Raw genomic sequence first — 59,415 nt, forward strand, 5'->3', positions numbered from 1 at the left:
TTGTCGAAGACTTCAACATTTTTTATTTCAAAACTTAAGGGTTATTAAATAAAGTGGGTTAAAATACCGCCATTTTGAACGTCAATTACTAAGAGATGTGGACATATGTGGAAGACATTTCGATTATATGAGAAAGACAGTGACAAGTACTACAAGAAAAAATACTTCTCACAACGGGCATCCACCGGCCTGTATATCAAAAATACTTTCCGGCAATGTATGTTTTGCATTTTGTAACAAAATAAGTATGATGTCCCTTGTGTAAATTTGTTGACGATGAAAGTTAGGACAAAGTGAATTGATTTATTCGTTTCCTAACTTTCGATCAAAGCAGTTCGTTTTCTTGTGCTGTGCATAGTGTGTATTGGTATATATCGCTTGTGAAGGCCAACCATTGTGTGAGGAAGAGTTTTTGTTCGCCGATACCTAGGCTGGTGTAATGAATCGAAGATTAGCTGGGCATGTCGCTGCAGAAGGTAAGTATTTCTTTTCTTTTCTTTTTTCACTGATCCTACTTTTTAGAACCCCTTCTCTAAATATGAGTTTCATCCTAAGTTTGCACGATGTGCTAATCTGTTGCATAAAAGACCGAGGGCGAAGATAGTTTGAACCGGAATGATAAACCCCCTGATACTCCCATGGATATAGTGGATATTTCTAAAAGTATTGACTCTTCTGATTCTTCCAATACTCCTCGCATAAAAAATATCCAGCCAGATCGAATGGACCCTGGGCGATCTACTTTCGGCCAGACAAGAACTGAATATTTTATAAATTACACGGGAGCTGACTGCTCACTAGAAAATTGATTGAGTAGTTTTTCGGTAATCGTGATCACGGAAAAACCATTTTTAGTAAAACGACATTTCGATAAAATCGAGTTTAAAATTTCAAATTACCACTGCTCTTGGTAGACGAAGTACGCTTGGATGCGCTGCAACTTTGGATCTATTTCTTGGATCTTTATAAAAATTTGGGAAACCATTCGCAAGGAGTTGTACTTTCAGATTTAGATTTCATGAAAAATGAAAAAAGTAGTTAGGCCCTTAATAAAAATATGTTTAGTTGCTAAATTAGACAATATCTTCTCACAAACTGAGGTTTATTGGATTCTGAGATGATTATGACTTTCATTGGTTTAGTTTTCGATAAAAATACATTGAAGAAAAAAATTCAGTTTGGACAAGGAAAAGTTATTTTCAAATAACTTTTTTTCCTCAAAAGTGCCCAACTTGAATTTTTTACGGTAGGTAGGGAACATAATTTTCTATCTTGCAACAAAATTTGATCCAAATCAAAAATGGGATTTTTTTGTAAATCGACTTTAAATTTTTAAAGTCGATATTTTTCAGTGTAGGAGTCAATGAAGAATTTTTTCAATATTTTTATTCAAAAATTTGACTAATTTTGTGAAAACCACTCCTTCAATATTTCTTTTGTAGGATTTGTCATTTTTAGACTATATCCATTTGAAAAAAATGGTAAAAAAGTTTGGCCCTTTTCAAAAGACAGTCTAGATCATTTTTGGAAAAACAAAATATGCAAAGTGGCTTTTTGTGACAAAGTCTTCATGTACAGAAAGTTTCATTAGAATCTGAGAGGGTGCTGCCAACTCTGAATACGATTTGGCGCGAAATTCGTCTTAGTATTCTGTATTATGACGTGTTGAATTTCTGATGGGTATTTTATAGATACTGTGAAATATCGATACATTATGCAGTATAAAAATGCATGAAAACTAAAAACCCCGAAAAGTCCGGATTGCTATACTTCGCTTACATATACTACATCATATGATGAATCTAATTATGCTGAGGTTTAGTTCACAAAGTTTCACAACCTTGAGAATTTTTTTTTAGAGAAAAATCGATTTATATCCCGAAACACTTGTCATACATCATTGGAGTCTTCAGAAAAGTTATGTGTTTTGACGATATCTAAAACTTTTCAGAGCATTCCAATGTAGAAAAAATTAAGTTGTAGAAGACAAAGATAAAAAACTGATTTTAAGATGCAGTGTATATATCTCTTAAAGAAAAATATATAGATGACGGATATTTTCATCTAAGTTGTTCAAAATAAATTGCTCTATAAGATTCCGCGCAAAGCAAAATTTTTGGTTGTTGATCCAAAAACAAAATTGTTTTTGAATGACAGTTGCATCTTAAGAAAAATTAAGGTGCTTATCCCAAAAGATGTAGGATGTAGTCCTAGGAAACTTTCCTGAAGACATCATGGCATGAAAACATCTATGAAACTCAGGAAAGGCTTTTGACCGTTTTTTTTCACTTTCGGCATAATGTGGCGAAAGCCGATTCGTCAAAACGTTAGCGAAATAAACATCGATGAACACTCTTTGGGGCATTACTCGTCATATGCGTAACCTAAACAGTACCAACGAAAACATGGAATATTTAAACCGTTGGATATTCGCTTTCGCCAAGAAGATCTGTCTGGACTCTGTCCCGATGCAGAAAACTTACCGCGCCGCCCACGATACCACGAACGAAGCATCGTTTTTGATGGTGGAGTTCTCACTTGCTCTGTTGTCACGCAACAATGATGCCCCTAGGTTAGACAGAATAAAATTTAACTTATCGAAGAATCTGCCTGAAACTGAGAAAAGGCGGTTGTTGAATTTATTTAACAAGTTCCTTGAGCGTAACATTGTCCTTCATGACTGGAGGCAAGAGAAGGCCATCGCCATTTCAACACCAGAAAAACCGGCCTCCGACCACAACTCATATCGACCGATTGAAATATTATCCTGTATCTGGAGGTTGTTCGAGAAAATAATGTTGTTTCGCTTCAACAATTGAGTCGAAGCAAATGGCTTAATATCAGATACCCATTTTGGCTTACGCAAACGCAAAGGGACGAACGATTGCCTAGCGCTGCTTTCTACAGAAATCCAAATGGCCTATGCTAACAAAGAGCAGATGGCTTCAGTCTTCTTGGATATTAAGGGGGCTTTGGACTCAGTTTCTACCAACATTCTGCCAGAGAAGCTGCTCCAGCATGGTCGTTCACCGATTTTAAATAACTTTTTGCTAAATCTGTCTGAAAACCACATGTATTTTTCGTATGGCGATTTAACAACATCGCGATTTAGTTATGTGGGTCTTCCCCAGGGAACATGTCTAAGCCCCCTTTTTACAATTTTTACATGAATGGCACAGATAATTGTCTTGTGAATTCTTGCACGCTAAGGCAGATTGATACTTTAGACAATATTCTCACCAGCTTTCAACTCTAAAGGCGCCTGGGGAAGTCACTTTAACTATCTGAGACGGAAATGTCAACAAAGGATCAATTTTCTCCGGACCTTATGTATATTGCCTTGGACTGCATGCATATTTGTTAAATCCGATCCATGACGCAAAGTATCAATCCTCCTTCGTGTAATCCCAACCCTGTCCGTTTCTTACATAATTCTGATTCTACTGTATTCTTCGACACATCCATGATGAATGGAAAGGTTCATGAAATCCCGGATAAAATACAAGTGAACCTTATTTCTATAATACATTTCGAGAAGTCGATTATGATAAAATTACCTACACTGACAGATCAAATCTCAATAGATCAACTGACTTCAACGATACGTTTCAGTTTACGTCGCATTAGCTTTTATTCAGTACTCTTGGGATGTAACGGATTGATGCTGACTGATTTAATTTAATATTACAATGATAATTATCTGATTAGTACATTGATAACCTATTGTTTGAAACATCATGAGGACCATTGAAAAATTATGGGAATGCGATCCTGATCTGTAACTGATTTAGTGGTCTTGATCTCACAGTTGTCTAATAACATCAATATCAAATACTTGCCTAAGAACATACCATTATTAATGTCTTCTTGACTGTCGAGCTTCTATTATGAGGAGTTTTTCGGCTAATCAGTCATAAATTAGACAGCGAAAACAGCAATATTGCTTTTACTTCCAACGTTTCAATGGATTTATTCCACCTTTATCAAGGATTCTAAAAATGTATAGCTCTTGGTAGTTACTGAAGTACATAAATAATTTTACTTACAAAAACTTTGTGTTTTCTTGTAAAGTGTAATGTTGTGGTAAAACATGAACTGTCCTAATGTATACGCGTCATCTAATAGATATTTTGGTCAAGAATTGAAAAAAAATTATTCTGTGTTTTGAAGGGGTGTACTGTAATATGGATTAGGGTCTTTTTTAATAAGAAGCGAAACTGGAATTGCTTTAATGTCTTTGAAACTTAGAACTGCTCACCGAAAAATTGCATAACTTCCAACATTTGCTAAAAATGTTTATTTTTGAATGCGTCGAGTTGTGATGAAAACGTTATAGAATTAATAACGAGAAAACCACCTTCCAAAAGTTGGGGAATTTATGAAAAATGGCGTTTTCCGTTCCGCCAATTTCGCAGGTTTAGTATCTTCGATGAATTTTACAAACATTAAATAGCACATCATTTGATAAAATAATATTGGCGTGATAGTATCCAAGAAGTATTTATGAAGAATTTACTCTTAAAATAAATTTAGTTTCAGACTTAATGTCTTCAGCAAAATTTTGGGGAGTGCTATTACAAACCACTTTGTTGAAGACGTGAAGGCACCATGTGTTCAAGGTATTAACATATTTTAGGCTATTTCTATTTAATTTAAAATTAAATTATTATGATTTTATTGTTTATGATAAATCTCTTCTATTGTTTATAAACGATAAAATTTACATTTTATCCAAAGCTTGAGTTTGTGAAGTTCACAATAGAAAGTTATTTTAGAAAAAAATTAGATTAAGAAACACTTCGTAAATATCATTTTATAACTCGATATTCGGAGAATTCCATTGTACGTAGTATTTATGCCTACAATAATGTTGTTTTGAATGATAGCCTCAACAAATTCACTAAAGACAGGATCAGGTATCAGAATATATTGGCTCAAATGGCACGTTCCCCGTGATTCTCCATAATTTTAAAACTTCAAAGATGGCGGTTTCGTAATTATGCCATTTGGACAGTAAGTTAGATTTTCACCAAATCCAAACCAAATTTCTGACTACGCCGCTGACTCCGAGTAAGTAGAAACAAAGTCGTTCTACACACGTCCATAACTTCTTCAAATACTGCCTAACAATTATAACACATTGAAGACCCGATTTGATCAGCCCCCAATTTTATCAACCTCATATGAAAATATGTTTGATGGGTTCTACAGGGATGTAATGCACCTCAGCAAATAAAGAGAAGAATAAAAAACGCTCTTTGCACTTTTCATGCAAACCACCGCTCTTCTCTTTTACAATATACCTCTTCACTCCGATGTATGTCGCTCCCATACGTGTATTCTACTCCATGGCTGCACCTGTACCTCTTTTTCGTTTTCAAGTTTCTCTTTTTGCGGTCGTTCTGCACATCGCAGTGTTTTTGTGATGCTCTATTTTTCATCAGTGTATTTTGCTCTTTGTGGCACATTGTGTGAGCAAATAACAAGCCTTGGGCTCAAGCAGACAAACAAGGCTGAATTTGAGTAAATCCTTTCTTGACCATGTTTTCCTTATCTTAAAGATGCAAACATGGAAAAATAAAAAAAACGTTTTTTTTTAAAATTATATCGAATCGAAGAGTTTCGTGAAAAAGAAAATTCCAGTAATGATGTTGATTTTCCCTAACGGGTTTCGAGAGTTTTTTATTTGTTCTTTGGCATTAGGATTCGGGATAATAATTCAGATCGATACTACTGGGAAGTCATTTTTAGAAAAAGTCGATATCGAATTAAAGTTTGAACTATGCATGTATGCACTTTAGAGGTAGCGAGATATCAAGAGTTGAAATTTCATTGCTTAGTTCTCAGCCTGAATATGAGTATGAACTTCAAATCCATTCGAAAATTTCGAACAACATAACCCCTTTAGGAAAATTCAGTTTTTCCTACACAATGCATTGATTGAAGAATTTATATACGTTATAAACGGAGCATTAGCAATAATTCGTTTGTATTTCTATTTTTGGGCCATGTTTCCGCTTTTCCATTAAATTGGTTTAACCTTTGAGATTTCTTGCACTGATATTGTCCTAAGCTAATTTGAGCGATTCTCTGAGTCCTGCCACCATCCCATGTAGTATGTGTTATCAAAAACATCGCGAAGCATCCAGTTCTACATGTTCTCAATCGATATAATACCCGAAGAAAGCGATAAGAGTTATAAGAAATGTATCATCACACTGTTAGGTGGATTAAAAGCGTTTTTCTTCAATATTTGTTTTCAGAGGATACTCAACAGTTGGCAAATTGCTTAGAGCAATAGGGAACTTGGACATTCTGTTATCCCGAAGCCACGAAACCTTGGTTCAGGGGGATGGATGGGAGTCGAAATTTCATTCGTGCATTGCCCGGTTTATGTCCAATTACCACTCGTTGGATGTGAATTAGCGACGTATGGGGCTTGTCAGAGAGTAGTCTTTGCGCTTGTGACTAGGGTTATCACGACATGGAGCACGTTGTATGGGTATGCTTCGGGTATTGTGACGCCAGGCCTCAGTCAAAGGATTCCCTTAGCATTCAAGGTAGACCGCCCATTATCCCAGTTCGTAATAGTCTGGTAAATCGCGATCTCGCCTATCTTTATTTACTTTTTTATAAAAACGATACGTATCCTAATTCCTAATCTAACCAACTCTTTTATTTCTCGTTTTTAGAAGTTCCCTGTCCTGACTTATGGAGCCGACCAGCACCAGCGTGCCACTATGTGACTGCCGTCGCCCTTACCACGCCTGCATAAAAGGAAATTGAAGCGAGAGTGGGTCGATGGTCTGATCATTTTTGAAGGTTTTCCTACGGGCCCGAGAAATCTCACCATTCACCCCGTTCTTTAACGTTTTGGTAGCCTACTGAGGCTCTAACTCATGCCGCTGATCTGCCGTTTGTGTGAAAGTTGCAAGCTTTGTTCTGCTTTCCCTGTTATCGTGTCCTTTTTTTTTAATTCATTTCGTTTATTTGATAGGCACAAATGCGTTAGCTTGGCGGTGCCAAATGCTTTTGTTTTTACATTTTGGATATCTTAAAACTAGGAGGTTACAATGTTGAAATATTTTTTTACAAAGGAAAAGAAAGTTTACAGCTATCTTAAGACTAGAAATAAGATTCAATATACAAAAGAGGGCCAAAAGATTTTTTATGAAAAAATTTAAAACAAGGGATTCACTTTGATATACAAGAGGGGGAGTAATAGTTTTTTACGAAATATTTTACGGTTATCTTAAAACTAACAATATAGTTTAGTACACAAAAGGGGGAACAAATATTTATGAGAAATTTCACAGAAATCTTAAAACTAGGGATTCAATTCTATTTACAAGATGGAGGACAAGAGTTTCAATAAAGAGTAAAAATTATAGCTATCTTAAAACTAGGAATACAGAATATTAATTTGATTTTTTTTAACTAAAACTTATGCTTAGTCAAGATATTCAGAGGGTGGCTTATTTCCGCATCAGTGTAGCAGCAGTTGTATCAAGGACAGTGGAGAGACAGGGAAAGAAGAGCAAAACTTGCAACTTTCGCTCGAACGGCGGGGGGGGGGGGGGAGGGGGATCAGCGTATCAAATTTGCGCCTCAGTATAGTAAGTCGTCGAGTACCGGATTGGCGGATGGTATTCTTCGGACCCGCGGGGAATCTTTCAAAAGTCATCGGACCTCGAGTCGCTCTCGCTTCAGTTTCCTTCTATGCAGGCGTAGTGGTAAGGGCGATGGCGGTTACATAGTGGCACTCTGGAGCTGATCGGTTCCACAAGGCAGGAGGAAACTCTAAAAACGAGAAATAAAAGAGAGGGGCTAAATTGGGATATTTATCGTTTTCATGAAGGTATAAATAAGGGACATATAGGGGAAATCACGAGTTGCCAGCATATCTCGGACTGGTACATTGGGTGGTCTACCTCGGGCCCGAAGGGATTCCTTTAACTGAGACCTGGCGTCACAATACCCGGCGCACACCCAGACAACGTGTTCGATGTCGTGATAGCCCTCGCCACAAGCGCACAGACTACTCTCCGCAAGCCCAATACGCCGCAAATGCGCATCCATGGTGTAGTGATTGGACATAAGTCGGGACATTACACGAATAAAATCCCGACCCACATCCATCCCCCCGAACCAAGGCTTCGTTGATACCTTTGGGATAATCGAATGTAGCCATCGTCCAAGTTCCCCTTTGCTCCACGAGGTTTGCCAACTGTTGAGCGTCCTCTGACGACAAATACTAAAAAATTCGTTGAAGCAGATTGGTCTTTCGTATATGTCACCATTTAATGCGCTCACCTTTGCTAATGAGTCGGCCTTTTCATTGCCCGGGATAGAACAATGAGAGGGGACCCAAACAAAGGTAATCTGATAAGATTTTTCAGATAACGTACACAAGGACTCCTGTATCATCCCCAGAAAATACGGGAGTTGCTTTTTTGGCTTCACTGCACGAAGAGCCTCGATAGAGCTGAGGCTGTCCGAAACGATGAAGTAGTGATCTGTGGGCAGAGTGTCGATGATCCCAAGGGTGTACTGAATTGCAGCTAACTCTGCGACGTAAACTGAAGCGGGATCATTGAGCTTGAATGAAGCGGTGATAGTATTGTTGAAGATACCGAAGCCAGTGGACCCATCGAGATTTGATCCGTCAGTGTAAAACATTTTGTCGCAGTCGACTTATCGGAATTTATTATAAAATATATTGGGGATCACCTGCGGGCGTATATGGTCCGGGATTCCACGAATCTCTTCCTTCATGGATGTGTCGAAGAATACAGTAGAATCAGAAGTATCTAGGAAACGGACACGGTTGGGATTGTACGAAGAAGGATTGATGCTCTGTGCCATGTAGTCGAAGTACAAGGACATAAAACGGGTTTGAGAATTAAGCTCGACGAGCCTCTCGAAGTTTTCAATTACCAACGGGTTCAGAATGTCGCATCGGATGAGCAATCGATATGAGAGTTCCCAAAATCGATTTTTTAGCGGAAGAACGCCCGCCAGCACTTCGAGACTCATCGTATGGGTCGAGTGCATGCAACCCAAGGCAATGCGCAAGCAACGATACTGGATTCTCTCCAGTTTAATGAAGTGTATGTTCGCAGCGGAGCGGAAACAGAAACACCCGTACTCCATCACCGACAATATCGTTGTTTGGTACAACCTGATCAGGTCTCCTGGGTGAGCACCCCACCATGTTCCAGTTATTGTTCGGAGAAAATTGATCCTTTGTTGGCATTTCTGTTTCAGATACCTAATGTGACATCCCCAGGTACCTTTAGAGTCGAACCAGACCCCGAGATATTTAAATGTGAAAACCTGGTTGATCGTTGCACCCATTAATTGAAGCTGGAGTTGCGCCGGCTCACGCTTCCTAGAAAAAGCAACCAACTCAGTTTTCTCCGTGGAGAACTCAATACCCAGCTGAAGAGCCCAAGCAGACAAATTGTCCAAGGTATTTTGTAATGGTCCTTGCAAGTCGGCAGCTTTGGGCCCTGTAACAGAGACCACCCCGTCGTCTGCAAGTTGCCTTAGCGTGCAGGAATTGGCAAGACAATCGTCAATGTCATTCACGTAAAAATTGTAGAGCAGGGGACTTAGACATGAGCCCTGGGGAAGACCCATGTAGCTAAATCGCGATTTTGTTAAATCGCCATGCGAAAAGTGCATGTGCTTTTCAGACAACAGGTTTAGCAAAAAGTTATTTAAAATTGGTGAAAGACCATGCTGGTGCAGCTTCTCTGACAGAATGTTGATAGAAACTGAGTCAAAAGCCCCCTTAATATCCAAGAAGACTGATGCCATCTGCTCTTTGTTAGCATAGGCCATTTGGATTTCTGTAGAAAGCAACGCAAGGCAATCGTTCGTCCCTTTGCCTTTGCGGAAGCCAAATTGTGTATCTGACAGTAAGCCATTTGCTTCAACCCAATTGTCGAGGCGAAACATGATCATTTTCTCGAACAACTTCCGAATACAGGACAGCATTGCAATCGGCCGACACGAGTTGTGGTCGGAGGCTGGTTTTGCTGGTTTTTGGATGGCGATGACCTTCACTTGCCTCCATTCATAAGGGACAATGTTACCCTCAAGAAACTTGTTAAATAAATTCAACAGGCGCCTTTTTGCAGTGTCAGGCAGATTCTTCAGCAAGTTGAATTTGATTCTGTCTAACCCTGGGGCGTTATTGTTGCACGATAAGAGAGCAAGTGAGAACTCCACCATCGAAAACAGTGTTTCGTTCGCGGTATCGTGAGAAGACGCGGCGCGGTACGTTTTCTGTACCGAGACAGAGTCCGGACAGATCTTCTTGGCGAAAGCGAATATCCAACGGTTTGAATATTCCACGTTCTCGTTGGTACTATTATGATTACGCATACGTCGAGCCGTACCCCAAAGAGTGCTCATCGCTGTTTCTCTCGTTAACCCGTCGACGAACCGGCGCCAAAAACTGCGTTTTTTTGGCTTTCATTAGACTCTTCATTCGCCTTTCTAACGACGCGTACTGTTGATAGCTAGCGGGTAACCCGTCTTCCCGGAAGGCCTTATATGCAGTGGACTTTTCCGCGTACAGCTCTGAGCACTCTTTATCCCACCACAGGGTGGGAGACCGTCCATGGGTATTCGCGCTGGGTACTGGTTTAGTCTGAGCTTGATTCGCACTGTCGAGAATCAAGCCAGCCAAAAACCTGTACTCTTCCTCCGGAGGAAGTTCTTGAGTGGATTCGATTTTAACGGATATCGCGGTCGCGTAACTCTTCCAATCAATGTTCCGTGTGAGGTCATACGATACATTGATTGTTTCCGATGGTCTTGAACCGTTAGCAATTGAAATTACGATAGGCAAATGATCGCTACCGTGGGGATCAGGGATCACCTTCCACATGCAATCTAACTGTAGCGATGTCGAGCAAAGCGATAAATCCAACGCGCTTGCGCGTGCTGGTGGTGTAGGAATCCGCGTCATTTCTCCCGTGTTTAAGATGGTCATGTTGAAATAATCGCAAAGATCTTGGATTAATGTTGATCTATTATCATCATGAAGACAGCCCCATACCGTACCGTGCGAGTTAAAGTCTCCCAGAACTAGCCGCGGTGCCGGTAAGGATTCCGTGATATTACAAAGCGTTCGGTGCCCTACCGAGGCTCTAGGAGGAATGTAGATGGAAGCAATGCAAAGGTCTTTACCTTTGATTAAAACTTGACAAGCGACAATTTCAATGCCTGGTGTCGAAGGGAGGTTAATTCGGTTGAAAGAATAGCACTTTTTGATCCCCAAAAGTACTCCTCCATAGGGGTTTTCTCGATCCAGACGAATTATATTAAAGTCGTGGAAGTTGAGATTTATATCGGAAGTTAACCAAGTTTCACATAATGCGAAAGCATCACATTTTAAACTATTTAGTAAAAATTTAAAGGAATCGATTTTCGGGAGGATACTTCTGCTGTTCCACTGTAGAACAGTGATCGAATCGGTGACCTCGTTCGATGACTTAGCCATCGAAGGATACGATCGCTGCAAGGAGGGGCCATTTAGTAGTCAACTGCTTCAAAAATGTTTGCACTATAGGGAGAAAACGTATCAGAAGGCTTTTAAGAGGATCAGTAACATTGAAAGCTGTGAAAATTAAGTCCACTATGTCAGAAAATTTCATTAGTCCGCTACTGGACTGAGTATCTGTTTGAAAAAAGGGGACACTTGGGGTTTTTGGTGTCCCTGGAAGTGGTGGGTACTCCTTGTTAGAATTAATATTTCCAAGTCCTGGAGCAAATTGCTTCGGCTTTTGTGCATCACTTCCGTTGGATTTATTGGTTGTAGATGGCGCACTCTGAGTGGACGACACCTTGGCACCCTTACGGGGCAATGTAGGGGAGGCTGGATTTCTCCTCTTCCTGGATTCCCCTGGGTTAACCAAAGATGTTCCCTCTCGTGGGTCGTCAGATTCTTGCTCAACGTTAGCCAAACCAGCATAGGGATTTGCGGACAGGACAGATGGCGAAGCATTCTTTAGCATTTCTGCATAAGAACGCCTTGAGCGTTCCTTAAGGGTGCGCTTAATTTTATCCCCGCGCTGCTTGTACGCAGGACATGATTTAAGAGCATTTGAAGGGCCCCCGCAGCAAATACACTTTTCAGTTTCTTTGTCGCAAGAGTCATCCTCATGCTCTCCTTCGCATTTGCCGCATCGTTTCTTATTTCCACAATATGTGGCTGTGTGGCCCAACTGCTTGCAATTGCTGCAGCTCATGACCCGCGGTACAAACAGGCGAACTGGTAGGCGAACCCTGTCAAGGAGGATGTAGTTGGGAAGAGAGGACCCGGCGAATGTCACCCGAAGCGAGCCTGATAGAGAGTAGGTAGTCTTTCCTCCCTCGGTGTTTGCGGTATACAATTGTTTGCATTCTAAGATCTTAATCTGTTCAAGAGAGGGGTCCTTAAAGCAGCCAACCCCGTGCTCCAACAGTTCTTCGCATTTCAGGCCCGGTTCGGACACTACCCCATCGATTTCACAGGCCACACAAGGCACGTACGCTTTAAATTCCCGTGTAAAGCGCTCACAGCAAGCAATCGCGTTTGCCTGGCCGAGATCATTCACTAGAACACGTATCTTGTTTGCCCGAACACGTGTTATCTGAGCTACAGCCGGGTAATTAGCAGTCAGATCTCGAGAAAGTTTTAATATATTAACCGGTTTCACTCCGGTCCGAAAATATACCACCCATGGCCCAGAGGAACCTTCTGGGTACTGCTTTATACGGCGAGCAATGCGAGTATTAGGGGGATCAGGGACTTCCATGATTACATCAGATGGTATTTCGCCCTCGGCCATTTAAGCACGAGGGCAGAGCGTTATATAAACGGGAATGTGTCTTATTATTTGATTACAAGGTAGAGTAAAAGTAGGGAAAAGGAAAGAAAGCAAACGAGGAAAAAAATAAAGCAAAACTTATCTGCAAACAACGTCGATTGTTCCGCACCAGCGAAAACAATGTACTGGATTTACTGTCGGCACCAGCAGAACGGCAGCTAACGAACGAACAAAGGATGACCTTGATTCACTAAAATTTACACACCGAACACCACTGTGGAATATAACGATCCGTTCCGTTCGAAGGTTGGGAGACGTATGATCGTGTCCTTCTGTCTTTGATACAACAGCTGTTGCTGTTACAAAAATTAAATTTGTATTATGTATTCCTAGTTTTACGATAACTGTAGTTTTTTTCATAAAAAAACTATCCTTACCAATCTTGTATACTTAATTGTTTTCCTAATTTTAAGATAGCTGTAAAATTTCTCATAAAAACTTGTTTCCCTTCTTGTATATCAAACTGTATTCCCAGTTTTAGGATAGCTGTAAAATTATTCATAAAAACTATAGTTCCCACTTTCGTAGATCGCATTGTATTTCCAGTTTCAAGATAGTTGTAAATAAGCCAAACTAAGTTTAGATGTCATCAATTCTCATCAGTTTATTTAGAACTCCTGTTATTGCGGGACATCACGCGTAACTAGAAGTTTGCTCAGAAATACAAAAAGTGTTTTCGATTTTTGAGCTAGCTTAGTCCAGTCGCTAAGTTGGTGTCAGATTTTGATGAGACGAAGTCGGAATGCAAATTTCATAACTAATTTAGTTATAGGCTTTGTGGTCATTACGTGTAAATGTGGTTCTATCCAATTGAAGAACGAAATTGGTGCTAATCTCACATCAAACTAATCTTCTGCGAATATTTCCGACAACTTTCCCAGCTTGTATTGTTTAACCATTTTATATACCACATTTGATATAGTTGCTGCAGTATATTAATCTTAACTACAATAATTAATATTCTATGCTATCTCGATCGACATCGGTTAATGGAAAATTTATGACAGTCATTTTTATTTCATTCGAAAAACAACACACGTATTCGTTGAAGAGAATCCCCTTCGTATCATGTAAGTGAAGTGTTTTTTTTAAACTGGGGATTTGCATGGATAACCTTTCGAGGTGACGTTTTTCAAAAGTAATCAAAATAATGGATATCGAAATTTATTCATTTAATCTAATCACTGAAACGCGCGAACCCCTGGTTAAACTAACCGATTCATGGGACGTCACAGATAAATCAATTATTTACTCATTTATCTGCGGAAGAGATTAAGCACATGCAATTTATTTTATCAGCACGTGTCGGATATGGTGTGACATATTTTGAAATGTTTCTATCATTTTTTTGTAGTAAGATCTTTCAGAATGCGTGGCTTGGAGCAGTGCAGAGTACGAATCTAGTTAACATGTTGGTCGAATTTTTTTAGCGGAAATCGAAGTTTTGGTTTCAAAGTAGCACTTAGAAATTCAATCGGAAAAATATAGTCTATCTCGAATGAACTTTTAAAAAATATCCCGTCTCACCAAAACCTAAATGCTCTTGAATTGTTCCGATTTCCGGTTCCGTAATTACAGAGTGATGAGTTCGAACACGCAGCAAATTTCAACGTATATGTCGATGAATGTAAAAAGTTTTTCCAAAATGTGTCCACAACTGCTTAGATTTGTAGTTCCAGGTCACTAACAGTCATTCAAAGTCTCCACCATCGTCGGTACCGGAAGCCCCAGCGAAAGTACTCAAATTCAAAATAACAGTGACAATGATTTCTACGTGATGACTGGACCGATTTAATCAAATTAAACTTCAAATAAACGGTGTTAGGTTCCCAAAAACTGCTATAAAAATTTTATTTCGTTCCAACTTCCTGTTGTGGAGTTACGGATTGTGGAGGGTGGTCACAGAGAAAACTCCTGTTTAAACCGATACCGCGATGAATGCAAAAAGGATTTTTTTGCTAAAATAGAAGCCACAGGTCTCGCATTTGCAGTTCTAGGTTACTGACGGCCCATCGAAATCTTGTTGGTTACATTGACCATCATAGACAATTGTAGGAGTGCCCGGAAAAATCACCATCTTTCAAAATTAATAAATTTACATCAGTTTCACATCAGATGGTTGGGCTGATTTTCACAAACTTAGTCTCAAACGAAAGGTATATTGTTCTTATTGGCTGCTATGAAATTTTGTACAGATCGGTTTTATGGTTACGGAAATATAGTATGAATCGTCCGGTTACATAAGAAATTCCAGTATAAGTAGGAACTAAAATTTTTATTTCATGTGGGGGCCCCATGAAATTTTAGAAATCGAATTCGTATTTTCGATACCAAACATCATTAAAATGCATGAAACGTCGAGATTTTATGTTATCTCGGTCGACTTTTTGGGACTTTGCTGATTATGGTAATGCAATCCGTTGGAATGTTGACCTTTTAACCGAGGCCCGCAGGGCCGAGTCATCATTAAAGTTTTGTCCCAAAAATCAGTCAGTTTTCACTATTGAACGATCGTTTTCAATGTAAAGCGCTACGATTTCAGCGCGTTATTTTGGTGTAAATCGACTCATAGCTAAAATGGCACTAAAAGGTGTTTCAGAATTGTGTTTAGCTGTCAAAATCGGTTGAAAAATGGCGGAGTTGTTCAATATTGAAAAAGGATACATCCAGCTGACGCACTCTGTACTATTCGATTTAGTTTGTCGAACACGCCAAATGTTTGTGTGTATATATGTGTATGTGTGTGTGTCAAATAGTGTCACTCAATTTCTCAGAGATTGCTGAACCTATTTGCACAAGTTTCAAATACACAGCAAAACGTTCCCGTAAGCTGCTATTGAAGTTTCAGTAGAACCGACTTCCAGTTCCGGAGTTACGGTTTGAAAAATACGACCCCATAGCAAATTCCCTTATAAACTGGTAACACCATGGTGTCCGAATTATATAATACATATTCAACATTACTTGGATTTGCGGGTCTAGTTCACTGATAGTGAATCAAAGATTCTTAGAATAAATTGTCCACTATCGATAATTCCGGAAGTCCAGGGTTCCAGACATGTTCCAGAACTAAAGCAACTTCGGTGATGATTGAACCAATTTTCACTAACCTAGTATCAAATGGAAGGTATAATATGCATTTGGGAGTTGCACCTTTCCATCCACCCCTTCCCCTCCTTCCTTCCATTTCCCTCCCCGATCTTTCACCCGCTGCCCTACCCCCCTCCATCACAGACCAACCTCACACCCACATCTCCTTCACCCACACACTTAAACTCACACACATTAAGCTGATTAAATATTATATATTTGTTTGTTTCAAAAGTGTCAGTGTCGACATGATGCTCAACAGGTTCGTGGCAGTCATATTGAACTCATATTGTAAGTAGCGATTTGCCCACTACTTGGGTTCTTTTATAAATTTTCTCGCTGGACCCTTCTTTTCAGGGCGGCCTAGGTGCTTCTACCGGAATTTCGGATTTTTGTTACACAAACAAAAAGGTAAACAAACAAAATAAATTAATAAATTTACCGACTTTTATTTTCATTAACTCCGTTACACTGCGCACTGCTGGATATCGTCGATCTGCTGCTACCGTTGGCGGGAAGACGGGCGGTTTCTTCCGACCGGCCGGAACTACAACGAACGAGTTCTTCCGGCATGTCGTTGGCTGCTCCGGCGGCGGTCCTTTGCCTTTAGCTAGGGAGTTGAGATTGGCTCCTTTGTTAGAACCTCCCTAGCGACGTTGGCGAATTATCGCCGGATCGACTTGCTCGCCGCAAGCCATCCCGAAAGTTACCGCAGTGCACTTCCCAGGGGGAATCTTTGTCCGCTCTGCTTCGTTCTCCTTGGCGAATAACCGTGGATTAGAGCTAGGCTCGTTCGACTGTGTTCGACCTCCACAGTGAGAACGGTCGGTGTTTTGATTCCTTCTCGTTTAGCCGGGGAAGTGAGAGTACTCCTTAGCGATTAGCTATCCCCTTATGGCGAATCAACACCGTACTTACGTGTGCCCGAACCACGGGCCGGTACTTTCGACGGTATAACTTGCCGTCACACGTGTGCGCTTCAGCTCATTGGCACTAGTGGCGGGAAACTGTTCCGAAAAAGGATCGATTATTCTGGGCGTCTGTTTACTGCCGTGGTATATAAGAAATGTAATAGATATTTCCACAATGTTATATTGAATGTAACCAGCTATTAAATCATAGCTTTGATAAATGAGAAAGGCACAATTGCTCCTGGGGGGTATTAAAACAGGTTTTTTAGTATCGCGGTGTGTTTGTAAAGGTATTATTTTAAAATCTGTGAAGTTTTTAGGACTAAATTTATTAAAAAAATTCCTTTCCGTTAGGTATATTGCGGTCAGAGAAAAATTGTGCGGTCAAAAACCGAAATTAGTATTTATTGCACTTCGTACTAAGTTGCGTGTGAAAAGAAGGCACTAAACTGCATATTATACCTTGCATTTGAGACTTGGTTTGAGAAAAACGGTGCCTTCATCACCGAACAACCGATGTGACTTTAATTGTGGAATATGCCCGGTATCCAGAACTTCCGGATTTGTCGATAGTGTACAATATATTTAAAGTATGTTTGATTCGCAAACAGTGATCTAGACCAGCGAGTCGAAGTAATTTGTTGACCATGTCAATAGGTTTAGCCTATGAGGTATTACTATTGTAACGGTTTATATGAGAAATTCTTAAGTGACCTTACTAACCACCCTGTAACTCCAGAACCAAAAGTCAGAACCGCATAAAATTCAACAGCAGTCATTAGGATTACTGTATCATTCATTTGAAAAAAGTTTGTAAAAATCGGTCAAGAATTCTCTGGGGAATAGGTGTGATATTAGCTTAGGAACTTGGCGAGTTCCCCGGGGGAGTCATGAGCCGTCATACCCAAGCAACCAAAAGTTCGTACAAGGGAGCTGCATAAGCTTCTCGTTTTAAGTAATTTTTCAGTACGTTTTATGTTCTAATAGCGGCTTAAGCAGCTTAGAAGTTCGCTAAGAACTTTATGAGAACTTTAAAGAGTGCTTTTTAGGTATTATCCGAACTTCTGGTTGCTTGGGTAGGTGGTCAATGTGGTAAAAGCTACTTCGATTAATCATTAGTTATCTAGACCCGCAAATTCATGCAATGTTGAACCCATTTTAATATGTTTTACATCATTTGGACATCATGGTTGTACCAGTTTATATGGGAATTTGTGTGTAACCGTACTCTTCAACCCGTAACTCCGGAACCGGAAGTCGGATAAACTAAAAATTGAATAGCAGCTTATGGGAGCGTTATACCTTTTATTTGAAGTTTGTGCAGATCGGTTCAGTCATTTCAGAAAAAAATGTGTGAGTTTAAATAAGACACACACATACACACAGACATTTTCCGATCTCGTCGAACTGAATCGAATGGAATATGCACTCGGCCCTCCGGGCCGATTGTAAGAAGTCGATTTTTACAGTGATTGCATAGGCAAAAAGTTGTGTGATAAAAAGTTTCACAGCGTCGAATAGCCGATCGACCGCTTCTTTTCTTTTATTGAAAAAGTTTGGACGTTCTCCGCCATCCGCGTTCTACCCTACGTTCCGGCTTCGAAAGTTCTCGACGCTTTCGGTAAAAGGTCGGAAGGAAGCAGCAAAACCATCAACGCGCTTCGTTGCTGGCCATTTTCATCGTCAAAATATCGGCGAATTGAACACCCGGTAGGCAAAGGCCTAAATAGCGTCATTGCAACGTCATTGTAGACGCCGTTCGTCGCCATTGCTCCAATTGGTTTGCGAGAGGAAGTCGGAGCCGAAGCCGCAATACCAGTCGGCACCCAGCAGAGATGACGCTATTCCAGAAGTAACGCATGTGAGTAAAAATAGATAATTGATCCGTGCACGTAGATCCATACACACAAACTCAAAAACCTTCGAAAGCTTTCTTTATCGTTCGAAAGCTAAAACCGAGCGCGCATTTGTACTGCTCAGCGCAGCTTTATCCGCTAGCAGAAATTTGGACCGCACTTAAGTAGACAGACAGGGGAAAGCTAGAAAGAGAAGGAAGGAACCGGAAACATGTAAATATATTTATAAATAAAACCTGGGTTAAGAGTAAATGCCATATTTCAATCCATCCAATAAAATCCAATAAAATGTTCCTGTTAGTTAGTGTTACCTGAAATGTTTGATTTTTTGTTGGTTAGTTTCCCATGTAGTGAATTTGGTCCGAGAATATTTCTCACGTTTCGCGGCGTTTTCCGTAGATTTGTGTTTGTTTTGCTCCGATGGGCTATCGGGAATTAGTCCCCTCTATTACATACAAAGCAAGAGAGAAAGAGTGTTCGATTGAGTTCTGCCTGTGATAACTGATCGTTTTTGCTTTTCTCATATAAAGAAAGGCCATGCAATAACCAGGCCCGTCAAGAGGGGGGCTCAGGGGGGGGCAACTACCCTGGGGCCCGGGTCTGTTTTGGGGGCCCGCATTTTTAACCGAATTAAATTTATTTTAATTTAATTGTTGAAGTTTATTGTTTCTGTTGACACTGCAAATATATTACAATCAAATACGTTCCAATGGTTTTCTGAAGTAGGTGAACGTAACCCAATCAGATTCATTTAACAGTGCAATAGAACCATTCTGGTTTCATTTATCGCAAGTGTTTTTCAAAGTGTGCAGTATGAAGTGGTATACAATTTATCATATTCCTAGCTAACTGTCACTAATAAAAGTTGGATATTCTCGGAATAGGATTGATGAGTAGATGACGAAAATCAATGTATTTTGAAAATCAAGATGGCGAATTCCAGTTAAAACATCATTATAACCTAAAATATTGACGTTTTCGAAATAAGATAATCATATAATCGATATAGGTATAGCGATTTGTGATGCGAATGATATGATTATAGAAAACTTTTCTCAACCAGAAGACGCTATATTGGCCTTCAAAAGGGCATCGCTCATCTACTCATCAAACCCGCTTAAAAATACCCTCATAGTTTATACAGATATTGTTCGAAATAGCTCCAAGCTACCGTTTCTATCATCTACTCGTCAAGCCCTTTTCAAAAATTCCCAAATTGTTAGGGTTATCGAGATTATTGTTCAATCGGAAGTCTCCATCCTGGATTTCAAAAAGGTAACAAATATCCATTTTCATCATGTACTTGTCAAGCCCGTTCCGGAAATACCCATATTGTTAGGGTTATCGATAATATTGCTCAACCAACGAATTTTAATAAGAATGTGAAGCGAACTTTTTTTACGATCTAAATCCCAAAAAACGAACTAATTTAATTTACGAACCCTTGGCTTGGTTCGTAAATGGAGGTTGCAGTGTACACATTTGATGTAGAAAATATGGGAATTTAACTAGATACTTATTCTACCCATTAGTTTCCACCAAAAGTTGAAATTCTTTCTCTCACAACTCTCTGTCTCAGTCTTTTAACAGCAGATTTCGCTGTTGGATCCCAGTCATCGCATTCGGAATGTTTTCTCTCTGAATGTCAGCGCAAATGTAACAACTGATTCCAAAACCGATTTCCAATGGGTGACATACAATTTCATCTCAGTCCAGATTATCGTATGAAAGTTAGCTTCAGGGCAAAAAAGATTATGCATAAAATTGCTGCCTTCACCACAGTCTGAAATATTTGAAAATATCCAGCCGGTTAATGCACCCATTGGAAAATCATTCAATATCAGTGTTAACCTTCCGGTAGACGCACTAGTACACAGAGTGCGCGTCACTCAGGAAATCAAGCGAAAGCGTCTTTGAACACCAGCGCCTACTCGTTCAGTGAGCCATGCACGCGACTTCAGGAAGGCCAGACATAAAGTGTATAACTTTTGAACGGGTGCTTATGGACAAACAATTTTACCTTTGTTTTGTAGGTGAAACCTAGTCCTATTAGAATAATTGATAGTATAATTACAATTTTTGCCGATAGTGAAGTCACACGGGTTCAAAAACAGGCCAAAATTAAATCAAAATCAGTTATAAGTCTTTACACAGCATTCACAGCTATCTGGTCTCTTCGGAAAAGTTGTGTGTTTTATGATGATAAAAAATACCTTAGAACATTGTTAATGCGAAAAATTAGAAATAAAAAAGTTATGAGTAAAAATAGGAAATGAAGGAGTTCACCATAGAGAACTTCTCATAACTCGATTACTACGAGTGACAGAGACAACATGTCTTCTGCAAAATTTATAAAAATACTCTTCTCTACAACTTTGTCGAAAACAGCCAAACGCTATCTCTTTCGGTTCAAAAGTTAAATTTTCTATAGCCTACTATGATCGTTTTTTTAAAAAGATAATATCACCAAAAGATGGCGCTTTTTACACACACAAACATAGTAGGATATGTGAAATCACTAATATGGACAGTTTTGACTCCAGTGAATTAAGTACCTCAAAACGCTGTTTTGAGCCACTGTGCAAAGTGGCGTTTACAGAATTTTGACAACCTGCTTGGTTACTGAGATATAGCGAGAAACGTGCTGAGAAATTTTTCATTTTTTACTTCAATTGACTGTGTCTAGGGATTGGCTCAAATTATCTTGATGTAAAAGATGTTTTTATATGTAAAACTATCTGAGAAACACAATGGCATACTCATTTTCAAAACAAAAATGCACGAATTGTGAGAAAAATGCAAGATAAGTTTTAAACTGGAAATGTTGCATATTTGGCAACACTGTAACCAAAAATAACTATTTTTTCTAAATTCCCTCACTCATTTCCTTCAAAATGCACCTCATCGATTGTTCATAGACCAAATGAAGCCAAAGATATGAATAAAAGTTAATAATTGCTGATTTTTTTCTATGGAAAATTTTCCATGCACGATTATGACACCCTACAAATTTTGTCATCAATACACGCCTATGGCACGTGTAAGTGTGACTTTTGTTCACATTTATAGTGAAAACTCGCAACATAGTCAACCGATCTTCGTAATATTTGAGAGATTAATACAGAATAGATAGAAGCATCAATTGTCTTCTTTGAATTGTTTGTGCAATTTCTAAGTTTCAAGATATTCAATCTCAAACTTTAAAAATCGTTTTTCTCGAAATGTGCTAAATGACGCTTGTCATAAGATAGCACCACAGCGACGAGCTAGCATAGAAACAAGATTCAGTTTGCTCCTGAAACCGAACATATGCGAACATGAATGCGTTGTACCGAAAAGCAAAGGACGAGGGAAACAAACCAAACATTCGATTCATCGCGGCGGGCATGAATTGAATTTTGTTTCTCTTTCAAGATCACGAAGGGATGTCAATTTTTCTAAGCTCTGATTCTGGGCAGCATTATTGTGCGTCAAGGGAGCATGAACAATGCCGATATGGACTGTATGGCAATGCCACAAAAAAGGTTTTCAATTGGAATGGTAAATCGGACGCAAGTCATTCTAATGGCCAGACACAAATATTCCTTTATTAATTTTTATTTTTTCCATCTATTACATGTTTAAAATACTGACGACTCTGTTAAGCTAACGCGTTGAATCGTGTCAAATAAACAATTTTCATAACAAATAGTTTAATTGAAACGGTTGCATCCGTATAGTTTCTCTAATCGATATTGAAATAAGAAGTCATATATGGTAGGGCTCGTCAGTACTTCAAACCCTGGGGCCCGGCGCGGCTCTCGACGGCCCTGGCAATAACTCAAAAAAACAACTTTTCAACAGAGGCACGGAGGGCCGAGTGTCATATATCATTCGATTCAGTTCGTCGAGATCGGAAAATGTCTGTGTGTGTGTATGTGTGTGTCAAATGATGTCACTCAATTTTCTCAGATATGGTTGAATCGATTAACCCAAATTTAGTTTCAAATGAACGGTTTAACACTCCCATAGACGCAACCAATTTTTAGTTGATCGGACCTCGGGTTCCGGAGTTACAGGTTGAAGAATGTGGCCACACAGCAAATTCCCATATAAACTGGCAACCCTATGATGTTCGAATGATGTAATACATATTTAAATGGGTTCAGCATTGCTTGGATTTGCGGGTCTAGATCACCAATCGCCAGTCAAAGTAGTTTTGACCACATTGGCATCCTATGACGATTCTTGATGCCCCGGGGAACTCGCCAAGTTCCTGAGCTAATGTCACACCTATTTCCCAGCAAACTCTTAACCGATTTTTACAAACTTGATTTCAAACGAAAGATATAATACTCCAATTGACCGCTATTGAATTTCATTTAGTTCTGACTTGTAGTTCCGGAGTTACAGGTTGGTTATTGCGGTCACGCTGAAATTTCTGATAAATTCGTAATACATCATAGGTTAAAAGTATTTGAAATGAACAATAAATTACTTCGATTCGCAGGCCTAGATAACATGATTCACACATCACATATTCTTGGAATAAATTGTCCACTCTCGATAATTCCGGAAGTGCCGGGATCCGTGCATTTTCCAGAACTTAAGCCGCTTCGGTGATGACTTTGCTAAATATAGTAATGGCTCCATCTTAACGCGAGACGGAGTGCATTTTTTCACATTTTGTGTTTACCTACCGTTTCTTTGCGCCATTTCGGGGTTAACTTCTATAACCTGCCTTGAGGTTAGGTTTCAAGCTGGGCAATTCTAACCTAACGAGTGGTTCTCTTCGGGGGTGGCGCTAAAGCTACTCGTTCAAAACGTCATGAGGAGCGTTTTGGTAGACGGAAACCGTAAATGGCAATTTGGGTAGGATTGTTTTTTTGCTCTCACTTTGCCGTATTATACCAATTTGAATTTATAATCAAACTATTTAATACTGATCCCTCCTTCACTCTTTTCCTTAGTAAGATTCGCGTCAGGGACTGTCCAGCAAAACCACATGTAGGAAATAGTAGAGTGGCGGTACGATGTTGAGTGCCAAAGAGCACACTTGGGCTAAAAGCCGCTGCGGCTACATATTAGAACAGGGAACGATATGGTGAGTTGAGGGCAAACGAGAAGAATCTTCATCGCTGTATAACTATAACTGGTAGTAGAGATGGTCCGGTTAGGGTTTTTGTTGGTTTGGAGTTCTCGGGTAATTTCGGGTAGGGTTTTTGAAATTTTAAACTTGCGGACTCAGGTCGGGTCTGGGTTTTAAATTTTGTAATTGTCGTGTTCGGGTTTTGAATAAATCAAATCCAACCGTTTTGTGGCGTTGTTTATGTCTATACACCACATCTATTCAATCAACTTTACTTCGTGACACGAATTGATGATACACCTTTTTGCCTTTCTCAATAGAAAGGTATTGCAATTGCTCTGAAACCCGACTTTTTAACGGAGGCCCGGAGGGCCGAGTGACATATACCATTCGATTCAGTTCATCGAGTTCGGCAAATGCCTGTGCGTGTGTATGTATGTATGTGTGTGTATGTGCGTCTGTGTGTGTATGTGACCAAAAATGTCACTCATTTTTCTCAGAGATGGCTGAACTAATTTTGACAAACTTAGTCTCAAATGCAAGGTGCAACGTTCCCATAGGCTGCTATTGAATTTCTATTGGATCAGACTTCCGGTTCCGGAATTACAAGGTGATGAGTACGATCACGCAGAAAATGTCGATTTTAATAAATTCTGCAATGTAAAGGTGAAAATTTTTCCAAAATATGACCACAACTGCTTCGATTTGTAGTATTAGGTCACTAACATCCATTCAAAGTCTATTTGGCCACATTGACCAACATCATCGGTTCCGGAAGCCCCGGCGGAAGTATCTAAATTCAGAATAACAGTCACATCGGTTTCTCGGAGATGGCTTGAACGATTCAACTAAACTTGGTCTCAAATGAAAGGTGTTGCGTCCCCGTAAATGGCTATTTAATTTCATCCCGATCCGACTTCCGGTTCCGGAGTTACATGTTGTGGCGTGCGATCACATAGCAAATTGCGATTCAAACCGATACTCCGATGAAAGCAAAAAAGGTAAAAATTTCGCTAAAATGTCTCTCAAACAACTTAAATTTGCTGTTCTAGGTCACCGACGGCCAACCAAACTTTCGTTGACTATATTGACCACCATAGACGGTTCCGGAAGTGCCCGGGAAAAGCGGCCATCTTTCAAAATTGACGAACTCACTTAAGTTTCCCGGAAATGGTTGGGCCGATTTTCACAAACTTTGTGCCAAATGATAGCTATAATATCCCCACAGATGTCTATACAATTTCGTACAGATCGCTTATATGGGTCCGGAAATATAGACAAAACCGTCCGGTCACATATTAAATTCCCATATAAGCGGGAACTCAAATTTTTTTTTCATGAAATTTCAGAAATCGAATTCGTATTTTTGATGCCAAACGTCTTTAAAATGCATGAAACGTCGAGATTTTATGTTACCTCAAAAAAATTTTTTTATAATTTTTCAGTTCAATATTACCGTGGCTGTTTTTTCTTTTAGAAAATTGTAGAACTCGAATAATGATTTCTTTTCTTGTATATTTGTCATGTTATGTATAATAATAAAATGTAATATTTGCATTTGAAAGCTTTTAATGAATATAAACAACGCAAACATTCTCGTGTTCATGATTGAGAAAGGCACAATTGCACCGCTAGGGGGATTAAAACAGGTTTTTTTGATAGGGGAAACATTGCCACTGAGACCACTATTCAGGTTATTTTTTGTGGCTGCCCCTGTTTGCTCTACATGTTACAAATTGCCCGAATCCAATGTAGTTGAAGGCGAGTTGTTTGTTTGTCGAAGAAATAGTACCGCACGCTGGCAGAGATAAAAACGCTGATTTCACTCGCTGATAGTTCGTTTTGCTTGGTTATCCCGAGCAAATACTCATGGGCAGTGCAGTAAAATATCATTTCATTCAATCGAAACTGAATGAACGCAGTCAATCTGTCGTCTACGGCAGCATTCACCTTCATTTAACGCATCAGTTGCTGTTGATCTGAAGCTGGGTTCATGACACTTCACTCACCGCTGCTTTCAAATGAGTCGCAATTCATATTCAACCTCCTTCGTTTTATCCTCTCAAATGAATAGATCCGCTTTCAATTTACCCAGTGAGCACCAGTCAAATGAGATCCGGGTAAACCTAAGACAAAAAGAGACAACTGGCTTCGTATTTTTGGTTATCATGCCTCTCTTGTGCCAGATGACAGATGAGTGTATGCAGCTAGCGAGGTTGGCAGTGCAGCCAATTTCTTTGTCATATTTAGATATGTTGCTATAATACACATAATAATGACTGTTTTATTGACACACATTTCGCCAACATTTATCTGGTACTAATCAATCCAACATTTTTGTCACATACTACATGTTTTTAGCAAATTTGGCCAGCATAACAGCCTATTCATCAGAATCAAATTTCCAACAAAAATATTATAGAGATGAACGTACTACCAAATAGCATTTTTCATTGCAACCAGTTTCAATAAGCTGTTATTAGTAGATTCATTATTTTCGTCTGAACTCTGCGAATTTAAGAAATTTTGAAAAAAAATATGATAGCCGCAGTATGCTATCATAATTGTACGAAGCTGTCAAATTTATTGCTAAAATCAAATATGTAATTCAGCTATTTTTTGCACCTCTACCAATAGTTTCCTGTGTAAAATTCCGATGACATGGTGAAGAGGTAAAACACTTCCACACTGGTTCTATAGGAACACATTACGAACACAGTCTACAGATACGAGAATCTTTTCTTTTTCAGAAAGAATTCGAAAAGGTTTTGCTCGATATGAATGCTATAAATAGGTCATATCGAAGGTGGGTTTATTGATTTGAGGTAACCAAAAGGCGCCATATTGGATTGATTGATTGCAAAATGTCCTCAATCATCAGTTTCCGTCATCTAGTGACCATCATTGCAAATGCGATATAGATATATATTGATCATGGTTTTTACTGTGGTGGTTACCCGAAACCGCCATCTTTGTTTTCAAAATGGCCTAAATTTATAAATTACGGTATTTTATGATTATTTTAAATGATACCCATATTGATAGTTGTTTTCACAGTTTCTTGGTCACTATAGGCCGCAATCTTGGATTTCAAAATGGCCTAACCTCCTTTCAAATGGTATCCATGTTACCCTCATCTCTGATTTAAAAATGACTTTAACCATCGAACTTGAGCTTGAGCTTGACCTTGTACGACCACCTCTAGCTGCTACTCCGTTATCGATCTAGACTAGCTGAAGTTGCACAGGGAATCAGTAGATAGTTATGCTTGGGATTAGGGAAACATCTTTCAATGTGCAACTCCTGGTAATCTTAAAGTGTTTATTGATCAAAACCGGCGCCGGCCTGGCCCGAACGTAGATCGCGGAAGGAACGTTAGTCCGATACTTGTTTTGCTAGAGACCGTAAATACTACTGCGCACTCCACAAGTATCACGGGAGGACGATATTTGGTAGTAACTAGATATCGACTCATCAACTCATGGACCGGGAACCAACGGCTTTACTTCCCTTCCGAAGGAAGATTTTGCACCTCAGAAAAATCTCAGCGACCTCGGCTGGGATTGCACTCAGACTAACTGGGATTGGTGGCTGTCACACTTACCACTCAACCAACTAAGCCTTCATTTAAAATGACTTAAACCATCGATTTCCGTTATCTATCATCTTGGACCTTTAACGAGTTCGCCCGTTTACACCTAAGACAAGATAAGGCAACTAGTAATACGATTTCTGTATATTTCTGTATTTTGGTAGTACGTCCATCTCTATTTCAATGTTTGTGGCAAATTTGATTCTGATGAATAGACTGTTATGCTGGCCAAATTTGCTAGAAACATGTAGTATATGATAAAAATGTTGGATTGATTAGTTCCAGATATATTTTGGCGAAATGTGAGATAATAAAACAGTCATTATTATGTGTATTATAGCAACATATCTAAATATGACAAAGAAATTGGCTGCACTGCCAACCTCGCTAGTTGCATACAGTCATCTGTCAACAATTATTCAGCAGGGCACAAGAAAGGAAAGAAAACTCTCCAAGAAGAAGAAAAAGAAAGGTTCGGAACATTTGTCATTTTTGAGTGAATTTGTTTTATACTTGTAAAATTAAGCAGAAAAGCCCACTACGTCATTTGTTTTATTCTTTTCTTTTTCGTATCCTCCTGATTTATCAGCTTCATCAATACAACCTCACTCATACAGAGAAAAAATGCTCGTACCTGTATCCGTCTTGAGTTGCCTCGTCTTATCATAGCTTTTACCCTATATTATTTATTATCTTGGTCGGAGTTATTTTTATGTCAGTGAGTGTTCCTTCATATTCATTTGTGAGTGGTTCATTGGAATGGTTCACTTCCATTAGCTGAGACCGTGCTAATGTGAGGTTGGTGTTTAATAGAAACTAAACAGGCAAAAACGTCAAATGACCAGAACCTGTTATTCAATTGACAGTGAACTTTGAGTGACTCAAACGAAGACGGCAGTCGAACTCAACTGATATAGTGGTGGTATGTTTACAGTGAAAGACTCGAAGTTTCACTTGAAACGTTTTTTTTCGTTTGAAATTGATATTTTACCGCACTGCTCATGGGTTCAAACACCACATAGCCCCTTGAAAAGACCTTAAACATGGTCCGTGCCAAAACTTCACAACCATCGAAACATCATGAAATGGTCTCAATAACCCATAAATACACCAACATATGGTATTTTATATGGGATCTACCGGACCATGGTGATAGTGTTATCATGGGTTGAACCCATTTCAAACACCCATGACAAACCCCATGAGCATGGGGGTATTATGGGCTTTTTGTTTGCTCGGGATCCTTAGGAATAATTTCTGGTTCGAGCCGGGTTTATCCATTATTAAAAATATCGGGTTCGGGTCGGTTTCGAGTTTACCAATTTTAGGAGTTGTGGGTTCGGGTTGGACTCAGACAGTTCAATAATTTTATTTTCGGATTTGGGTAGGGTATGGGTTTTTTCAATTATAAAATTCTTGGGTTCGAGTCGGGTTATAATCTCGAGTTTGGGTCACCTCTGGTTTTTCATTTTTGAAATTGTTTAAACCCATCGATCCAAACCGTTATAAATCACCGTTAGTAGCCTTACTTGTTATGGTGAACAAATACATATTGTCAAAACCACAACTTGTAGTTGTTTTAATCGATGTTGTTTATAAAGAACTTGGCCATGAAAGGGTTAAGCATAGTCTGTATCTGTTCGTACAATATCTGGTGGCGTTGGGTTACGAGTAATGACGCAAAGTTTCTTTTGTAATCAGTTCACGGTCAACAACTGAAATTGGGATGGGGTTTTTAATAAAAAAAAATTGGTTATAACAGAACCGAACTAAAGAAACCGATTCAGGTATTGCACAATGAAAAGGCCAAGGTGCATATGAATTAAAAAGAATTTACAATTTTGCGACATTTCTATACGCTACATTGAACAAGAAAGTAGAGTGATGAATCTTTTTTGACCATCGCTGGAATACGTAACATATTATATCAATAAAAGATTGATACTTCGTTCATTAGAAGCAAATTAATATCGCCGGTGGTCTAAAATTTTTGAAATACTTGTATTTGAATAAAATGTGAACTCGAATCGTATGCCCTATTTTTTGCCCTATTATTTGATCTCATATGCCAAAAAATACTCCAACTAAAGGCGGTCGTACGAATAGGGTGAAAATAGACTCAGCGCCTTTCTTCGATACAACGGTGTGGCACCCATGTAGGAAAAAGAGTATCAACGTTACCCGTATCTAATCCGTTCTAAGTCGCAAGCGTTTTATCCAACCGTTATCACCCCGTACGTCCATATTCCTATCTCGGCAATAGCGCATATCCGTCTCACTTACCCGTCTTCATTGGTGGAGAAAATCTGTTCCTTTTGATGATTGATAACGCTAGATAACGCAGTGGTCAGTTTATCGGTCCGTTGTCAATATGAACACTAAAACTTTTGGTTTTAATGTCGCTTCTGATATTGCTACTTATCCAACACATGTTTAATTCAGTGCCTTGCCAGAACTCGTGATATACGGATTTCAACCGAAAAATCGAAAAACGTTATCCAGATGGTTTAGTATAGTAGTGTTGATCTATCGGCTAAGTAGGAAGGAACGATCAATTGCAAATGAAACGACGTAAAAGTAGTGTCTGAAGTCCATCGTGACTGAATTTAGCGCGTGCTTCAGAAGGAGAAAGGGACGTGGTTGGTTGCAAGAGACACCAAGGAACCGTTTATCTTGGTGGAGTCTGCAACTGTTCCGTTGTTGAAAAGCTCTGTTCTGTGACCAAACGCCGTTATTTAATTTGGATTGTTGTCAAATTGCTGCAGAATGCTCCTATAAGCTATATTGGGGTGTTTAAGTTGGATGTAAGAACTTTTTGTAATAGTAGTTAATGTGTATGAAAAGTGTTATTCCCGTGCGGTACTGGTTACAATATAGTGTTTTGTTTAACGGATCATTGTCCGATTTTCTTGGAAGCTGCTAAATAAGTGTGTTTTGTTGGGTCGCTTAGAACAAAAAATCGAGAGCATCAATGGGTACTAGAAGATATAACCTTCTCTATTTATCTGTGTTCCTTATCCCTTGGATCGGAGTTTACTGCATGGTACCTGATGTCAGACCAGTGGATGATCGTATAGGTGAGTGACAGGTTATGCATTGAAAGTATTGGTTTTGTATATACGTTAAACCATCTGATTATCTGATAATATTCAAATAGACCAACGTACTGCCCGCTGGGAAATTCCATGCAACTGTCTTGAGACCTTGCGTATTAAGTTTTTTCATATCACTTATTTGTTTGTTTTGTTCAGTAGCAAAGTCAGGGGGTTGAAGCGTGCACGTCATAAAACCAAAAAAAAATTTTTTTTTGGCATTAATATATTTATTTTGGAAACGCAAACTCCAATTTTCGGGTATCGTTAAGACTTTTGAAAAATTGAAAGATTACACTGACACCAAAACTACATAGAACTACCGGAATGATAAACTACGAATAATGATAAGTTAGTATGATTTGGATGGAGAGCTTGATTGCTCCAGCCATTTTCAAGATTATGGAAATTATGTAATTAGTGGAACAAGTGATCAGCAAAGTAGTCCTTTCGAATCAATCAATTTCAGGAATAATTCAGCCTAACGAATCGGCACCGTCTATACGTATGGGCTTACTGGGCCAGGACCAAGTGTCTCGAGATTTTGGGTAGGGCCCAACTTAGGATGAATTAAAATCATTCTAAAGGATTTTTTTTCCTAAAAATGGATCAGCAGCAGCTTGGAATCGCACATTGTTTTCATGTGATTAAAGAGCATCAGGTAATCAAGCGGAATTATGGTAAAGGTAGAAAATGAGACACTACGTAACCAGGATAAAATTGAACAATATTAAACGTAAATTCAACCATTAAATTTAAATTTGAATTTATTTGGAACAAAAACATGCACAAGAAGCTATACAGAAAGTGGACGAAGATGATTTTAAAATTCGCTCAAAAACTCTTGCTTAGCAAGCGATTTGTGGATGTGGCGAATTTTCGGTTCTGGGACCGTGAACGAACAAAAATATATATGGAAGCCTTCAAAAGTGACTTCTTGATTTGAGGCCGCCTGAATACTTTCTCGGCTAGATTGGGCTCTTTCACCTTGCCGTTAATGTTATTTTTCCAATACACTCCAGCTCTACTAAAAAAATATAGGCCGTCATGAATGTACAAAACCTCAACAATATTTTACAATGCTATTGTGAAAGTTTGTTTGAAATAGTCTACACTAATCGATTCTAGTTTTACTCTAAATCTGATTATAGGCGTCCAGGCAAACGTGCGTGCCTTTCAAGATATTTAAAGAACCTCGAGCATTTGGTGACCTACGTTGTGTGTACAATTACTCTTCGATTGATAATTTTTTCACGAAAATGATTTGCAGAAATAAAATAATTTTAAATTTGAAATTCAGTTTGCTCTGTGCTTTGCTAAAATCTCAGTTTATGATAATCACAATCGCAGAAGTATAGTGAAGTGCACTAATCAGAATAAGGAATCAGAATATATTGTCCCAAATGTAATGTGCCGCGTATATAGTCGGCGATTTGTTCCTCAAGGCAACATGCACTCGATGTGTTTTCTATGTCGACTGTTTTACATGGGTGATATTGAAATAGATTGTATTCCTCATATTAATAGGGTGCCCGGATAGAATTTTACAATAGCATTTATCCTACAAACAATCATAAAACAATAAATATTATAGTTATTACTGTTTCAACGTTGTTCGATGCCAAGTTTTCACAGTAGATTTGCAATAAAATTTCATGTAACAATAAATTTCACTGTTCAGCAAAAAACTGATACAGTGCATTCACATTAAATTTTACTGTTTTCGAGAAAAAAATGTATGGAGAAAAATTGATTTTTTTAATGTTAAGATACATAACCACCCCCCCTTTTCACTGTAAAAGTCTATTTTACATTGAAATTTACTGTAAAAACGTTAAAGTTTATTGTTTTTGTATTGTATCATAACACTAAAACTTACTGTAAATTATTGTAAAATTACTGTACTGTCACAGTGAAAATCATGGTTTTGTTACTGTACATTTCTATTCGGGTGGCGTAAATTCGATGTTTCGTTATGAAAACATTTGTTTACGTAACAATTAAGGTATTGGACACTTGTGCCTCAAAATGGCGAAAATGCTAATTATGTATTGTTATTATTATTATTTATTTTTGTCTGAACCAAAGGCTTTCCAATTAACCACCAACAACATCTCCAAAATTCCGATTTGTTGAATATGGAGACTGTTATTATTATCCAAAATGAACATGTTTGTTTTATTCGCCTCCCCGAACCGGGTACAATAAACGTTAAAACTTCTGTTAGAATATATAACAAAAATCGAACACATCAGCAATTAGTCCAAAAAGCGACAATATCTCAAAGTTAGTTCGATTCCTACAGCAAAACAATGCGAACATCAGAAATGAATGAATCTCTAGGTACTTAAGTTCAATATATTATAGATTGATTACAAAGGCTGAAATGTTCGATATTGCCATCTATAAACGATGTGGAATTTTGATTGAAAGAAAAATTGTGGCTTTTTCCAAAGTTTTAAATAGACTTTTTCTAGTTTCATCGTATCAGGAACAGCAAGAAGTTGAGAACGAAACATTGTAACTCTTGTAAGGGTCGTAATCTATGGTCTGTCTGAAAAACATACGTTTCATGGCATTATCATCATCATGATAATGATCGTAAAACATATATTTACATGTTAAGGTTTATTGGCGTATTGCTACATATTTTTAGTAAACTGACATAGTGTAATGTCAGGACACGTTATGGAGTATGTATGAAGATATTTTTACTAGTCTAGATAACATTCACATAATGGACGTTTAAATCGCCCTACTCCACCATTCCTGCTGCTTGGCGGAGGCACTCTTCATCTTCAAACAACGTCTTAGAACTATGAAGATCAGATTATACCGTCACACAAATTTATCTGACAGCATAGATGCTCGCTCTAAGCATTGTACTGTGCATATAACTGTAACGTTTGTTAGATGATGAGAGCAATGTATAGCTTCTATGCCAATTATTATGGCAGTAATTCTGAGGGCAATATCGTTACACTTCCGTTCGGTGGAGCATAGAAAGAAATCCTTGTTTTCCTGGGAATATGGGAGTTCCTTAGTGCCAGACCAGATTACCAGATACATTTATTCATCCTATATGTCTATCATCTACATTTTTAAACACGAAAGATACCCAAATTTGCTTATCTGTTCTCTTTTGGTTGACAAGGTAGCTACCTGGAAATCTGATCCCAAGAGTTCCCAGTGTATCCAAGAAGGCCAGTCGGCGACCCTGTTCATGGTATCCTGACAGTAATCTTTCGTTTGATAAGAAACTGCAAGTTTAATTTCTTTTTGCCTTTCGAGATCGGCAAATGTCTGTATGTATGTGTGTATGTGTGTGTCTGTATGTGTGCATGTATTTTCTAAACTCACTCACTTTTCTCAGAATTGGCTGAACCAAATCGCTCAAACTTAGTTTCAAATGAACGGTATTACGCTCCCATAAGCCGCTGTTGAATTTTGATCCGACTTCCGGTTCCGGAGTTATGGGTTTAAGAGTGCGACCTCACAAAAATTTTTGCTTTTCTCATATAGAAAGGATATGCAATCGTCAACCTAATCCTGGAAAAAAAAAATTTCGATTGACATAAGGTTTCTGGTTTTGAACAGGGTATGGTTACACTCCTCTCCCTCATTGTTCACCACCAATTTAAATTCCCCTTAGATCACCTCTCATTGCACCCCCTCAGCCACCACCCAATCTATCACTCATACCCATCCCCCTCTCAACGCCATCGTCTTTATACCACCGATATAGCACAAGGCATCCCGAATCTAGCTGGGGAGTGGTTCGTTCCTAGGTTTCTCACCCTCCTCACACACCCACCCTCGCATGATAAAATTAGTTGGCAGGAAGACAATATTAAACTAATGCTGATTAGGCTAATAAAGTATGATATTTTTTTTAAGTGTTTCACCGTCGACAAGTAGCTCATCAGGTTCGTGACTGGCGAACCATCGTTGTATGTGTAAAGTGTACTAAGAATGTATTAGATATTTCCATAATTGAAACGAACATAACCAGCCATAAACTCATTGTTTGGGATCATCCATAAATGATGTAGCATTTTTTGAGTGATTTTTAACACCCCCCTCCCCCATCGTAGCATTTCGTCACAAACCTCTAAATAACCCCCCCCCCCCTGGTAATTACGTAGCTTGACGGTAATCATACCCCCCTCTTTTCCCTACAAAAAATAAAAAAAAATAAAGAAAAGATGTTAGATGAAACGGGTAAGGTTGTCGTGGCATCAGGTCAACCCCTATTCTCTTTAAAAAAGCTACGTAGCATGACATGACCTCCTACCCCCTGTCGTCCCACATCATCACAAAATACAAAACTCCCCCATATAATGCTACGTCATTTATGGATGGTCCCATTAGAGAAATGAGAAAGGCACAATTGCACTACTAGGTGGATTAAAACAGGTTTTTTCCCTGTCATTGATGTCCATTCTCTCCTTACTTTCCACGATACAGTCATTGCTACTGATGTTGGCATCAATCCCTCTTGTGTATGTCTTTTGCCTCACTAGTTGCATACTAGTGTTTTTCCTTGTTTCAATTTTTAATCAAATAATCAAATAGTATTCATCTGAATTCCTTGTTTTATGTGTCAAAATGTATACCCCTATAAAACAGAGTTTCAAATTTCAAGCAAATCTAATATTTTCAAGAAATTTAAATTGTAAAGCAAAGAAATTCGTATCTGAATACAAATATTAAATTGTTGTGCATCGAGAATTTCAGGCGCAGCCATTTTGTGCGTGAGACACATGCGTGGTTAATCTCTGATTTTGGTTTGTTTCAAACTTTCGAGTGGGTAGGTAATTCCCGCCTCGGTAATTTTCGAGTGGATAGTACTACCCGTACTATCCACGTGTTCTGCCGGCCCTGTGCATCTCCTGAAGGATTCATTGAATTTGGTAGTAGCACCAGTTTCTGCATCTTCCATCTGTTTGAGAAGTAGTCTTCTTCCAGGCAGTTCGTAATCATCGTCTTGAACTTATTCACGAGAGCAAGGATAGCATTTTTCAATGCTACATTGAATTCGGACTGGGAGCTTTCTTAACTTTTCAAACCATTGCCACTGTCAGAATGTTGATACTGAAGACCTGCTGTGACATTCGTGGGGCTGAATTCTGCGCTACTGTCGCCATCTACTGCTTGCTCATTCAGATATTCGTCAAGGCATATAGTCTGAGTCATTGGCTGTTAAAACGATGGCTCACCCGTGAAAGAAGAATAAGAAGAAAAGGGTATTCATCAACGTACTGCTTTGACCTTTCCATTGTCTCAAACTTATTTGTGTGAAGGCTGTTCACTTCATATCCCATATTTTTTACATTTCTTATAAAAGAAATGTATAGAATTCGCTCAAACTTTCAAGATTTTTTCCGAGGCCCGGAGGGCCGAGTTTTATATACCAATCGACTCAGCTCGACGATTTGGGACAATGTCTGTGTGTGTGTGTGTCTGTGTGTGTGTGTGTATGTAACGGACAAATTCTCATTCGTGTTTCTCAGCAATGGCTGAACCGATCTTACCCAAACCAATTTTAAATGAAAGAACTAAAAAACAGTATGAACGCTATTAATTTGTTTTTGATTCTGATGTTTAGTTTCCAAGATATGAATGTTTGAATGCGTAAAAAAAACGTTTTGTGCAGTTTTTTTGAATTATCTGCCGAAATTGACAATACAGATTAACAATTTATATGTTTTTAGACAGCTTTAATGAATACCTTTCGAACAAGCTATAGATTGTTGAAATCGGACTATTATCAAAAGAAATATTTAACATTAAATGCGGACGAAAGATTTTTATCATTTCCCATTGCCAGAAATATGACCAAAAACATGTAATCTATTATTAACGCCAAAACGGTTTATTTTAGGTCAATAGTATCTTCGGAGAATATAATGGAGGCAATATGCCCTTTCTTTTGGTATTGTGCTTTTGCTGATTAATCACCCTATGAGTGAGATATTTTCACAAATTTTCTTGGAAGTGATTATATCGAAATGATGTCTTCAGCAAATTTGTAGCTCTTACTTTTGCGAATAACTTTACTGAAGACTTCAATTATCTATTTTGAATATTTTAAAAGTTATGGCTTGTTGTTTGTTGATTACTCTTTGTCGCCAATTTATTTTTCAATATAGTAATAATCAATTGAAATAAGCCAAACATTATTTCGATAAAACGAATTTTGTATTTCATTTTTCTATCTACAACCGCTAGAAATAATCACCGAACACTTTCAAGTTGTCTGGAAGGAACTTGATAACTTATCAGTGCAAAAATGTTCATTTGTGCGAACCTTCTGACAGCAATTTTTCTAACTTATAACCATCGGATCGATCTGAAACATATCGGAAAATGAAGAGCTAATTAAATAACTCCAAGCAACGGTGTAGCCAAGAGAAGGTTTTGGGGTTTAACACCATACAACCCACCCCCCACCACACCCAATAAAAAATATTGGATTGAAGTTGAAAATTTATTGATGCTGACTGATTTAATTCAATATTACAATAACAATTATCTGATCCGTACAATGATATCTTGTTGTTGTAAACATCATGAGAACCTTGGATAAATTGTCGGAATGGGGTCCTGATATGTAACTGATCTATTGGTCTTGATTTCATAGTTGTCTAATTGCATCAATATCAAAATCCTGCCTGAAAACATTCCAATAGAAAATTCCAGAGTTCTGTAATCAATCATAATCCTCAGATTTATTTTCAAATTGAGCTCGTTTTTGTAGAGATGTACTGTAATAAGGGTCTTTATTTAATAGGAAGCAAAGTTAAAATTGATTTAATGTCTATGAAACATAGAACAGCGCACCAAAAAAATGCATAACTTTCAACATTTGCTAAAAATGTTTTTGCCTTTCTCATTCACTCTAAAATTCGTCAATCTAATCCCGACCGGGAGGGCCGAGTGTCATATGCCAATCGACTCAGATCGGAAAATGTCTGTGTGTATGTATGTGTGTGTATGTGTGTATGTGGAAAATAATGTGACCTCTGTTAATCAGAGATGGCTGGATCGATTTGCACAAAGTTAGTCTAAAATGAAAGGTACAACCTTCCCATCGGCTGCAATTGATTTTTTTATTGATTGGACTTCCGGTTCCGGAGTTACGAGTTGAAGAGTGCAATCACACAGCAAATTCACATATAATCTGAAATGAAAATTTTTCAAAATCAAATTTGTATTTTTGATGCCAAATGACTTTATAATGCATGAAACATCGAGATTTGATGTAAACTCGAAAAAAAAATAATGTTTGATTTTTTTGGACTTTGGTACATTTTTGCCTTTCTCATATAGAAAGGTTATGCAATCACTCTAAAAATCTTCAGTGATACCGGCCCGGAGGGAGTATGCAGTGAGTGGTTGCTACTTTAAAATTAAAACTAGTTTAAAATTTCGTAACAAGTTGAAAATTTTCGGCAGGACCCGGACCTCCCGGATCTTACTATGTGATACTGAAACATCACTTGAAACCAGCGGCGATCAAGCGATGTTTCAGTATCACATAGTATCTCAAGATCGTGGCTGTCGATCCATTGTACGTATGTACAAATCGTACTGAACATGTATTATTCATTTCCACCATTGTATTGAACATAACCAGCCATGGAATCGTAGTCTGGATAAATCAGAAAAGCACAATTGCACCACTAGGTGGATTAAAACAGGTTTTTATTTTGGGAATGCGTCGAGTTGAGACGGAAACGTAATATGATTAAGATCGAGGATAACACTTTCCGAATGTAGAGAGAAATTTATGAGAAATGACGATTTCCATTCGACTCAAGCAGGTCCTGATCGATTTTGATGAGAATTTGATTTTTGTTATATGACCAATTATATGTATAGGTCAAATGTTCAAAAACAGTAATTTAAGGTCAAGATAACATCATTTTGAAACCGCCAATTTTAGAGGTTTAGTATCTTCGATGAGTTTTACAAACGTTAAACAGCGCATCATTTGATAAAATAATTTTGGCGGTATATCGTCCAAAAAGTATTTATGGTGAATTTTCTCAGGTTAATATTCATGACTACAATAAAGTCTCAACAAATTCGTTAAAAACACGAACTCTGTTACTATTTTCTGAAAAAATAATTCTGCATAATTTTAAAACTTTAAAAATTACGGTTTCGGAATTATGCCGTTTGGACAGTAAGATCGATTTTCACCAAACCCCCACCAATTGTAAAATTGGGTTTGTAAAAAAACGTAAGGGCGATACTTCAATGCTGATAGGTGGGACCGAAAAAGTAAACAATCGTCAAAGGGGCGATACTATCATTTTGTCAATTTCAATAGCAAACACAAATTTTAATTTAATAATTTCAAATACTTCATGAAGTTTTGGGTTTCGATCACTGAATCATGCAATCTAGGATGTAAAAAACACAATAGTTCTTAAATAGGAAATAAAACCAAGTCTGGAAATATTCACTGCTGATTTTCTTTGAATGGTGTCACTGCTAGTATCGCTTTTTTCCAGAAAAAGCGTTGATTTTTATGTCTCAGTCGCGTTGGAAATTTGAGTAAAGTATAAACTTCATTTCTATTCAAAAAAAAAAATCGTTTTTTTGCCTCAGTACAATATACATGTATAGGTCAAAAATCCCCTTTAGGAAAATTCAGTTTTCCCACCAGAATGCATTGATTGAGGAATTTAGATATTTTATTAACAGAGCATTAGCAATAATTCGTTTTTATGTCTATTTTAAGGGCCATTTTTTCGCTTTCCCATTGATTTGGTTTGAGATTTATAGCACTGATGTTGTCCTATGCTGATTTGAGCGATTCTCTATGTCCTGCCACAATCCCATGTAATATGTGTTATCAAAAACATCGCGAAGCATCAAGTTCTAAATGTTCTCAAACGATATAATATCCGAAGAGAGTGATAAGAGTTATAAGAAATGTCTCATCACACTGTTAGGTGGATTAAAAGCGTTTTTATTTATGGGGTGACTTGTTTTGCCTGCACCAACCCTCTGTCTCGTTGGCGGGCCATCGTTAGAGATTTCTTTGGTGTAAGATATCACATACAACTGACACCTACGGGAGGTATTATAGTATTACAGAAGGATTATTGAGCTCATATTTGCTCGTACTCTCTCATACTGTTGCTACTGTAGGAAGTTATTGCACACAGTCGATGCCGATTTGTTGATAAAAGGCCATAAATAGATTCAGGAGGAAACATGAGCAAGGAATTTTTGAGTACTGTGTTATCTCACAATTTTAAGTTCACGGGGGAGGCCGGAGGGTTAAAACATTTGAGTTGAAGGTTTTGCTTTTCCTACCGGTAAGGAGACTGCAACAATGTCAGTATAAGACAACGGCAAAAAATACTATGACGATCAGTGATTGGTTGAGCTCACGCTCACTTCTGTCGCAGTTGGATTTCTGTGGCATATGATCCTGAATGTAGTGGCCAAAATATGCGTTTGTACAACGTGATTACCACGAAGCACTAATGACACTTGCTTATGGATTTTGATGAACTTTGGACAGTTTAGCGGACAAATTTTCATCTGGTATTATTTTATTACAAAACTTGTTGAACTTCCCGTATCATGGTCAGAGGTGGGTAAGAAAACCAACCGGTACGTACATTCACTGATATGGTTCCCAAAATCTCAACACGTGTAAACGAGTGATGCGCATCGTATTCGGTTTGGATTTCGTTCAATCAAAGAAAAACCTCCACCGAGTCTCAGTTTCTAAAACCAAACCGAGCCACTCAGCACCGTTTACATGTGTGTACGAATTTCAACTTGTGCTGATGTATTCTCAGCAGCGGTTTCGGGTTGGCTTTAGAAAACCGAGCCTGGTTTTTTTTCTGTACACGGTGCTTCGGTTGAAAGAAGAAACAGTAAATTCGTCTGCAGTGCTGCCGAATAGACAACTGAATGGAATTCAATTAGTTGTTGAGAGTCAATGGGGTAATATCGAAATGGCTGGTTCTGAGCAGTTGTGAAAAGTTCAACAATTGATGTTTGTTTCAATGCTGAACCATAAAATGTAGATATGTTTGATTTGGCAAAGTTGTCTAGAGCATACAAATTGATGTTAATGTCAAAATATTTAAATTGAAATTAAAGAAAACAATGAAATCAGCGATGTCAATAAAATAACAAAAACAATAAAATCAATTAAATTATGAAATCAATAAAATTAATGAAATCAATTAAGAATGACTTGAATCACTTGAAACTTCACATTAACACTCAATGCATTCAAAGTGACCTGTATTTATATCACCAATAGTCGTATCAATGAGGTCTAATCCACGTCTGGTTGCGGTGGTTAGGCGATTCTCGAGCACACACTCGCATTTTGTATACATATACCCTTATTATTACTGCTACGGCGCATCGTATTGATGCATCTATCATTGCACAGAGGCAATTGCGTGTATGTGTGTGTTATTCACATATGGTAAGCAACTCAGACGCAAGTGGGGGGAAACTCACGGTTAGATCCTTATTTACTGAGTGCTGGTAATACGTATTTCTGTTATTTTTGCTGTTACTGTACATCGTTTTGAAACATCTAGAAGGTTTGGTCGCGAATATTCGAGTTTAGAGAAAACTACCACTAAATTATTCAATTACAAAAAAAAACTTAATTCATTGAGAACAGCAACCATCTAACGAATACAACAAAAACACTTTCATTTTATAGACCGACGTTAAAAACTAAGTTTCTTTAAGGAATAAATATTTCCTGCGATACCAGTCGATGTGTGTATGTAAATCTACTGCAGAACAATTAAATTTTTAAAAAATGTTGCGCAATAATTTGAATAAAAAAAAATTGTTCACATTGTGTTCAATCACGAAGTTGTCTGTCTCATTACAACAAAACATGTAAAACGACCTTCAATCATTAATGTGGATATTGGTATACAATGTAACCATGCTAGTTGTTAAATCATCATGAATAGACCGCCATTTTGAATTTCTAATTTACGACGCAATTCAAGTTTCGTTTCCTTGGAAATATATGCCTATTTAAATATGCATGCTTTTAAATGCTAAATCGTCGTGAAAATCACCATATTGGAATGCAAAATCACGACGAATAACAATTTTTAATCTCTACACAACTTTTCGATATCAAAAATACCCTTGTTTCATGATATTTTTTACCATTAAAACGTTATTGAATACCAGTAGTATTGAATATAGCTCGCCATTTCAGATTTTAAATGACGGCAGGCATCAATTTGCGATCTTTTGACATATTTCTTATATTTAAAGTGTCCATGTTGCGTGATTCTAGATGACAGAATATCTTGAATATACCGTCATCTTATATTTTTATCTGCTATCATAGGTAAAAAATAGCGGAGGCTATTAAATTTCCTTTTACTTTCGTTTTTTGGGCAGTTTCCCATACCAAACATACCCATATTGCAAACTTCCTGATGGTAAATCATTATGAAAATGTCGCAATATTGAGTTAAGGAACGCCATTTATGACCACGAACATAATTTATTTGAACAGAAATATGACATTTTTCAATTACCGAAAAAATACCTTATATTATACCCAAAAGAAATTTGTTTAGAATTCTTAATAAAAATACTAGCAGCACTAGCATAGCCGATAAACGTCAACCTGAATACACAACCGCAAATCAACCGAAGTTTGGTTTCGTTATTTTCGTGTTTCCTTCCCATACTCGTGCACCGGTAAACGAAAATCAAAACCAAACCGCGGTGCTGTGTAAACGAAACTCGGTTTGGTTTTCGTGTCTCGTATAAACACAACCAGCGATAAGACCGCACACAATGTAAAGGAAACATAAGCACTTGTGGAAATTTGGTTTACCGTACCGGTACTCAACCGGTATTTTCCCACCTCTGATCATGGTTGAACGTCTACTCTTGGAACGCTCGTATGTGTGGCTCTGCGCGACTAAAAATATTTATTTTCGAGCACAATGAATGTATTAATAAATCTGAACAAACATAAAAGATCCATTGTTACCTTGCTTTCACAATCGTCACAATCGTAAACCAAAATAACCTTCGGTTTGAGCACTTTACACCAGATGCCCCCTTAACGGAACTCCACAATGAACCCTACTGATGAAAATAAAACTAACCGAGACAATAACCAATTGCTTGATACGTACCGGATATACGTATCGGTAACGGTGTTTACGTGATCTGGAATTTGATCTAATTCATAAATTCTCGAGTACTTTTTCAAATGGACGTAAGTAACATTGAGAGCCTCTCTTTGTTTACTTTCTCTTTCGTTTATTACGACGTCATTACAACACTTTGTACTAATTTTCCAGTACATATCGAAAGCCGACGGTTTTTACTACAATATTATGCAAAGAGTAGAGTAGTAAATGTTGAAATAGCCGAGTAATGAACAGAAAAGAAAGACCTCAAAGAGAATCTCTCATTGTTACTTACGTCCATTTGAAAAAGTACTCGAGAATTTTTACTGATCGCAGTGTGATTTTTAACACGATTTTTGTAATTATCTTATGTTCTTGAATTCCGATTTTTTTAATGAAAACCTGACCTCTATGTTTTAAATGGTCACCAAATTATATATTACATAAATAATGGTGGAAATCACTTAATTACTTTTACTTTGCTAAACGATTATCTAACTATGTATTTTCCGGGTATGTTTCCAGTGCATCCGGATCTAGATGTAGACCCAGCTGAGCACATACCGGAAGCTCCCGTCCGTAGGAACTATAGCTCAGTAAACGTTCATCATGTAGTGTACGGTGGTATCAGTCCCGCTGACTTGACGCTGGACGAACGAATCGAACTGGAGAAATACATCTGGCACTGGTACCCGTACCGACGAATAAACTACGAAGTGCTGGAAGATGGCAGCAGAGTAGAACTGTCCTGTGATGAAGGATCAGCAATTGACGAGCTGCCGGATGACATTTTTACTCGTGAGTTTTGTGAGAAAGAACGAGTCAACTGAAATTAAATTGTGTTTCAATATCAACAGAGGAACAGCGGCTGCAGGGAGCTATAATTCTTCACTTTATCGGTGCTATTTACTTCTTCACCATCTTGGCGTATATCGTAAGCGAGTACTTTCTACCGTCGGTGGAATGTATCTGTGAAGACCTTAAGCTAACCCAGGTAGGTGTTAAGTTTAAATTTATTTTAGTCGGCCTCCGAAATATGACTGTATTCCGATGGATATATTTTTAACTAGTTCATGTTAGACTAATAAATCGCGATCAAAGGTTGAAGATGGCTGTCGATGAAATCAGAGTTCGGTAGCGTCGATTCGATTAAACTGATAAGAATGCATACGATTAGGTATAGGGGGTAAAACTTGTAGGTTGCTATCAGGGTTGATAATGGTAGATTAATCTTTTGGCTTTTGCCGTTCTTATATAAAAGACAAGCTTGACAAATTTATTTCCAGACATTCCTAGCTTATGGGCTAGTGAGGTCGATGAGAGTTGAAGGGTTCTTTTGTGTTAACACTTGTTTGTAAACATTTTGTGCATAGTAATCATGAATTTGCACATAGGGTGGACGCATACTTATTCATCTCATTAGTCAGGATGTCACACTATTTCGTTGATTACTCGGTTTACTGTCACTGGATTTCCCTTATCCCTAGAACGTTGCACTGGGGTACAAATGTACCCCACGCCTTCTTTGGAGCCGTGTGAAGATGAGAATTCAGCATTTACCGATCTGGAACCCTAACCGGAATTCAATTTAGAGCTCCTAGTAAGAGTAGGAAAAGATGATATAGCTAGTTTGCTTATAGCCTTCGCGGAAGCAGGTGTCTAAGTTGGCGTAGGGTACATTTGTACCCTAGTGTATGGTTGCCTTTAGCGTTTCGTCAGGTTTCATGCTGTCAGTGAAAATGTGACTTGTGACAATACCAGTTTAAATAGTGATTGTTTTACTACGTATGTAACAATTATTATTATATAATCGTTTTTAATCATTTATTGAATTAATTTAATTTAATTTTAAAGTAGAACAAAATCGTTCTCATTTTTTGCTGATTTTTATTGCTTTATTGTTCATTTTTATAGTTTATCGAAACAATGATTCGCAAGTATAATTTTCGCACAATAACTGCTGTAATAGTAACGTTGCGTCTTACCAATGTATTACTGGTCAGAAATATTTTTTTTCATTTCAGTTTCCATCCCATTTCGTGGTATTTTCCGAAACCCGATTTTTAAACTTTCGCTCTTCCAAATAATTGCACTTTATTAAAAATATCGAAATTCCATTTTATACCGTTTCTAGACCATTCTTTCAACTTTTTGAATCATTTGATTTTTTCAAATCGGTTAAAAATTCGCAAAGTAATGTTTGCAAAAAAAAGCCAAATCCGCGATTTTTTGATATCTTTATTTGTTTAAACCAATTTATGTATCATTGATTCAATAAATTTCGTACTTTCATTTACACAGCTGTTTTTGCAATTAAAAATCGAATAAAATGATCTATTATACATTTTTTGATTGCATTTTTGCCTGCAAAAATTGCGATAAAGCGCATGGGGTACATTTGTACCCCAGTGCAACGTTCAAGGGTAGAAAAAGCAAGTGCAACGGGTTAAAAGGTTCCAACATCTTTGCTTCATTCCTAAGAAACAATACAATGAAAAATCTGGCCTGGAAAATGTAAAATACTCGCACTGAGCAAATATATTCGTAAATCGATAAGAATTAGTTTGGTGCAGACAATTTTCTTAAAGTATGTTAATTTTGCGTACATATGACGAATCATTCGCGTTTCTATTATTTTTTATTACGAGATTTTCGTAAAAATAATATTCACGAGCACCATTCGTCGAACTGTCAACGTCGAAAGAGCTTCAATAGAGGTAGAATATGGTGTCGGTGTTGCAATACGTCAGATACATCATCACGATGGTCAAATAGTCAATAACCATATCCGTGTCCGTCGGTTTCAGGGAGATTTCCTGAACCTATTTCGATTTCAGTTGATCTAGAATCCGGTGCAGTACGGATTTGATTAGATTCAGTTGAACCATCGCGAACTGTTCGTTGGTTTTGTATGAATAATATGCTAATAAATACAAAAATAAATAAATAAATAAATAAATAAATAAATAAATAAATAAATAAATAAATAAATAAATAAATAAATAAATAAATAAATAAATAAATAAATAAATAAATAAATAAATAAATAAATAAATAAATAAATAAATAAATAAATAAATAAAAAAATAAAAAAATAAATAAATAAATAAATAAATAAATAAATCAGATGAACGAAAATGAATTCGTACGACCGAAAATGAATTCGTTCGTAATATTCACTAACATTTATTGAAATTATCGAAAAGTTCCGTTTCATTTACGAAAAATTAATTTCGTTATCAACGATAACATTCGTGCAATGTACCCTAAATATGTAAAATTTACGAAAACCAAGCGGTCATTCTTCAGTTCATTAAATGAACGAAGCCTACTATTTACAATGTACGAAAATTCTTCGACGAATGAACTTGTGCATTGCACGATCAATTTCAGTGAGCGTTTGATCGAAATGAAAAGCCGAGTACAACGCACCCTTATTAATCCTACCATTTAAATTACTGCGTTGAATAGAGATAGCGGACGCTGTTCTGTCTAATGCGTTTTACCGTTATGTGTCCGACGGGGTATCCGGTTACCTTTTTAGGTTGGGAAGGAACAACCTTCCCATGGATCGCGATTTATTTTTTATTGACTTCCGACTTCCGGTTCCAGAGTTACGTGTTGAAGAGAACGATCACACAGCAAATTCTCATACATATTAGGTACATATTAAAATGTGTGCAACATTACTTAGATTTGCATGTCTAGATCAAAAATCGCTTTGACCACATTGGCCACCTAAGACGGTTCTTGATGCCCTCGGGTTACTACTTACTAGCCAGTCCCTAAATTGGTGTCATACCTATTTTTTACTGATTTTTACAAACCTGGTCTAGCGTATGAAGTAGACCCACAGACTAACAGACATAACACTATGAGGAAATTCCCTCAAAAAACATCGATCCGACAATTTTCCCAAAACACTAGCTCCACCTTTTATTCGCGGTCCCAAACACTCATTTACTGGTGGGTTACCCCTCAGGTTTGGGAACAATTTTTCACTAGTGGTCTGCTTGTTCATATGTCAGTGGCGCCATAATTTCAAATGTGGCCACAGTCCCAACTACAAATATATTTGAAATGACCGTTAAAGCGGACGAAGTTTTGTTTTTAAGTGATATGTCTGTTAGTTTGTGGTAGACCTCTCCACACTTTCAAAAAGTTTGAAAATTTACATGGGTCACCCCAAATTCTTGCTTTAGGTGTAAATTGGCAAGCTTTCGCCAAATATGACTTGATTTGGATATGATTAAGAGGTGTGTTTACTATGATTCCATAGTAAGATCACTTACACTCTGATTTAATAGGCCCTATGCGTCCACAAATCATCAAAGGTTTTCCCTTAGACATATCTTAACATGTTTTAAAAGATGAAAATAGCTCTAATCGCTATAGAAAATTTGTTAATTGGATTTTTATATAGAAAAGTATATCAAAACCAGGGAAAATTAATAACATCTTTCTTGGTTTTGATATTCTTTTCTATAACAAAATCCAGTTAACAAATTTTCTATTGCGATTAGAGCTATGTTCACCAAAAGCATGTTAAGGTATGTCTAAGGAACAACGTCTGTTGTTTTGTGGGTGGCTAAAACTAGCAAAAATACGATTTTTAATTGGAGACACCTCTAAATCATGTCCAAATCAGGTCATCTTTGGAGAAAGTTTTTAAATTCACACCGAGAACAAAAGTCTGAGCTGACCCATGTATATTTCAAAACTTTTTCAAAATGTGGACAGGTCTAGTATGAAGGTATAGCGTTCCCATTGGCTGCTATCGAATTTCTACCTGATCCGACTTCTGGTTCCGGAATTACAGGGTGATGAGTACGAACACGCAACAAAATCCCGATTTCAACGTATATGGCGATGAATGTAAAAAGGTAAATATTTTTCCAAAATGTGCCCACAACTGCTTGGATTTGTTGTTCCAGGAAACTAACAGTCATTCAAAGTCTCTTTGGCTACATTGGCCGCCCCGGCTAAAGTACCCAAATTTAAAATAGCAGTTAAATCAATTTCTCAGTGATGACTGGACCGATTTGACCAAATTTAATTTCAAATGAAGGGTGTTACGTCCTCAAAAACTGTTATTAAATTTTATTTCGATCCAACCTCCAGTGGCGGAGTTACGGGTTGTGGAGTGTGGCCACAGAGAAAACTCCTATTCAAACCAATACCGCGATGAATGCAAATAGGATTTTTATTGCTAAATTTGAAGTCAAACATCTCGCATTTGCAGTTTTAGGTTACTGAGGGCTCATCGAAATCTTGTTGGTCACATTGACCACCATAGACGGTTCTGGAAGTGCTCGGAAAAATCACCTTCTTTCAAAATTAAAAAAACGCACCTCACTTTCACATCAGATGGTGTGGCCAATTTTCACAAACATAGTCTCAAATGAAAGGTAAATTATTCTTATAGTTATTGCGGTCACATAGGAATTTCTCATATAAACCGATACAATTATAATACACTGAAACCTCAATTTACGAACTCTTTTTTTACGTAATATTCAATTTACGTAACTTTTTTTACGAACTAAATTCGAAATAACGAACTCTTTTTGGAAACCTTGATTACAGCATGAATTTATATACTTATGTATTCTTAGTTAATTGTTACTAATATAAGTTGGGTATTTTCGAAATAGGGTTGACGAGTGCATGACGGAAATCGATGTCTTGAAACATTTTGGAATCCAAGATGGCGACTTCCGGTTTAGATGAATTCTCTATAACCACAACAATATGGGTATTTTCGGAATGGGGTTGACGAGTACATGACGGAAACCGATGTCTTGAGCCATTTTGGAATCCAAGATGGTGACTTCCGGTTTAGATGAATTCTCTTTAACCACAACAATATGGGTATTTTCGGAATGGGGTTGATGAGTACATGACGGAAACCGATGTCTTGAGCCATTTTGGAATCCAAGATGGCGACTTCCGGTTTAGATGAATTCTCTATAACCACAACAATATGGGTATTTTCGGAATGGAGTTGACGAGTACATGACGGAAACCGATGTCTTGAAACATTTTGGAATCCAAGATGGCGACTTCCGGTTTAGATGAATTCTCTATAACCACAACAATATGGGTATTTTCGGAATGGGGTTGACGAGTACATGACGGAAACCGATGTCTTGAGCCATTTTGGAATCCAAGATGGCGACTTCCGGTTTAGATGAATTCTCTATAACCACAACAATATGGGTATTTTCGGAATGGGGTTGACGAGTACATGACGGAAACCGATGTCTTGAGCCATTTTGGAATCCAAGATGGCGACTTCCGGTTTAGATGAATTCTCTATAACCACAACAATATGGGTATTTTCGGAATGGGGTTGACGAGTACATGACGGAAACCGATGTCTTGAGCCATTTTGGAATCCAAGATGGCGACTTCCGGTTTAGATGAATTCTCTATAACCACAACAATATGGGTATTTTCGGAATGGGGTTGACGAGTACATGACGGAAACCGATGTCTTGAGCCATTTTGGAATCCAAGATGGCGACTTCCGGTTTAGATAAATTATCTATAACATCAACAATATGGGTATTTTCGGAATGGGGTTGACGAGTGCATGACGGAAATCGATGTATTGAACTATTTTAAAATCCAATTCTCTATAACCTCAACAATATGGGTATTTTCGGGATAGGGTTGACGAGTGCATGACGGAAATAGAACCCATATTGTTCTTTATCAAGAATAATGCTCAACCGGCAATCGTCATATTGAACTCGGAAAAGTTTCCAATTGTCCATTTTCAGCATCTACTTGTCAAGCCCGTTCCAAAAATACCCATATTGTTAGGGTTATCGAGAATATTGCTCAACCGGAAGTCGCCATCTTGGATTTCAAAACGGTTCTTATTGTCCATTTTCAGCATCTACTTGTCTTTCCCGTTCCAAAAATACCCATATTGTTAGGATTATCGAGAATATTGCTCAACCGGTAGTCGCCATCTTGGATTTCGAAAAGGTTCCAATTGTCCATTTTCAGTATCTACTTGTCAATCCCGTTCCAAAAATACATATATTGTTAGGGTTATCAAGAATATTGCTCAACCGGAAGTCGCCATCTTGGATTTCAAAACGGTTCTTATTGTCCATTTTCAGCATCTACTTGTCAAGCCGGTTCCAAAAATACCCATATTGTTAGGGTTATCGAGAATATTGCTCAACCAACGAATATTAATAAGAATGTGAAGCAAACTTTTTTACGAACTAAATCCCAAATAACGAACACTTTTTTTACGAACTAATTCAATTTACGAACCCCCGGTTTGGTTCGTAAATGGAGGTTTCAGTGTACCTCATATGTTAAAAAACTATTGAAGTTAACATCAAATTACTTAGATTCGCTGGTCTAGATCACTGATAGTGAATCAAAGATTCTTAGAATAAATTGATCACTGTCGATAATTCCGGCAGTCCCGGGTTCCGGACATATTCCAGAACATATTGCAGGTTGTTCCCACGCATTATCCCCTCCCACTAATTATCCCCCTACTCTCCCCCACCACCGCGTATTTTAAAATATGATAACATTGAACTTACGCTGATTAAGCTAATTACTTATTATATATTTGTTTGTTTCAAGAGTGTCAGCGTCGACATGGTGCTCATCAGGTTCGTGGAAGTCTTCACTCATATATACTATATTTATCATTTTAATCGCTAGTAACTCTATCATAGGTTGTCCGGGATTTTGCTTTTTTTGGAAGTTCCACGCATGATAGAGCTACTTTCCAATAAATTTTCAGATCAACTTCCGTGTATATTGCCACCTGGTGGTGTAATCTATAACCATGTATTTTCTCCGTACATTTTGATGTTTTTTCCCTTAATAACTTAATTGTTGGCCTTCTTGGCTCAAATTTGGAAGAGTCTTTGAGTGACATGGAGAACCATGTTCCAGTACATCCATTTACAGCTGTTCAATGATAGGGGCCCCTTAGTTCAACAGTGCCCAGGGGCCCCGGGTAGTCTTAAGGGGGCCCTGCGTAGTGCACTTTGTTTTTTTTTCACTCCTCTCGCTCACTGTCGGAGTAACTAGGCTTTTTTGTTATTGGACTGTACAAGTAACGAAGCGACGGGGGTAAAATTTGTTCAAATGCTTTGCTGTGAATAAGCGGTATGCTTTTAGCAAGCTCGTCCGTGCGAGATCATGGGCTACACTGAGTTTCTTTTTTAAACCCCCACCCCCTCTCAATGCGCAAACTCAAAATTAGACATTAGGATCACGGTTCTAAAAACATTCTTAAACTTACGCGCATGCAATTGGCCACACGGTTATATAAACGAATATTTACACCCGAAATTACATATATACGGCATACAAACTTCCACGCGATCGAATCATTTAGCATACAACCACTCGTTTATTGCGCGGTAATTCAAACCTAGCCATGACTTCGAACATACACTGATAGAATATATTCGTAAATCGCTGCGATTTAGATTCGTAAAGACAATTTTCATAAAATATACGAATTTTTTTGTACATATGATGAATCATTCGTAGTTCAATTGAAACACTTTTATTTTTTATTACGAGTTTTTCGTGAAAACCACGAAATGACTTTCGTTGGCTTATTACGAAACGGCTTCATTAGGCAAACGAATTGTTCACTGCTATATACGAAAGTCTTCGTAATATTTACAAGCATCATTCGTCAAACCGTCAGCTTCAAAAGAGAGGTAGAATATGGGTCAATAATTGTTGATCATCACGGTGATCTCGGTCTGACTAGTTAGTAACCGTATCCGTGTCCTCCGGTTTCAGGAAGATTTCCTGAACCTCTTTCGCTTCCAGTTGATCCATAATCCGGAGCAGTACGGATCCAGTTGAGCCATCGCGAACTTCTCGTTGGTTTTGTATGAAGAAGTTTGAGTTTTTCTCTGCTGGAGCAATGTAAAAATAATATGCTATTAAAATCGAAAACTTTTCTAAGATGAACAAAATAAATTCGTGCGACCAGCAAAATTGTTCGTAATATACACAACCGTTTATTAAAATAAACGAAACATTTCGTTTCATTCCGGAAAAATATTGCCGTTTTCAACAATAACATTCGTGCAATGTACACTAAATATGTAAAATTTACGAAAACTTTCGTACATCAAGTGGCCTCTACTTCACACCACAAACTTTCTAGTCCTCTATAGAGGCGAGCAGGTTGAAATAAAATCGATTTTGCCAGATCGATCCTTTTAGTTTAAAAAATCGTTGTTGTCATAAATCGATCCTAAAAGATCGATTGAAAAAAAAAAATAATATTCCAACGAATACGAAAACTTTTCTAAGATGAACGAAATGAAAACTTTCGTTCATCAAACGACCATTTCTTCATACCATAATAAAATCGATTTGGCAAGATCGATTTTTTTAAATAAAAAAAAAAATCGGTGTTGTCAAATATCGATTCCAAAAGATCGAATGACAAAAATAATATGCTAATAAATACGAAAACTGTTCTAAAATAAACGAAATGAATTCGTGCAACCAACGAAATCGTTCGTAATATACACACACGTTTATTAAAATATAAAAAACATTTCGTTTCATTCACGAAAAATAATGTCGATATCAACAATAACATTCGTGCAGTGTATACCAAATATGTAAAATTTACGAAAGCTTTCGTTTACCAAGCGGCCATTCTTGTTCATGAAATGAACGAAACCTACTATTTACAATGCACGAAAATACTTCGTTGCAGAAAACGACGAATGAATTCGTGTATTTCAGGTTCAATTTCATAATATTTACGAGTTTATATTATCAGTGTACTATATATATTCACGCACACCTACGCCTGCAATCTCGCAAGTATAAAAAAGTCCCGGAGGTTGACTCATTAAGCCCTTTAGAATATTTTACAATCCGAATTACGGTCCGCTGCAGTTGGCCTTAAGCAGTGTGTTAGTGGAAGAGGTTTTCTGTCTCATCTGCAACTGGGCGGTGTTAAGTCAGACCGGACTAAGTGACAATATATTGATTTCGAGAAAACGAGTGTAAAGTTTGAATCGCAGCATCCTTTACGTTATAATTAGAAATTGTTTTTTCCATAGTTCTTGTTTATTGTTTCATATTTCAAATCTGGCTGAAGTCGAATGTAGATGAAGAAATTTTTTATCTATCATTATCTCATTTTTTATGTTTTGCAACTTAGTTCGGTCTGACTTAACACCGATCAACTGTAGTGAGTGATACTGACAGGAAACTTTAACGAGAAGCAAGCTCTATAACTCAAACTGTACCACTCACACAATTTATTTATTTATTTATTTATTCATTTATTTATTTATTAATTTATTTTCCATTTTTCATCTTACCCATGTTGGTCTACATGGAATTTTATATTGTTGTACAATATAAAAATGTGGAAAAATCAAAGATTAAAAAAAAATACATAAAAATAAAAATAAATACAGCTCCAGATTAATCATGACAATAACTGCCGGTTCTTGAGTACAGAAGGACAAGTTGAAATAGAAAACCGCAAGCACTGCCCCTCATTTTAACGGCTAAATTCTAAATTCACCAAACTTTAGGGTTCAGATAGGATTTTTTATGCTTATTGGACAAGGCTAATTCCACCAAAATGTATGAAATCACGCAGTTAGCGCTTTACAGCGGTTTTAACCGACTAATGGTATTGCAACGAACAAAACAAATCATTCCAAGATGTGACTTCGATTGTTTTAATAATTCACTGACCAGAGCTTGCGGCACTTGAACATATTGCTGTCATAAAATAATTCACCAATTACTTTGTTTGCGTCTTTGTATTACCCCACCGAATGAGTGTACCAAAAAGATGCAAGATTGTAAGAAGTCATTTTAGTACACAATGTCTTATCGCAAGTAAACTCCAGTGTATGGCTGCTAGTGTTACCTGGCTTTCGCTTCAGTCCATAATAATAAAATATACTGCGCTGTTAACGCTCTTAAATGTTGAAATCTGAATGCTATTGTTCATTTAGGCCTTAGTCAAATATCGAGGACCCAATTATTCACGAGTAGGTAATACAATTTTGTTTACTTTATTTGCAGGATGTTGCCGCGGCAACCTTTATGGCCATAGCCGGAAGTATTCCCGAGTTCTTCACTAACACGATCAGCACATTTATCGCTGACTCCGACATGGGTCTAGGTACCGTGTTAGGATCGCTTCTGTTTAATACGTTAGGAGTCGCTGCTTTGGCTGGATTGGCTACTAGGAAGGTATAAGTAATTCCTGAACTGTTGAAGACTGGATACTAACTGTGTTGTTTTTTTTTTTTCTTACAGCCCGTCCAGCTCGATTGGTGGCCTTTGACTCGGGATTCCATCGTTTTCAGCATTCACGTGGGCCTTCTAATTGCTTTCGCCTGGGACGGTCGGATCTATTGGTACGAGGCTATGGTATTTGTCATTCTGTTGGCCGTCTATTTCCTGATCATGTTCCAGAATAGAAGAATTATGAACTTTGCTAAAAAGTACATCGAAGTAAAGTGGAATTTGTGTGCACGTGTTGTTCGGGAAATTGAAGCAACTGAAAAGGCAGAAGCGGAAGCAGCAGCACAAGCGGAAAAAGAAGGTAGCGGTGTGAAATCGATAACCACTACGCCGCGTAGGACTTTGGAAAAGCCGGGCACTCGCATGTCCACTGCGTCGATTCTTTCGGACCAAATGGCTGAAACTCCTCTGAAAGCGGGAGAATTGCATAGTAGGTTCTATCGGTACAGCATGGCATTGACTGTGGCTTGAGCGTCTTTATCTTTTTAGTACCATCTCGACACGTGATTCCCGAATCGGAGGAATATCCGAACATGACATTGTGGAAAGTTTCCAAAGAAACTTGGCTGCGTGGTTTCTGGTGGTTTTACAGCTGGCCAATACGTTTAGTATTGACTTTTATGATACCGAATCCAGCAACCATGCGTCGTTGGTACCCTCTAACGTTTGTTATGTGCATCATTCTTATCGGGTGCTGCTCTTTCTTTACATTTTGGATGATGTCAATCATCGGTTACACCTTGGGAATACCTGACACGGTAATGGGATTAACCTTTTTGGCCTTTGGTGGCTGCATGCCAGAAGCCATTTCGGCGGTTATTGTCATTAGAACTGGTAGGTCTAGAACAAATAAATAAGCTGTGATTTTTCTTCTAAAATTCAATTCATTGTAGGCAGCGGTGCTATGGGAGTATCAAACGCTATGGGGGCAAACTCGTTGGCGATCCTGTTTTCGCTAGGCTTGCCATGGTTCATCCGTACGGTGGTCGACGGAGCTAGTACTACGAACGCATACTACGTGATCGCCTCCTACGGTATGCAATATTCGATCATCTCGCTACTATTCGCAATTGCTTTTCTCTACGTTGTCATTTATGTGGCGAAATTTAAATTGCGGAAGCGCGTTGGTCTGGCCTTGTTCTTCGGGTACGGCATATTGGTCACCTTTATGTTGCTAAACGAATTGGACATCTTCTTCCCATCGGGTGACGAATGCTGACAGAAGATGCTGGTTCATACTTGAATCGAATAGAAATATGCTATAGAGTGCAGGTTTTCGCTTTATTGTTTTGCCACTAGCAAAGCAGTGGCAGTTGTTAAGAATAAAAAAGATACTCGACCGCCGAATATTCTTAGATTAGTGATCAAATGTTATCTAAATGAATTACCCCTATGTTGCAACCGGTAGTATGACGATGTGATATTTTTACAATGAACAAATTGATATTATGTTGCTGGAAACATATGAAGCGTTTGTTGTATTCACTCCTTCCGTAGGTCTCTGTTAGATTTAAACAATTTATTTATATTATGATACTTATTTCGCGAAATCATTTATTTATATGCTCTACAGATAAAATCAATTTAGGGGCTGCAAATAAATGTAGAAAAGTTACCGACGAGTTCGATTTATTTTTGCCTTTCTCATATAGAAAGGTTATGCAATCACTCTGAAAAACGTCAACCTAATCCCGGCCCGGAGGGCCGGGTGTCATATCCCATTCGACTCAGTTCGTCGAGATCGGAAAAAGTCTGTATGTGTGTGTGTGTATGTATGTATGTGTATGTGTGTATGTGTGTGTGTATGTGTGTGTGTATGTGTGTGTGTGTGTATGTATGTGCGTATGTGTCAAATAATGTCACTCATTTTTCTCAGAGATGGCTGGACCGATTTGCCCAAACTTAGTCTCAAATGAAAGGTGCAACCTTCCCATCGGCTGCTATTGAATTTTGGATCGATCGGAATTCTGGTTCCGGAATTACGGGTTTCAGAGTACGGCCACACAGAAATTTCTCATGTAAACTATAGGAAAAAATAAAAATAGAATTTTTATTTTTGATGCTAAATGTGTTCAAGGTGCATGAAACGTCGAGATTTGATGCAAACTCGAAAAAAAAATTTGACTACGATTCACTTTTTTGGATTTTGGCACATTTTTGCCTTTCTCATATAGAAAGGTTATGCAATCACTCTGAAAAACGTCAACCTAATCCCGGCCCGGAGGGGCGGGTGTCATATCCCATTCGACTCAGTTCGTCGAGATCGGAAAAAGTCTGTATGTGTGTGTGTATGTATGTATGTGTGTGTATGTGTGTGTATGTGTGTGTGTGTGTATGTGTGTGTGTGTATGTATGTGCGTATGTGTCAAATAATGTCACTCATTTTTCTCAGAGATGGCTGGACCGATTTGCCCAAACTTAGTCTCAAATGAAAGGTGCAACCTTCCCATCGGCTGCTATTGAATTTTGGATCGATCGGAATTCTGGTTCCGGAATTACGGGTTTCAGAGTACGGCCACACAGAAATTTCTCATATAAACTATAGGAAAAATTAAAAATAGAATTTTTATTTTTGATGCTAAATGTGTTCAAGGTGCATGAAACGTCGAGATTTGATGCAAACTCGAAAAAAAAATTTGACTACGATTCACTTTTTTGGATTTTGGCACATTTTTGCCTTTCTCATATAGAAAGGTTATGCAATCACTCTGAAAAACGTCAACCTAATCCCGACCCGGAGGGCCGGGTGTCATATCCCATTCGACTCAGTTCGTCGAGATCGGAAAAAGTCTGTATGTGTGTGTGTATGTATGTATGTGTGTGTGTATGTGTGTGTGTGTATGTATGTGCGTATGTGTCAAATAATGTCACTCATTTTTCTCAGAGATGGCTGGACCGATTTGCCCAAACTTAGTCTCAAATGAAAGGTGCAACCTTCCCATCGGCTGCTATTGAATTTTGGATCGATCGGAATTCTGGTTCCGGAATTACGGGTTTCAGAGTACGGCCACACAGAAATTTCTCATATAAACTATAGGAAAAATTAAAAATAGAATTTTTATTTTTGATGCTAAATGTGTTCAAGGTGCATGAAACGTCGAGATTTGATGCAAACTCGAAAAAAAAATTTGACTACGATTCACTTTTTTGGATTTTGGCACATTTTTGCCTTTCTCATATAGAAAGGTTATGCAATCACTCTGAAAAACGTCAACCTAATCCCGGCCCGGAGGGCCGGGTGTCATATCCCATTCGACTCAGTTCGTCGAGATCGGAAAAAGTCTGTATGTGTGTGTGTATGTATGTATGTGTGTGTGTATGTGTGTGTGTATGTGTGTGTATGTGTGTGTGTGTATGTATGTGCGTATGTGTCAAATAATGTCACTCATTTTTCTCAGAGATGGCTGGACCGATTTGCCCAAACTTAGTCTCAAATGAAAGGTGCAACCTTCCCATCGGCTGCTATTGAATTTTGGATCGATCGGAATTCTGGTTCCGGAATTACGGGTTTCAGAGTACGGCCACACAGAAATTTCTCATATAAACTATAGAAAAAATTAAAAATAGAATTTTTATTTTTGATGCTAAATGTGTTCAAGGTGCATGAAACGTCGAGATTTGATGCAAACTCGAAAAAAAAATTTGACTACGATTCACTTTTTTGGATTTTGGCACATTTTTGCCTTTCTCATATAGAAAGGTTATGCAATCACTCTGAAAAACGTCAACCTAATCCCGGCCCGGAGGGGCGGGTGTCATATCCCATTCGACTCAGTTCGTCGAGATCGGAAAAAGTCTGTATGTGTGTGTGTGTATGTATGTATGTGTGTGTATGTGTGTGTGTATGTGTGTGTGTATGTGTGTGTGTATGTATGTGCGTATGTGTCAAATAATGTCACTCATTTTTCTCAGAGATGGCTGGACCGATTTGCCCAAACTTAGTCTCAAATGAAAGGTGCAACCTTCCCATCGGCTGCTATTGAATTTTGGATCGATCGGAATTCTGGTTCCGGAATTACGGGTTTCAGAGTACGGCCACACAGAAATTTCTCATATAAACTATAGGAAAAATTAAAAATAGAATTTTTATTTTTGATGCTAAATGTGTTCAAGGTGCATGAAACGTCGAGATTTGATGCAAACTCGAAAAAAAATTTGACTACGATTCACTTTTTTGGATTTTGGCACATTTTTGCCTTTCTCATATAGAAAGGTTATGCAATCACTCTGAAAAACGTCAACCTAATCCCGGCCCGGAGGGCCGGGTGTCATATCCCATTCGACTCAGTTCGTCGAGATCGGAAAAAGTCTGTATGTGTGTGTGTATGTATGTATGTGTGTGTATGTGTGTGTGTGTATGTGTGTGTGTATGTGTGTGTATGTATGTGCGTATGTGTCAAATAATGTCACTCATTTTTCTCAGAGATGGCTGGACCGATTTGCCCAAACTTAGTCTCAAATGAAAGGTGCAACCTTCCCATCGGCTGCTATTGAATTTTGGATCGATCGGAATTCTGGTTCCGGAATTACGGGTTTCAGAGTACGGCCACACAGAAATTTCTCATATAAACTATAGAAAAAATTAAAAATAGAATTTTTATTTTTGATGCTAAATGTGTTCAAGGTGCATGAAACGTCGAGATTTGATGCAAACTCGAAAAAAAAATTTGACTACGATTCACTTTTTTGGATTTTGGCACATTTTTGTCTTTCTCATATAGAAAGGTTATGCAATCACTCTGAAAAACGTCAACCTAATCCCGGCCCCAAATTTTTTTTTCGACTCGTTTAGGGTTTCTGGATTTTAACAGAGGCGTAGTTGATGGTTTACGGAGAGGGGTTACACCCCCCCCCTCTACTGTTCGCGCCCCTCCTTTAAAAATCTCCTTAAATCACCCCTCAGACCACCACCCCATCCAGCCCTCATACCCCTCCGTTTCAACCCCGTCATCTTTAAACCACCACTGTATCAGCATAATAATTTAAGCTGGGGTGGTGTTGTTCATGGGACTTTCGCCCTCTTCACATACCCAGCCCCGCATGACAAAATGAGTTAGCAAGCAGATAACATTGATCTTATGCTGATTAGGCTAATGGAGTATGATATTTTTTTGTTTCAAGTGTTTCACCGTCGACACGTAGCTCATCAAGTTCGTGGCTGGCATGCCATTGTGTATAAGTGCAAAGTGTACTAAGAATGTAATGGACATTTCCACAATTATGTTGAACATAAAAAGCCTCCGTGCCATAGTTTAGAGAAATGAGAAAGGCACAATTGCACCGCTAGGTGGATTAAAACAGGTTTTTTTTATCTTGATACCATTCTATCCTTCGTATGTTCGAGTCAGTGTTAAAACTGATAGAACAGTCTATTCTCAATCACCCAAGACAGCGATCACGATACCCAGTGTGCTTTCTGCGTTTACTCAAGCCAGCGCAAACAGTAAC

At 38.1% G+C, this 59,415-nt stretch overlaps 1 protein-coding gene across 1 annotated transcript; it reads left to right on the plus strand.

The window, feature by feature from the left end:
• Positions 1-29,752: 29,752 nt before the first annotated feature.
• On the plus strand, positions 29,753-55,589 carry LOC131695298 (sodium/potassium/calcium exchanger 3-like). Its single transcript, XM_058983767.1, has 7 exons — positions 29,753-30,478; positions 43,192-43,464; positions 43,524-43,660; positions 53,743-53,913; positions 53,980-54,397; positions 54,457-54,801; positions 54,861-55,589. The coding sequence occupies exons 1-7, from the start codon at positions 30,373-30,375 to the stop codon at positions 55,184-55,186; spliced, it is 1,776 nt and encodes a 591-aa protein (XP_058839750.1). The 5' UTR covers positions 29,753-30,372; the 3' UTR covers positions 55,187-55,589.
• Positions 55,590-59,415: the final 3,826 nt, after the last annotated feature.

The sequence above is a fragment of the Topomyia yanbarensis genome, unplaced genomic scaffold, assembly GCF_030247195.1.
Source record: "Topomyia yanbarensis strain Yona2022 unplaced genomic scaffold, ASM3024719v1 HiC_scaffold_34, whole genome shotgun sequence".
NCBI lineage: Eukaryota > Metazoa > Arthropoda > Insecta > Diptera > Culicidae > Topomyia > Topomyia yanbarensis.

Coding starts and splice junctions, on each gene's coding strand:
- LOC131695298 (XM_058983767.1), top strand. CDS start 30,373: ATGGGTACTAGAAGATATAACCTTCTCTATTTATCTGTGTTCCTTATC. Junction 43,465..43,523: donor GCCGGATGACATTTTTACTC/GTGAGTTTTGTG, acceptor CAATATCAACAG/AGGAACAGCGGCTGCAGGGA. Junction 54,802..54,860: donor GGTTATTGTCATTAGAACTG/GTAGGTCTAGAA, acceptor AATTCATTGTAG/GCAGCGGTGCTATGGGAGTA.